This window comes from Capsicum annuum, chromosome 11 (genome assembly GCF_002878395.1).
Source record: "Capsicum annuum cultivar UCD-10X-F1 chromosome 11, UCD10Xv1.1, whole genome shotgun sequence".
Lineage (NCBI taxonomy): Eukaryota > Viridiplantae > Streptophyta > Magnoliopsida > Solanales > Solanaceae > Capsicum > Capsicum annuum.
In genome coordinates, this window is record NC_061121.1 from 8,382,484 (window position 1) to 8,444,240 (window position 61,757).

At 35.7% G+C, this 61,757-nt stretch overlaps 7 protein-coding genes across 13 annotated transcripts; 2 read left to right on the forward strand and 5 right to left on the reverse strand.

The window, feature by feature from the left end:
• Positions 1-2,044: 2,044 nt before the first annotated feature.
• LOC107848131 (transcription factor bHLH49) lies at positions 2,045-6,844 on the forward strand. Of its 4 annotated transcripts, XM_016692817.2 has the most exons (9): positions 2,045-2,254; positions 2,728-3,616; positions 4,737-4,943; positions 5,031-5,096; positions 5,333-5,401; positions 5,739-5,810; positions 5,881-6,093; positions 6,230-6,317; positions 6,399-6,844. In XM_016692817.2, the coding sequence occupies exons 2-9, from the start codon at positions 2,849-2,851 to the stop codon at positions 6,434-6,436; spliced, it is 1,521 nt and encodes a 506-aa protein (XP_016548303.2). In that variant the 5' UTR covers positions 2,045-2,254; positions 2,728-2,848; the 3' UTR covers positions 6,437-6,844. The 4 variants fall into 4 exon arrangements, with proteins under 4 accessions (XP_016548303.2, XP_016548304.2, XP_047255406.1 ...); XM_016692818.2 differs by lacking the exon at positions 6,230-6,317; XM_047399450.1 differs by lacking the exon at positions 2,045-2,254 and having other exon boundaries at positions 2,272-3,616.
• An 11,461-nt stretch (positions 6,845-18,305) lies between these two features.
• Positions 18,306-30,553, forward strand: LOC107848435 (putative pentatricopeptide repeat-containing protein At1g68930). Of its 4 annotated transcripts, none has more exons than XM_047399452.1 (3): positions 18,306-20,865; positions 29,351-29,965; positions 30,467-30,553. In XM_047399452.1, exon 1 carries the CDS (start codon positions 18,321-18,323, stop codon positions 20,604-20,606), a length of 2,286 nt encoding a protein of 761 aa, XP_047255408.1. In that variant the 5' UTR covers positions 18,306-18,320; the 3' UTR covers positions 20,607-20,865; positions 29,351-29,965; positions 30,467-30,553. The 4 variants fall into 4 exon arrangements, with proteins under 4 accessions (XP_047255408.1, XP_047255409.1, XP_047255410.1 ...); XM_047399453.1 differs by lacking the exon at positions 30,467-30,553 and adding an exon at positions 30,059-30,253; XM_047399454.1 differs by lacking the exon at positions 30,467-30,553 and having other exon boundaries at positions 29,338-30,253.
• On the reverse strand, positions 24,802-25,824 carry LOC124888770. The gene is made up of 3 exons (XM_047400059.1): positions 25,629-25,824; positions 25,201-25,578; positions 24,802-25,157 (listed from the first exon to the last, which is right to left on the reverse strand). Exons 1-3 carry the CDS (start codon positions 25,822-25,824, stop codon positions 24,802-24,804), a joined length of 930 nt encoding a protein of 309 aa, XP_047256015.1.
• On the reverse strand, positions 27,471-30,529 carry LOC124888624. Its single transcript, XM_047399455.1, has 5 exons — positions 30,377-30,529; positions 29,370-29,989; positions 28,536-28,644; positions 28,143-28,463; positions 27,471-28,058 (listed from the first exon to the last, which is right to left on the reverse strand). The coding sequence occupies exons 1-5, from the start codon at positions 30,527-30,529 to the stop codon at positions 28,005-28,007; spliced, it is 1,257 nt and encodes a 418-aa protein (XP_047255411.1). The 3' UTR covers positions 27,471-28,004.
• Positions 30,554-32,141: 1,588 nt separating the features above from the next.
• Positions 32,142-37,341, reverse strand: LOC107848314 (putative U-box domain-containing protein 42). Its single transcript, XM_016693050.2, has 4 exons — positions 36,694-37,341; positions 34,653-35,816; positions 34,247-34,556; positions 32,142-33,867 (listed from the first exon to the last, which is right to left on the reverse strand). The coding sequence occupies exons 1-4, from the start codon at positions 36,730-36,732 to the stop codon at positions 32,270-32,272; spliced, it is 3,111 nt and encodes a 1,036-aa protein (XP_016548536.2). The 5' UTR covers positions 36,733-37,341; the 3' UTR covers positions 32,142-32,269.
• An 845-nt stretch (positions 37,342-38,186) lies between these two features.
• LOC107847892 (DNA-directed RNA polymerase 1, mitochondrial) lies at positions 38,187-49,612 on the reverse strand. Its single transcript, XM_016692488.2, has 19 exons — positions 48,355-49,612; positions 46,379-46,588; positions 46,134-46,261; positions 45,904-45,970; positions 45,728-45,786; positions 45,107-45,224; positions 44,803-44,916; positions 44,569-44,700; positions 44,068-44,484; positions 42,735-42,785; positions 42,450-42,520; positions 41,808-41,892; positions 41,346-41,498; positions 40,728-40,802; positions 39,991-40,080; positions 39,826-39,873; positions 39,349-39,463; positions 39,136-39,239; positions 38,187-38,959 (listed from the first exon to the last, which is right to left on the reverse strand). Exons 1-19 carry the CDS (start codon positions 49,420-49,422, stop codon positions 38,849-38,851), a joined length of 3,216 nt encoding a protein of 1,071 aa, XP_016547974.1. The 5' UTR covers positions 49,423-49,612; the 3' UTR covers positions 38,187-38,848.
• Positions 49,613-50,821: 1,209 nt separating this feature from the next.
• LOC107847506 (heat shock protein 90-5, chloroplastic) lies at positions 50,822-59,980 on the reverse strand. Its single transcript, XM_016691790.2, has 19 exons — positions 59,519-59,980; positions 57,551-57,624; positions 56,986-57,111; positions 56,825-56,918; positions 56,636-56,719; positions 56,405-56,548; positions 56,002-56,118; positions 55,625-55,669; positions 55,441-55,521; positions 55,229-55,333; positions 55,003-55,143; positions 54,535-54,627; positions 54,283-54,360; positions 53,941-54,195; positions 52,949-53,051; positions 52,585-52,759; positions 52,356-52,461; positions 51,617-51,706; positions 50,822-51,267 (listed from the first exon to the last, which is right to left on the reverse strand). Exons 1-19 carry the CDS (start codon positions 59,798-59,800, stop codon positions 51,070-51,072), a joined length of 2,391 nt encoding a protein of 796 aa, XP_016547276.1. The 5' UTR covers positions 59,801-59,980; the 3' UTR covers positions 50,822-51,069.
• Positions 59,981-61,757: the final 1,777 nt, after the last annotated feature.

Here is a 61,757-nt window from a genome sequence, read left to right on the forward strand (position 1 = left end):
TAAAAATATTGGGGAGATATAATTTTATATGATATGACACATTAATTTATCGAGTAGATGACTTTAGATAAGAAGATGTAGAGGCAATTAAGGTAGAAGATTAATAGACAGTTGAGTGTTGTCTTACTTTTCAACGAATTTAAACTTGGTGTTATCTGTCACGTCATAGTATTAACCTTATTCTTCTTATATTTTATTTTGAATATCTATCATTATATATTATTTACATTTCTTATTTATTATACAATTTTATATTTGTTGTTATCGATTTTTTCCTAAACACTCTGCATTGCTTTGTTTATTAGTTGATATATTTTTCTTCACTATCTTATCTCTATTTTTTTAATTTATTTATTGTATTTACGTTAAAAATCTTTTAAAAATAATATCTATACTTTTACGAGGTGAGATAAAATACAAAATCTGCCTACATTTTATTTTCTTTTAATAATATCACTTATGAAATTTATAGAGTTAATCCCCTAAATTGTCATTGAACTTATGTAAATATCCCACTAAAGTAACTATTATTTTTTTTAGGACAATACTATCATTGCACCATACACATATTTCCAATAAAAGGTAAAACTAAGAAGTAGTTAAGGATATGTTTGGAAAACACCAAGTGGATTGAAATTAGATATAATTGCAAAACTTAATTCTCAATTAAGGGTTGAAAATTGGGTATAATTACGTGATGTAATTACAAGGTTACATTTTATTTATTTCGTTTTTATTTTAATTTCTTTTTTTATAATTATTTTTATTTCTATGAACTATTGTTTCTTTTTTATAAACAAGGTTACAGAATTGAAATTATATATAATAAGCTAAGAAATAGTAAAGGACATATTTGAAAAGCTACAACAGAATTAAAATTATATATAATTAGACAGTTTACCATAACATGCAATATGAAATAGCAAGTCTATATTATTAAAACAAATGAATCGAAATATAAAACATAACATAAATTCAAAATCCAAGAAAAAAACATAATACTCTTATATAAAATTCAAGAAGTAAATATAATTCAAAAGAAAGGAAAATATAAATCTATAATCTCATTTAATATTGAAATTCTACTTTAATTCAAATACTAGAATAATAATGTAATTATATGTTAATGAAGAAAATAAAAAAATACGAGTTATTATATTTAATCATAAGAAGTAAAGGTTGGAAAATGAGAAGAAAAGAGATGAAAGATAAATAATGTAAATCGAATTTTTTTTAATAGAAATTAAAAATAAATTTATAAAAAATAAATTAAAATAAAAATAAATAAATAAAATATAACCTTATAATTACATCATGTAATTATACTCAATTTTCAATCCTTAATTGAGAATTAAGTTATGTAATTATATCTAATTTTAATTCACTTGTGTTTTTTCAAACATATCCTTTGCTATTTTTTAATTTAACTTTTATTGAAAATATGTGTATAATTTAATAATAATATTATCTTAAAAATAATTAATTTAGTAGGATATATACATAAGTTGAGTGACAATTGAGGGAATTAATTCATTAAAGGAATATGTTAGTTGTTGTTAATCATTCATTCTAACAGCTCTTTTTTTAATGCAAGCGTGGCTATAGATGCAGGGGGCCTTTCTTAATAATCTTCTTTTTCTTTTTCCACAAAATATTCAATTCACGTATATCACGATTAATTTTATAAAATATTTTTTACTTTTTATTATATATTTTCTTCATCCAAATTAAGATGATATATTGATTAAGAAAAATAATTAATAATATATCTAATTTATCATAATATTTCTATTAAATAATATTTATATTTTAATTTTAAAAAATAATTAATATAAAAAGTAAAACATGAAAATTTTTTATTGTCTCTTTTTGATTAATAAAAAAGATAATTAAAATAAAAAATTAAAATAGAAAATTTGTGATGAATAATTTGGGACAGAGGAAATACCAGGTAGTCTTATTTATCAAAACTATAAAAAGGTACCTAATATTTTTGTTTCTATTGAAAATTAAATTTAAAATGTGACGATGTTCATTCCAAGTTTTTATTGAACGCTTAGCAACAACCTTGTTACTTTTCCAATTTACTCATATCTGTATATATCTTGGATGTTTTAACTTTTTCGATATACTAGCTGTTAAAGTAAAAAAACAGTAGCCAAAAAGTTATCTTCTCTTCAGTAGAAGAAAAAAAAAAGAACTGATCAAGAATGGTGTAATAGAGTACTAAAAGTAGTACAAAATCTGAAATAAGGTATCTTTTTCCTCCTTACCCCACTTTTAGTCTCTTTTTTTTTTTTTTTTTTATTTTCAGAGTTGTCTGATCAGTTTGAGGGGGGGGGGGGGGGGGGGGGGGGTGGAAGGGGGTTGGGGGGGGGGGTGTCTGTTGTTTAGTTTGACTAGGGTTTTAGTACTTTAAATGAGCTATTTATGGTGTTGCAAGTTAATGACTTAGTTCAGTTTAATGCTTTTTTTGAGCTCTTTGGTGAACTGGGGTTGTGTTCTCTTGGACATTGAGGATGTGGGGTAGGGACTTTCTTTGTAAATTTGAAAGCATTGGAACTTGGTGTTTCTTGTTCTATATGGACTTTTTGTACTTGGGGCTTTTCTAGTTCTCTCATATCTGTATTTTGCTTCTTTCTGAATGACATACTTTCCCTTTTCTACCTTTAGTCTTGGTACAAAATTTTGTATGTGATAAAGAAGAATCTTGTTTTTGTTTGATAGGTTGGATGATGTTTGTTGAGAAACTAGCATGTTGAATTTCAATGTTTTAGGTTGGTTTCTTGATTCTCAAGTGCTGTGGTAAAAGAGAAGTCTTTGTTAAATTTGGTATACTTTCAAAAATATGGATGTAGAAACCAAGAATGATAGTGAACCAGAAAATAGGAGTGATCAAGAAGTCTCAATGAATTATCAGTCACCAAATATGTCTTCAGAATGGCAATTAAGTGGTAGCAATTTGACTAATGCATCATCTATGGGAATGGTGGATTCATTTTGTCCAACTACTTGGGATCAGTCTACAAATTCACCAAATTTAGGCTTCTGTGATGGTAATGGTCAAATGGATTTAGGCCCTTTTAGAGTTGGTGTTGACAGATCACTTGGTCCTAGTTGGACTTCATCAAATGCAATGTTGTTGAAAGGGGGTATGTTTCTACCTCCTGCTCCGATGATGCTTCCGCAGAGTTTAGCACAGTTTCCGACTGATTCAGGTTTTATTGAAAGAGCTGCAAGGTTTTCTTGCTTTAGTGGAGGGAACTTTGGTGATATGAACCCTTTTAGCATCCCCGAGTCGTCGATGAATCCTTATTATAGGGGACTGGCACCAATGCAGGGTCCTCAAGAGGTTTTGGCAAGTAATGTGGCTGAAAGTTCCAAGGATGTTTCTTTAACCGTCGACCATACGGACACAGAGAGAAGCCCCCTCAAGAATGAGAAGAAGAGGGAAAATTTTGCCAAGTCCCAGGATGAAGCAAGAGAAATTGCGGGAGTCTCTGGGAATGAGTCTGATGAAGCTGGATGTAGTGGCCGTCAAGAGGAAATGGAGCGTGCCGGCGAGGGCTCCTACGGAAAGAATATTGGCTCAAAGAAAAGGAAAAGAGGTGGTCAGGTAGGCCATTGTTAGTATATTTCGTTTGATCGTTCACAAGATAGTTCCTTGTTTAATTTTCTTGTCATTTTTGCTGGTTTAGTATGTTTTGTTTGATCGTTCACACGATAGTTCCTTATTGAATGTTCTTGTCATTTTAGCAGGATTAGTGTATTTTGTTTGATTGTTCACAAGATAGTTCCTTGGTGAATGTTCTTGTCATTTTAGCAGGATTAGTATAGTTCCTTGTTGAATGTTCTTGTCATTTTAGCAGGATTAGTATATTTCGTTTAATTGTTCACAAGATAGTTCCTTGTTGAATGTTCTTGTCATTTTAGCAGGATTAGTGTATTTCGTTTGATCGTTCACAAGATAGTTCCTTGTTGAATGTTCTTGCCATTTTAGCAGGATTAGTATATTTCGTTTGATCATTGACAAGATAGTTCCTTGTTGAATGTTCATGTCATTTTAGCAGGATTGGTACATTTCATTTGATCATTCACAAGATAGTTCCTTGTTGAATGTTCTTGTCATTTTAGCAGGATTAGTACATTTCGCTTGATCGTTCACAAGAAAGTTCCTTGTTGAATGTTCTTGTCATTTTAGCAGGATTAGTACATTTCGCTTGATCGTTCACAAGAAAGTTCCTTGTTGAATGTTCTTGTCATTTTAGCAAGATTAGTACATTTCGTTTGATCGTTCACAAGATAGTTCCTTGTTGAGTCACTGCAGGATTAGTATATTTCGTTGTTCATTTGCAAGATAGTTCTTTGTTGAATGTTCTTGTCATGATTAGTACATTTCATTTGATCGTTCACAAGATAGTTCTTTGTTGAATCATTGCAGGATTAGTATATTTCGTTTGATCGTTTGCAAGATAGTTCCTTGTTGAATGCTCTTGTCATGTTAGCAGGATTAGTGCATTTCATTTGATCGTCCACAAGATAGTTCCTTGTTTGATCATTCACAAGATATTTCCTTGTTTAATGTTCTGGTCATTTTAGCAGGATTAGTATATTTCGTTTGATCGTTCACGAGATAGTTCCTTGTTGAATGTTCTTGGTATTTTTGTGGGAGTAGTATATTTCGTTTGATCGTACGCAAGATAATTCCTTGTTGAATGTTCTTGTCATTTTAACAGGATACTGTACCTGATCAAATGAAGGAAGCACAACAGCCACCAGCCGAATTTCTGAAAGGTGAACAAAACTTGAATTCGATTGCCAGCAAACCTGGTGGAAAGAATGGTAAACAGGGGTCTCAATTGTCAGATCCAACCAAAGAAGAATATATACATGTTCGCGCTCGAAGAGGCCAGGCAACAAATAGCCATAGTCTTGCAGAAAGAGTATGACTTCATACTAGAAGCTTCTAAGTTGGTGAATTTCATATTTTATTTGTTTTGGTACGGACTTTTAAGTATATTTGATTGCAGATAAGAAGGGAGAAAATCAGTGAACGGATGAAGTATCTTCAAGATCTTGTGCCTGGTTGCAACAAGGTTGGTATTATTGGAATCAACTAGTATGGTGTAGCGGGCGCCGATGTTGCTTAGACTCTTCATAAATGCTGAGGGAGTGCATGTCAGATCCTCCAAAAGTACTGCCTTTTTTGGATGATCGGGCATGGGTGTGGCAGCATTTTTGGAGAGTCCGAGCGACATACTGTAGCCTATATTAGAAATTTTAGTTGTTGTTTTCTGTTTTAAGTTACCTGAGAGAAAGGCGGTGATTGCAGGTCACCGGCAAAGCTGTGATGCTGGATGAAATCATTAACTATGTACAGTCTTTGCAAAGGCAGGTTGAGGTATGCAACTAATGACTTATATTTTGTTTACGCGCTTTCTCTGATCTTGCTCTTCACCTTTATAGGAATGCCTCCTTTCTTTCAGAATGTGCAATTGTCTAAATATTTAGGTGATGATTTACTTGCTTCACATATTGCTGTCTTGATTATCCAGGTGGCTGCATCATTTGATCTTGATGAATTCTTAGTACGTGCATCGGAGTCACAAATATATGAACTCTAGCTTTTGATTGTTCTAAGATGTTATTGCTAATTTGTGAAATGGCGTTATGTTGGAAATACTTCTTTCTTTCACTTAGTATGTGCTTAAGTATGACTAAACTCCTTTTTGTTTCAGTTCCTCTCAATGAAGCTTGCAACAGTAAACCCACGGCTGGATTTTGATATTGATGGTCTCCTCGAAAAAGATGTAAGTAGTTCACTCTTCTGAGAATGGTGTGTCGCTGACCGTTAAATAAAGGTGATTCCCTTTGTCGCAGATCTTCCGGTCTCAAGCAGGTCCTTCATCCTCACTTGCTTTTCCACCTGATATGACCATGCCATATCCTCCTCTACATCCACCGCACACTGGAATGCTTCAATCTGGTCTTCCTAGTTACGGATTTTCTAGTGATGCATTTCGTAGAGCCATCAATCCCCACTTAGCCACTACTAGTTGTGGACCTGGCGACTACAAGGATCCTTCCTCCCAGGTAACATTTGTGATTCTTGTACGTTTGTTATAGGTAGATAAAAACGGACTTATGCATGATTCCTTCAACTATTGTTGCATAAGCAATCTTGGTTGATGGTCTACTAACCAATTGAGCTAATTTGCATGATCGCCAGGCCCCAAATGAATGGGATACCGAGCTACATAATATTGTCCAAATGGGATTAAATTCAAGCGCACCCTTATCTAGTCAAGATTTAAGTGGTATTTGATGCCCCAGTGTGATTTGCCACGATAAATTAACATCAACTTCTATAGTAATCCTGAAAATTCTTGTGTTTGTAGGTTCTCTACCAGCCGGACCGATGAAAGAAGAACCATGAACTCGTCATAAATACCAAATATGCTTAAATTGCACTAGACACCCCCGTCCAGTAGTTCCCGGTGAGTCTGTACAGCAAGTCCATTATGAAACTTTTGTTAACGATGCATTCGCCTCTTCTTCCTGACACAACCGGCTAGCGCGAGAATGAAAATTTATTCCACGAGATTGACTGTGTTCCATCAACGAAAGCAAATGAAGGTTCAAGAACTAATGTTTTGTTCGTACATTCGTGAATCTTTCGTTGCGGGGATGGTTATATTCTTGTTCATTCCATGTTGAAGAACTTGAAAATTGTATGGCATGGGAAAGTAAATGAAGTTACATATGCTTCTTTTCTTCCAAAGCATTATTATTTACATGAAAACTTTGTTCAGTTACTGCAGAATAATACACAGAATTTGATCTTTGTGGACTGTAAAGGTGGATTTACAGCAAATATGTTAATGAAAATTTGCCAGGCATGATATGTTATCGTTGCTGCAACAACGACAACAACATACCAGTGTAATTTCATAAGTGGATTCTAGGAAATGTAGGACGTATGCAAACCTTATTCCTACCTTTGTGAGGTAGAGAGGGGGTTTTCTACTGACCCTCGACTCAAAAAAGAAGTGAAATCAAAGCAAGATTGAAAAAAATAAATAACGGCAGCGGAATAATGAGATGAGCAAAGCAACAAGTAGTATTAAAACAAGTATGAAACACTCCGCTACTTGCTATCATATTATTTAAATTCTCAACCTCTATATCTTTTTATCTAGAGTCACGTCTTCAGTAAGTTAAAAATATGTTATGTTATGTCTAATCACCTATCTCTAGTTATTCTTCAGCGCCATACCTCTACCTCTCCTAAAACCCGCTATAGTCATCCTTTCACACTTCCTCGCTGGTGATCCCTCCTCATAGCAGGTCCCCGAATTAGCCTAGATTCTTGCTCGACCTCTATATCTTTCAATCTATAATCGCGTCCTCAGTAAGTTGAAAATATGTTATGTTATATCATGTTTAATCACCTGCCTCTATATATTCTTTTGCGCCATACCTCTACCTCTCCTAAAATTGTAGTCATCCTTTCACACTTCCTCGCCGGTGATCCCTCCTCATAGCAGGTTCCCGAATTAGCCTAGATACTCGTTCGACCTCTACATTTTTCTATCTACCGTCGCGTCCTCAGTAAGTTGAAAATATGTTATGTGATGTCATGTCTAATCACTTGTCTCTAGTTACACTTCACCGCCGTACTACTGTAGCCATCCTTTCACACTTCCTCGCTGTCATCCCTGTCATAGTAGGTTCCCGAATTAGCCTAGATACTCGCAAGCTAGTTCAAACACCGCATTTATAAAAATAAAACAAAATTTGGGATCTGATTTTGTTGACTGCAAGGTGGACTATTTCATTAATAGTCATCTCAGTACTTTGCTTTTTATCTGCTATAGCACAGAAGACATGCTGGAAAAGGTGCCTTTTTATGTTATATTTGAGACTTCCTGCTTGCATTATCATTTCAATAAGGGGAAATGGGAGGGACCATAGAATTCATAAAAAGTTGAACTACAATTTCTGAGTTGATAAGATTATGTGTGTCAGATGTTTCATCATCTTACAAGTTTCCAGAAAAATATAAAATAAAATACACCTTCTGTCCCAATTTATATGAGTTAGTTCGACTTGATACAAAGTTTAAGAAAGAAATTTTTTTTTCAAAATTTATGGTGTCAAATAAGCCATATATGCTTCTATGATTGTAAATCATTACATTAAGAATAAAATTGATATTTAGAAATTAAATTGTTACTAAATATAAATATAGAAATGCATCATTATCTTTGGCCTGGCTAAAAAGAAAAAGACACTTCTTTCCTATCACCGTACCTAAAAATTATGATCAAAGTTCTATCTCGCCTTCCGACAGATAGAACCTTGGACAAGTACAAACATACACAAAAATGGAAAATAAACTTTATTAAAGATTATCCAAGACCACAATATATGATGAATGGAGTATATATGTCTTGTTTCACTAATCAGCACATAGGCAAAACCCTTCTACACATAATCCTTTGTCATCTAAACACCAAACAAAACAATCTTCATTACTGTTACAGGACTTTGATTCATCTACATGGAAGATAAAAAAAAAATTGTTAGTATGTGCAAATACATGTATTTTATTGAAGAATTTAATTATGTAAAATGTCAATGTATATACATGTGACAAGTAAAAGGTATTTAATTTTTTAAGTAATTAATTAAATATAATACTCTTATACTTGCTATGTGAATTGTTATGTACCTTTACGACCAGTGGAGTATGCCTTAGGTGGTAAGCATACGCAAACCCCTTCAATGCACTGGGCAACCCCGCCTGCACATGCATTGTGACAATCACATTCCTGTCCTAACACAACACCTGAAAATTATAAAAGTTGTTAGTGACATATATATATATATAAATTTGTGGTAGATTCCAGTTATATAAACTTCAACATAGAGAGAGACAGGAAGAGAGGGAGAGAGATATACTAACCACATGAAATGATCAAGAAGATGACTATCAAAAATACAGTCTTTGAAGCCTTGTCCATATTGCCTAAGAGATTTTTTTTTGGTTTATTTTTTGTGCTTCTTATTGCAACATTATATAGTATCTAGTTCATTAATAAGTTGCTAATTTTTCTACTTATTAAAAAATTTATATAATCATGTTATTTTGATTTTTTTTTTTCCAAATCTAGAAATTTGATGTGTTGGTCAAAAAAAGAATTATTTGGCCTATGAAAGGTTGTTTGTCACGATCCAAAATTTAAGGACATGATGGCACCTACCCCGATCCAACTTTGATAAGTAAGTCAAAGAACTCACAATTGGTATGAAATACAATATAGGAAAGAGATAAAGCAAATATGAAATTTCTAGAACAAAGTCAGGTCATAATCGTAAATCTTAAATGTCTGGAAAAAAATACAACTGAACCCCAAAAACTAGAACAAAGCTCCGAACAGAGAACCCACCAGATCTACGAATCAACTCTCACTATACGAATCAGCCATCAGAAACCACACTCTTATTGGGATCCCTCACTTTCCCTGCTTTAATTTGGAAGATGCATTTCTTGCTTTTGATGGGGACACATATATCCTTATTAAGTTATTGATTTTATGTAGTCATTATCTTCACTGTTAAAAGGGTTCATAGACAGTCTTAGAATTTGAATTATGTACTCACATTATACATTCAATATTACAATGATAAGAAAATGCATAAACACATTTATATAAATTTCTAGAATCTTTACTTGAACTTAAGATCCAAATATTATGTTTACTTTTCAAAGAACTGCATTGAGTTCAACAGGTTTTTATTCCAATAAAAACATATAAGAAAACCAAAATGATCCCCCTAGATCAAGTTAAGACACTGGGTGCCGGTCACAGCTTGAGCAGAAATCAAGTCATGACAAATATGCTAAGTAATTAATATTTTTTTAAATATTATTTGCAGCTAGATCTAGTCAAAATAAGGGTCATAGGTGACCTTTTCATAGTTCACGGGCATTTTAGGCCCTTCACAGTTATTTTTCTTTATCATACGATCAATTACAAACTTTTCTTTTAAACATAACAACTGCCAAGCTCATTTGTCTGGTAAAAATAAGGATGATCAATTTTAAAACATAGTGAAGTATATTCAATCATAAAGATTCTATTATTTAGAGAAAGGAAATAAAGTTATCGTTGAATTTGTTTGAGATTTATAAAAGGTCACTTTAATTTTGTGGATGACCTATTACACTCCAAAACTATTTCAAATTGGTATTATTATGCTATTTTTTTTTTAGATCAAACTCAATTTTTAAAAATAGATGTTGAACACACACCAATTATTAATTGACACTTGTTTATTTAATTTAAAATAATATTTTTTATTTCTCCTTATACTTTTTTTATTTTTCTTTTTATTTTTCTCTATCCTATTCACCATCTTCCTCAAATTTCTCCTTCAATCAACCTGTTGGGTACTATGTAATTTTGATGTTTGACAAACTGACACATGAATGAAACATGTTACTTGAGCTGGTCCACGCATAGGAAAGCAGATGTCCAGTTTCACTGATAGATGCAGACAAGATTACTTAAAGACAAGAACGAATAAGTAAGCCTAATTCTGATATACTCAAGCTACTGATCATGTGGGGAATATAACAAGTTGAATTTGAGTTGAAAAAGGAGTACTACATGAAGAAGGAATTTCACTTCTGAGTATATCTTGAAGAGTCCTATGTGTGGGAGGAGAAAGATTCTGATAAATAAGCATGTGCTGATTTAAAAGAGTTGGAGTTTTACTACAACACTAAGGAGACAAGAGTTGAAATTAAAGAAAGAGTCTCACCTGAAGTAGAACTCTATGTAATGAGAGTTTTGATTAAAGGAAGAGTTTAAAATAAAGAATGACTCTTTGGAGAGCTGTGCTTAAATAGAAGATTCATCATTCAGAATAATCCACACACTTAAAAAGAAGAAAAACACAATCGACAGATTGACTTTACGAAGTGCTACTTAATCACTGAAGAAACACGTTGAAGAACCTGGTCCTCAGTACAGAATCCAGCTAAGAGTTTTAGCATTGATTTTTAGAGTTGTTCATTGTGTTTGAACTATTGATGTAATATTAATTTCAGTGTGTTATAAACTGAACTAGGAGCTAGTCTTCGAGTTGGGAAAACTCAGAGATTTTGGGAACGCATACCTTGGGAGGTGTGAGTAGTTAGGAATTAGAGTTTATAAGTCCTAGTTGTTGAGTTATAGGGATTAGAGTTTATAATTCCTATTTGTTGGTTACAAGAGTTTTGTAATCAGTCGTTGTTGAGGCTCAGAGTTATTTGCTGAAGTTGGGGTTAAATCCTGTAGAGGTGCAGGTCGTGTTTTTTTATACCTTTTGAGCCGGGTGTTTTCCACATAAAAATCCATTGTGTTCTTTACTTTCTGTTTTACTGCTTCCGTGGAACATGTCAGGCAATCCGTTCCATCAATAGGCAACAGTTAGGCAAAAATAAGATAATCAGTAGGGCACGAATTCTTAACAAGTGGTATCAGAGAGAGGTTGTCTTAAAAATGGCAAGCACCTAAGACAAAGATCAATATGATGAATTCCGCACCACCTACTGGTCACAGTGAAGGTCAAACCACTAGTTATGAGATAGGATCACTGATGGTTCTACTATTCTAATGAAGTTAGAAGATGGGAAACAAGTCAAGAAAGTAGGAAGTGAATTCACTCTTGATGACTTTTTGACATTAAAGAAAAATGCTAAGGCCAAAAATATTTTGGTCTGTGGATTAGGACCTGCTGAATAGAACAGGGTATCAACATGCACCACTGCTAAGCAAATTTGAGATGCTATAGTAAATGCTCATGAAGGAACATCTCAAGTAAGAAAATTCAAAATTTCTCTTCTTTTCACTGAATATGAGGCATTTAAGATGAAGGAGAATGAAACCTTGCATGAGATGATGACAAGGCTTACTGCCTTAACAAATGAGCTGACCTCCTTAGGAAAAGCTATATCTGAAGAAGAAGAAGTCGAGAAGGTACTGAGGGTATTACCAAAATCAAAGTGGAATGTTAAGGTGACTGCAATCAGGGAAGAAAATAAGGATCTTGCAGGCATGACCCTGGATGAATTAGCGGGGAATTTAAGAACTTATGAAATGGAAATTGATAGAACTAAAGTGTTAGAAGCTCCAGAGGATACCTTAGCTCTGAAGGCATCTTACAGTGATGACGAAATTGAACTTGATAAAGAACAAGTTGCCTTTATAGCTAAGAACTTCAGCAAATTGTTCAAAAAGAAGAAGGGAACAGGTAGTAAGAAATAGTCAAATGACAATCTAAATGGATGCTACAAGTGTGGTAAGACTGATCATCATATCAAGGATTATCCTGTATGGGAAATAGAATGGAGAAAGAAAAGGGATGAAAAGGAATTGAAAGAAAAAATCAAAAAGAGGGAAGGATATGCAATGATAGCAGCTTAGGGATTTGACTTAGATGATGATGAAGTTGATGAAGCAGCACTCATGGCTCTTGGAGATTCATACTTGGAGGAAGAAGATGATGCTTCTGAGGTAAGTATACTTGAACTTAGAAAAAAGTAGCATTCATTTTCTAAAACAAAACTTATTTTCTTGATGAGTGCACTAATTGATGACTTTCAAGAATCAACTTCTGGTAGGGATGACCTATTCAACAGTCTTGCAAGAATCAAATTTAATTTTATTGATTTAGAAGCTTGCAAGAACACTGCTGAACAGGAAAACTGCTCTCTCAAGAAACAGGTTGAGCAACTTGATTCTTCAAATAATGATCTTAAGTCTGAAGTTCTAAAATTGACACTCTCTGAACAAGGAAAAAACACCAAGAGTAAAGAACAAGAAAAAGTTGAACTTGAATTGGTCAAGTACAAAGAAGAGTGCAATAATGCAACAGAAATGGTGAATAAATTGAGTCAAGAAGTCTCTAAACTAAAACTTGACCTTGAAAGAGCAAACAAGTGGACAAATTTCTCAAGAATTTTTCATAAGTTAAGTGAAAGATATCACAGTGAAAAAACTGGTTTGGGTTTTCACAAAAGTCTTGATGCTTATCAAGATTTGTGATATATCTGTGGAAACCTTGGACATCCAAACACTGAATGTTCAGTTGCTTCCAAAAGCAGATCCAACAGTCTAAATCTGGCAAATAAACTATCTCAGACCAAAAAAAGGATAACTAAATTTGGTCAGAGAAATATGTCACGTAACCTGTTGCCTGCATGGGCTAGAAGAAATCTAATTCATCCATTTACTCATAAGAAAGGACCCAAACTTATCTGGGTGCCTAAAGTTAACCCCTAATTTATTTTGCAGGTGAGAGTGAAAGGAAGCAAGCAAAATTTGTGCATAAATAAAGTTTGCTCAAGGCATAAGACTAGAAGAAAATAAAGTTTCTTTCACTCACCACATTTAAAGGGGGAATGGATCATTTGAAAGATGACCAGATTTGTAGTGCTTGTATAAGGGGAAAGCAAGGGAGATTTTTAAAAAAATGAGAAAAAAGGATGATTGTGAAACTGATGAGCATGCACAAGAACGTGTTGTACCACCTGGTTCAACTGTTGTACAGACTGAGGACATATTGACAGGGGAAACAACAAATAAAGAAATGGATGCATCAATAAAACCAACACAAGTTGCTGGTAATTTTGTTGGTAGTTCATAAAAATTTGTGTAGTCAAAAGAATCTTGAGATATCTCATGGGAATCAATGGCTTGAGAATATGATATCCCAAGAAAAACAACTTCACTCTTGAGGGCTATAAAAATATTGACTATGTGGGTTACTTAATTGACTGGAGAAGCACCAAAGCACTAAGTAGAGAGTATTTTAAAAGGTATAGGTTAGACTTGGGGATGATTAAAATTGCGTGAACTCCCCTCAATGATTGACTAGAATAATTATTTTTTTCTTTAATCTTATTAGCTAAAAAGTTATTCCATTCAGTCTTGCACATTTAGTTGTGCGTCCCAATTCCAGATTTTTGACTTTTCTAACCTAATTTTGTATTAGATTGTGCAAGCAAGCAATTGTGACCATAAAGTTCTTCTTATCAGATTTGTTCTACACTGACATAAACATAGCAAGCAATTGTGACCACAAAGTTCTTCTTATCAAGTATGTTCTACACTGACATAAACATAGGCTGTCTAAGTTGAAACAGTTGAGCACACCTGTTCAATTCCACACACTTCATCCTCTCATTGTCTAATAAAGCTAATGAATTGTTGACCAAACTTTCATTGATTCTCTCCATATGGGTGTGCATAAATGTGTTAATCCTATACCAGAAATTCCTTCTTCTTTCTCAACCAAAATATCAGTTGTGTACCATGGATTTGCCAAGCTTGATCATCAATCACATGCAGCATATGTTTCTGAAGAATGAAAAGAGACATGCTTTCACTTTTAGTTCCTAATTGGTTATTTTTTTTGGGACTTCTCAGCCTTAAATCAGGTTGGACTTACAAAAAAAAAATAGATGTTGTTGAATAGATGAATCATGTTGCTCTACCTGTTTCAATAAGGAGGGCTAACAGTCATTTAAAAAAAAATCTGAACTAGAAGCTGCACAAGACAGTCATGAAGTGGAATAAGAGATCCTTAAGGCTAGGATTATGACCTTGAAGCTTGACCTTGATTGATAGAGGGATGAAAATGTTGAAGTCATTCATCAATTGACATAGTTGATATCACCTGTTCCACCTTCCTCATCAGCTCCTCACTATTTGTATCCTTAGCTATGTCCCATTTTTATACCGTATTTTTTTAATGCTCAATTATTTTCCTTTGTTCAGTACTAGCTTAGGTTTAATGTGGAACATGCTCTGTCAGTTAAATGGAATGGTTATCTTTGCTAAATTGACTCATTTTTGCTCTCTTTAATATATTACTATGTTGGCTAGAGTCTTTGCCTTATTGTTTTGGTGATAGCCCCAGTGGCCAAGAATAGCATAACAAATCACTTTGGCTAGTATATTATTGCATTGAAATAATTTTTCGATGATGCCAAAACGGGAAAGATAATAGGGTTGTGCAATGTTTATAATCCATTGACTAACTTGTTTCATTCTAGTGTTTTATACTTTAGTGCCTACAGGTGAAGATGGTTGAATGCACAAGACAAGAAGTTTGTCATCATCAAAAAGAGGGAATTTATTAGGTACTATGTAGTTTTGATGATTGACAAACTGACACATGAATGAAACATATTACTTGAGCTGGTCTACGTATAGGAAAGCAGATTTCCAGTTTCACTGATAGATGCAGACAATATTGCTTAAAGACAAGAACGAATAAGCAAGCCTAATTCTAATATACTCAAGCTATTGATCATGTGGGGAATATAACAAGTTGAATTTGATTCAAACACTTAATGATAAGGGAAAGCAATTTGAGTTGAAAAAGGAGTCCTACGTTAAGAAGAAATTTCACTTCTGAGTATATCTTGAAGAGTCCTATGTGTGGGAGGAGAAAGATTCTGATAAATAAGCATATACTGATTTAAGAGAGTTGGAGTTTTACTACAACACTAAGGAGACAAGAGTTGGAATTAAAGAAAGAGTCTCACTTGAAGTAGAACTCTATGTAATGAGAGTTTTGATTAAAGGAGGAGTTTAAAATAAAGAATGACTCTTTGGAGAGCTGTGCTTAAACAGAAGATGCATCATTCAGAGTAATCCACACACTTAAAAATAAGAAAAGCACAATCGACAGATTGACTTTACGAAGTGCTACTTAATCACTGAAGAAACAAGTTGAAGAATTTATTTAGTGTAACGTTTGAACTCAATAAGTGAAGTATACGTGCGAGGCGTGTACACGTAAATTAGTATTATTGAAAAGCATGAAAACTATAGGAGAAGTCTCCCCTAAACAAGATTCTTTTAAGGATTACATTGTAGATGTTATTGTGTTATGGTATGAAAAAGGATTTTCTATTTATAGAGTTTCAAAATCTTTCCTCCAAGAAAGACGTTTGTCAAATATGGAAAGAATTTCTATTTTTCTTTTTAGGAAAAGTAAAAGTAATTATGGTATTACTTTTATTTTCCCTTCAAGAAAAGTATAACTTAATTTTGGTAGGAAAATCAAGGCAAAACCCCTAACAAATCTCCTCTTTTTGACTTGATTTTTTGGCAAAATAATTTTGATCTTCTTTCTTCACACGATTTTCATATATCACTGTTGCTTATTATGATTAAAAATTGATATGGGTTAAAAATTGAAGCCCTATGCATTAAAAATAAAAGCACGGGTGGATATTATTGAAGCCTATGTTATAAGTAAATAGGATTGAAAATGGAGTCTTGTGCGTTGAAAGTGAACACAGGTTAAGAGTGGAGCTCATGCGTTAAAAATAAATGGATGAGTTGAAAGGAGCCCAAACATTGAAAGTAGGCAGGTTTGAAAGTTGGAGCCCATAGACATGGGCTGAAATTGATTTGATTTTAAAGATGGATTAACAGTAGGATTGTTGTAAATTTGTTTGAAACTTTTCTCCACATGTAGGTTTTTTTGAACTTTTTTTTTTGACAAAAAACTTCATCATCGCCAAGTTAATTGGAGCTTTGATCTTAAACTGTCCTCAATCGAACCATCGGATCTTTGAACCATAGGCTTTGATACCACTTGTTGGGTTCGAAATCAAGAGGGCGTCATGCGGAAGTAATTAGTTTGCAAACCATAAAGATGATAAATCAGATGATAAAGAAAAACATAATACTAAAAACATATTATTGAAATGGTTTGATCAATTGACCTACATATTAAAAAACTAATATTATTGAAAAACATGAAAACTATGGGAGAAGTCTCATCCTAAACAATACTTTTTAAGGATTACATTGTTGATGATATTGTATTATGGTATGAGAAAAGGTCTACTACTCATAGATTTTCAAAATCTTTCCTCCAAGAAAAGATTTATCAAATATGAAAAAGTTTCTATTTTTCTTTTTTAAAAAGATTAAAAGCAATTATGATATTACTTTTAAAAGTATAACTTTTTTTTTTTTTTTTTTGTAAAAGTAAGAAATCTTATTAAACATCAACCATCCATATTACAACAGAAACTCAAACAATTCAAAACAGAACCTCAAACAATAATGATATGAATAGCGTACACTTATCCTTCTGAGACTTTATTTTATAACAGTATACTGAATATAATGTTATTATTATTGTTGTTGATCTCGTAAGACGTTACCCATAGGTTATGAGCTTCTTAACGTATAATATCCGCTTTGTGAATTTTGACTTACAAAATTTGTGTTGTCTTGCTTTTTTTATTATTACTTTTTTTTTAATGTCTATACACTTCCGATTATTTTAATTTATTACTTAAATTGTTAAAAGATAAAAATAAAAGATCACCAATTTGAGAGAAAAAAATCAAAGATTGTCATTGAGCAACGACATTTGTGTTGTGCGGATGACTCCTTGAAAAAACCAGATTTAACTTAGGACTAAATTAGTTTTTTAATAACCGTGCAGATCGAATTAGTTTTTGAACACTTTTGATTAAATTTACGATATTTTTGTCCCTTCTCACTATTAGCAGATATGAGATAACTTTGATCACTAAAATTAGAAGAGATGAAGAGAAATAATCGAATATTTTTTTTTTTATCCTTATCGAAATTTAAATTTGAGATCTCAAATTCTAAACTCACTTCATTGACGCTAGGTGTACTTTAATTTGCTAAGACTTGGGGCTTAATTCTATAAGATTTTCCCTCAAACGCTCTATTATGCGTCCTAAACCTATAATCATATGAGGAAAAAAAAAATCAAACATGTAACCAATCTCGTTAGTTTGAATTCTATTTTTTTTTGTTTCTCATATTTGAATTCGTACCGAAAAATCTCATATCAAAGTAGAAAAAAAAAAAAACTAACCAAGGTAATTCTATTCTCGAAGATTCAAACTCGAGACCTCTGGAAATCCAAATTCGCGCTGTAAAGCCCCATATTGAGGATAAAACACTCCCTAATAAAGGCGACTTCGTATTCAGAACTTGAACTCGAGATCTTCGATCATTATTATTAATACAAAAGAGGCAACTTCATATTCGGAGACTCAAACCCGAGACCTTCGAAAGTCCAAATTCTTCCCAAAAATTTGATATTAAAGATAAAATACTCCTTAATAAAAGCGACTTCATACTCAGAAATTCGAACCCGAGACCTTCGGTCACTACTGTTAATACAAAAGAGGGGACTACCCTGAAAATTCAAATTCTCCTCAAAAAGTCTCATATTAAGGATAAATTACTTCCTAACAAATGCGGTTTCATATTTGGAAACTCGAACCCGCCAAATTCCCCCCTTTGAACACTATGTCTCATATTTCAAACCACTACTGTTCTCTACTCAAACTTTGGTGCGAATCCCAAAACCATAACAAAATCAAGAAGCTCCATTGCTTCATTATCAAGACTATAACAAATCCAGAAACATTCTTGCTAAACAATCTCATAAATTCATATAGTAAAATCAACAACACAAGTTATGCACACAACCTGTTTGATCAAATGCCTCAAAGAAACCAATTTTCATGGAACACAATTCTTTCGGTTTATTCGAAGTCCGGGAACCTTGCTAGAATGCTCGAGGTGTTTAATCGGATGCCAAACCGAGATGGGGTGTCTTGGAATTTGATTATTTCGGGGTATGCATCGCGGGGTTTGGGTATGGATGGTTTAAAGGCGTATAAGTTGATGTTAGAAGATAGGGGGATGAGTTTGAATAGGATAACTTTTTCGACGATGCTTATATTGTGTTCGGATAATGGTTGGATTCGAATGAGTAGGCAAATTCATGGACAGGTAGTGAAATGGGGATTTGAGTCTTATATTTTCGTTGGTAGTCCGTTGGTTGATATGTATGCGAAAGCGGGGTTTGCTTATGAGGCTGAAAAAGTTTTTAATGAGTTGCCTGAGAGGAATGTGGTCATGTATAATACGATGATTATGGGGTTTTTGAGGTCTGGGATGGTGAGAGAGTCGAGAAGTTTGTTTCAAGATATGCCTGAGAAGGATTCCATTTCTTGGACAACGATGATAACGGGGTTAACACAGAATGGTCTTGATAGAGAAGCGCTTGTGTTGTTTAGGAAAATGAGGTTAGAGGGGCTGGCTATTGACCAGTTCACGTTCGGGAGCATTTTGACTGCTTGTGGAGGACTCCAGGCTATCGAAGAAGGGAAGCAGATTCATGGTTATATAGTAAGAACCTATCACAGTGAGAATGTGTTTGTAGGTAGTGCGCTTGTTGACATGTATTCAAAGTGTAGAAACATCAAGTATGCCGAGACCACTTTTAGTAGAATGCCAAACAAAAATATTGTATCTTGGACTGCCATGGTTGTTGGATATGGACAGAATGGTTTTAGTGAAGAAGCCGTGAAGGCTTTCTGCGACATGCAAAGGAATGGGGTTGAGCCTGACGATTTTACTTTAGGAAGCGTGATAAGCTCATGTGCGAATTTGGCGAGCTTGGAAGAAGGAGCCCAGTTTCATGGTCGAGCATTAGTGTCAGGCTTGCTATCTTTCATTACTGTTTCTAATGCATTAGTGACCCTATATGGTAAGTGTGGTAACATAGAAGAATCTCACAGGCTTTTCGATGAGATGTCTGTTAAGGACAAGGTCTCTTGGACAGCATTAGTGTCAGGATATGCTCAATTTGGAAAAGCAAATGAAACAATTGATTTATTTGAGAAAATGCTGGAACATAGTCTTCAACCAGATGGAGTAACTTTTGTTGGGGTTCTATCAGCTTGCAGTAGGGCTGGACTTGTGGAAAAAGGCAAAATTTATTTTGAATCGATGGTGAAAGAACATGGAGTTACGCCTATTCTTGATCATTATACCTGCATGATTGATCTATTTAGCCGATCTGGGCGTTTAGTAGAAGCCAAAGATTTTATACAGAAAATGCCTTGCACCCCAGATGCAATAGGTTGGGCCACACTTTTGAGCTCATGTAGAACCCATGGCAACATGGAAATTGGCAAATGGGCAGCAGAGTCCCTTTTGGAACTTGATCCAGAAAATCCAGCCAGCTATGTCTTGCTCACAAGCATGTATTCTGTGAAAGGAGATTGGGCTGAAGTGGCTCGATTACGAAGGGCCATGAGAGATAGAGGTGTGAGGAAGGAGCCAGGATGTAGTTGGATCAAATATAAAAACAGAGTGCACATCTTCTCTGCTGATGACAAGTCAAGTCCATTTTCCGATCAAATATATGCAGAACTGGAGAAATTGAATGCTAAAATGATAGACGAGGGTTATGTACCGGACGTAACTCATGTCATGCACAAAGTTGAAGAGTCCGACAAAATAAAATTGCTTAACCACCACAGCGAGAGGCTCGCTATTGCCTTTGGCTTGATCTTTATCCCCCCTGGACTCCCCATAAGAGTGGTAAAAAACCTAAGGGTATGTGGTGATTGCCATAGTGCAACTAAAATCATTTCTAAGATCACCCAAAGAGAAATACTTGTAAGAGATGCCATTAGATTTCATTTATTTAAGGATGGAAAATGTTCTTGTGGAGATTTCTGGTGATAGTTTGCCCGCAATTTTGGATCAGTTACGAGGACTGTTACATGTATCATATGAATCAAGAATAATCACACTAGTTCTCTTGAAAGGATACATTTGCTTCCCATAAGAGGACTTGGATATGTGTGTTTGTGATATATCTAATGTTTCGGGAGCCATTCTAACAGGCACTACATATCGGAGCTCATCAATTTCCATAAGTAGCATGCAAGCCTAAAACAGGGAGTATCTGATTTAGGAGGCTACAGATCCTCTTAAAAATGTAAGTTAACATTAATATAGCTGATTGTACTAAAGAAATACAGCCCCTTGTACATTGTTGTCAATATTCTGTTGTAGCTTTTGATTCATAAATGCATCAACATTCAAAAGTTTCAAATTGCATGTTAAACTTTGTTGTATACATGTGGAAATAGAAAAAAAAGTTTTCATGAATTTTCTTGTAGACAATATATAAGATATTCCTGATTAGTTTAAGCTACTAAAAGAAAGGTAAGTCTAGACTACATGGATAAGTGTTGGGACAATAGACTGCAAAAACTCAAAGAGCAGAGGTTGAAAGTAAGAGGGCTCAATATATGCTGAAACTCAGCTTTTTTTGTATATTAAAAACAGCTGAAGATAAGCCTTTATATAGACTTATAAAACAAATAAACCACTAACTCACTAAGTTAACAACTATCCACTAACTAAGCAACAAACTATCCACTATCTGTTAACTAAAAATATACTGCAGTATGACTGCTAACAGTCCAAGAAAATAGGAAACTACTAACAAATTGAATTTGACTTGGTCATACATTGAATTAGTCTTCAATACTCCCCCTTAATTCAAAGTTACAGACACCAAGCAAAGCCCTCAACAACAACAACAACAACAACAAACCCAGTGTATTCCCACATAGTGGGGTTTGGGGGTAAGATGTACGCAGTCCATACCACTACTTCAAGTGAAGTAGAAAGGCTGTTTCCGATAGACCCCCGGCTCAAGACAAGGAATAATAGACAAATACTTAATAAAGCATGGAACAAGATGTCAAGACAAAAATATGCCACCCACAATGGATAATAAACAAAGAATAGTAAACACATTCGTAATAAAGCATACAACAAAGTGTCCTAGCAAGAATAATACATCTACCAAGTAATGTCCTACCCCAACGACTCAAACTGGCACTAGCCTTCCATCCTAATCCGCACCCTCCAGATCTTCTTATCTAGGGTCATGTCCTCAGTGAGCCTATCTAGGGTCATGTCCTAGTATCTGCTGCCAAAGACTTCGTCAGTATATCAGCTAATTGCTTATGAGTGCTGCAATGTTTCAGTATTATTTCCTCTTTTGCTACCAAAACGCGAATGAAATGGAAGCGGACATCAATGTGCTTAGTTCTGTTGTGAAAACTTGGATTCTTTGTCATGGCGATTGATGCTTTGTTGTCACAGTATATCTCTGTTGCACTTTCTTGCTTATGCTGAAGTTCTGCTAACATCCTTCTAAGCCAGATGGCTTGACAAGCTGCTGAAGTTGCTGCAATGTACTCAGCTTCTGAGGTTGACAACGTAGTTGTAGCTTGCTTCTTTGAACTCCAAGTCACCACATCTGAACCTAGAGTGAAAACATGAGCTGAAATGCTCCGTCTATCATCCAACGAACCAGCATAGTCACTATCAGTGAACCCACATAATCTAAAATTGGAAACTTGTGAATACCAAATACCATAGTCCATAGTTCCAGCGATATAACGCAGAACCCTTTTTGCTGCTCCAAAATGAACCTTTGAAGGTTGTTGCATGAACCTGGAAATGACACCAACAGAGAATGCAATATCGGGGCGAGTGTGGGTTAGGTAAATCAAACCTCCAACTAGGCTTCTGAAACTTCTAGCATCATCCATCTCTGCTCCATCATTAAACTGCAATTTTTCACCAACATTCATAGGTGTAACTGCAGGCTTGCAATTAAGCAAACCAAATTTAATGAGAAGGTCCCTGGCATATTTCCTTTGTGATAGAAATATTCCATCTTCAGCTTGATGGACTTCAAGGCCAAGAAAGTAATGTAATAAACCCATAGCTGACATCTCAAAAGCATTCATCATTTGTGACTTGAATTCATCCACAAGAGAAATAGAAGAGCTACTATAAATAATATCATCAACATAAAGGCAAACAATGATGAAATTAGTACCTCTCTTCTTTACATACAATGTGGGTTCATTCTCACTTCTCATATATCCCTTTGTCTGAAGATACCCATCGATTTTTCTATACCATGCTCGAGGGGCTTGCTTCAAACCATATAATGCCTTTTTAGCTTGTAGACCTTTGTTTCATCGCCCTTCTTTATGAAACCTTCTGGTTGTGCTACGTAGACCTTTTCTTGTAAGTTCCTATTGAGAAATGCCGACTTGACATCAAATTGATAAACTAGCCATCGTGACTACGCAGCCAATGCTAGAACAAGTCTTAACAGTTTCAAACCGAGCAACTGGAGAAAATGTTTCTTCAAAATCAATACCATATTGCTGCGCATATCCTTTTGCCACAAGACGAGCTTTATGCTTCTGTAGGCTCCCATCCGCTGCAAACTTTGTCTTGAAGATCCACTTCAAGCCGATTGCATTTTTGTCTTCCGGTAATTCCACCATCTCCCATGTGCCATTCTTTTCGATAGAATTTATCTCTTCTACCATCGCACTCTGCCACTCTTCCTTTTCAGCTGCTTCTCCATAATGTGTAGGATCTGAAACAACAAAAGAAAATTGACAAGATGTATACATGTCATTAACATACTTGGGATTCGACTTTGTAGGCCTTGTTGATCTTCTTAACGGAATTGGCTCAGCTTGAGACTCTTCAAGAGTTGTAGATGAAGAGTTTTTGCTCAGTGAAGCTGAAGAAGATGAATCCGGGGAAGTTGTAGAAGAACCCGTTGCTGTAATTGTAGCATTTGGCTGTTGAATTCCATCAAAAGTGATTCCAGTCGGTAGGAATCTGCTCTTGCATCTTACTATTGCTTCCACTCCAATTCCAGCTTGCTGTCTCATCAAATACTACATCCCTTCTGATCAAAATCTTTCTACTAAGGGGGTTATACAATCTATATGCTTTGGATTGTGTACAATAACCAATAAAAATGCACTTCTCAAATTTTTCATCCAACTTATGAAGGAATTGAGAATTTATCAAAGCATAAGCAATACAACCAAAAATTCTTAAATAGCTTATAGATGGTTTTCTACCCCGCCAAGCTTCAAATGGAGTTTGATTTAGAACAGCCCTTGTGGGAGATAGATTTAATAAATGGACTGATGTCGCCACAACTTCAGCCCAAAAATGATTCGAAAGTCCCTTTGCTTGAAACATGTTTCTTGCCATCTCTACAACAGTGCGATTTTTCCGCTCAACGACTTGCTCCGGTGTATATGGTGTTGTTATCTCCCTGTGGATTCCAGTTTCTTCACAAAAGAAATTAAATTCCTTGGACAAGAACTCGCCGCCTCTATCAGTGCGAAAGGTTTTGATGGATAGACCACTTTGTTTCTCAACCATGGCTTTGAATTGCTTGAATTTCTGAAATGTTTCTGATTTGCTTTCCAAAAAATAGACCCAACTCATGCGACTATAATCATCAGTAAAGAGTAGAAAATAACGACTACCACCAAAAGATGTAGTATGCATAGGTCCACATAAATCAGCTTGTATTAATTCAAGACATTTTGAAGCTCTCCAAGCCTTTCCAACAGGAAAAGATTTTTTTGGTTTGTTTTCCATAAATGCATCCTTCACACAATTCAATAGAATCAATTTTTGGTAGTCCAAAAACCATACCCTTGTCAACGAGCAATTTCAAGCCTTTTATGTTAAGGTGACCGTACCTCAGATGCCACAACTTTGAGTCATTCTTTGCACTTGCAGCAAGGGCAAAATTTTCCATATTAGAAACATCCAGCGGAAACATATTGTTTGGCGTCATGGTGATGCGAACCTTTTTGCCTGACTTCTTGTTTGTAACGACACACTCATCGCCATCAAACCAATGAGAATATCCATCGGTCATCAGTTGTCCAACATTTATCAAATTGTATCCTAGATCAGGTACAAACTGAACATTATCCAACACTTTTACTTTGTCATGGCTAGTGTCGATAATCACCTTGCCTTTTCCTTCAACCTGCATCTCTTTTGTGTTGCCAAGTTACACCTTCTTCCTTTGCTTCTCATCAAACTCTTGGAACATAGATTTGGTGCCCGTCATATGATTTGAACAACCACTATCTACAAACCATAAATCACTTGGCTTATGATCTGTATCAACGCAAGCAAAGAGATAATTCTCTTCCTCATTTTCTCCTGCCGCAAAGTTTATTTTCTGGTCTTTATACCAGCAGTCAGCCCTTATATGCCCGTAGCGCTGACAATGATGACATTGAATGCCATTTTTCCGGTTACTTTGCTCATTGGACTGCTTGTGCTCGTCATTCCTTCCTCTGCCTCGTCCATAACCATGACCACGACCACTGCGGAATCCTGTTCTTCCTCGGCCTCTGCTTGCTGGACCATTGTTTTCTCCATACTTAGTTGTAGCATCATTCACCTGGAATGCCTTCTCCATTCTTTTCAGTAGATCGATTGAGTCTCGCCTCATGAGCTTGAAGAGATCCCATCAATTCATCAAAGAAAAATACTGAAAGATCCTTAGACTCTTCAATCCCAGCAACTACATGATCAAATTTTAGAGTCAAGCTTCGCAGTATCTTTTCCACAATGGTCTGGTCAGTAACTTTCTCTCCATAGGATCGCATTTTGCTAACAATTGCCACTGCTTTGGACAAAAAATCAGCAATAGATTCTCCACTTTTCATCATCAAGGTTTCAAAGTCACGCTGAAGTGATTGAAGTTTCACCACAATGACCTTTGAATCACCTGGAAACTCCTTCTGCAGAATGGACCAAGCCTGCTTTGACGTGGTTGCTGCCGCAATCCGTGAAAAAATACTATCATAGACAGCTTGCTGGATAAACACCAGCGCCTTAGCATCTTTTTGCTTGTCAGTCTATCTCCTTCGTCGGGATCTGCAAATCCAATTTCTACCAAGTCCCAAAGATTTTGGGATTTGAGTATAGTTCTCCTACGAATACTCCAGAATTCGTAACTTTCTCCCGTGAAGATGGGAATGAGTGGTTGTGTCACACCCGAGGAATTGCTGCTACTTGCCATGGCTCTCTGATACCACAGATGTTGGGACAATAGACTGCAAAAACTCAAAGAGTAGAGGTTGAAAGTAAGAAGGCTCAATATATGCTGAAACTCAACTTTTTTTGTATATTAAAAACAGCTGAAGATAAGCCTTTATATAGACTTATAAAACAAATAAACCACTAACTCACTAAGTTAACAACTATCCACTAACTAAGCAACAAACTATCCACTATCTGTTAACTAAAAATATACTGCAGCATGACTGCTAACAGTCCAAGAAAATAGGAAACTACTAACAAATTGAATTTGGCTTGGTTATACATTGAATTACTCTTCAATAATATGGAAAGCTATAAAATAAGGAAAACTGCAAGTGGGGTTTGGAGAGGATAGGATGTACCCAGACCTTGCAAATCAAAAAGGAAATTGAAGTTGAGCATGCCAAAAGAAAGTTATTGTTGAAGGAACCCTCGGGGGTTGGCCTGGTGGTAATTGGCTTGGGCTTTGGGGTGCTCCCTTTCAAGGTCTCAAGTTCGATTCCCATTGGGTGCAAACAATTTATGAGGGCCATTGGACTAGGTAAAAACCCTGAATTACCCGTGATGCACTTGCGGGAAACTCCTTGCCGAGGGCCTGTGCACCCCCGGGATAAGTCGGGACTCAAAGAGTCTCGGATACCCGGTGCAAGTCAAAAAAAAAAAAAGTTATTGTTGAAGGTCTTCTGCATGATATCATCTGTATAGCGTACTGGGAATAGTTCACAATCACCAAAACAGTAAGCAGCGGTGATTTCCTTTTCCAAGGAACTTAACTGCAACAGCTAAACAAGGTGTTTCTTGTACCACACAAAGAAAGCAATATAGTCTCAGCGACTGAGAAGAGGTACGGTGTTTCAAATCTCCAGGACATGATTAGATTAGCTTAAATTAGCGGTTAAAGAGTAGCCAAAAACATTTTTGGAGCAATGACCGGAAATTCATCAAGTTTAGACAAGGGACTTGTTATCCAAACTCTTAACTCCACGAAATAAAGAATAAAAAATATGAGTAGTAAACTTCCCCAAGACATCAGATTTTATGTTCAAAGAAGTGATTCAGTACTCAAACTCTGATAATATGAAGAAAAAGAACAGAAGACTTTTGCGGGGTATAGAAACAAGAAATCTAATGTTCTCAAGAGAGACTCAATACTTAACCTCCAATATCTTGAAGAAAAGAGGAGCAAAATTTATGGAGAATGTTTTCCTTTAGAATAGTCACTAAAAAGAAACAAGAATACTGAGTTTATGAAAATAATAAACTTTCTGCAGAGCAGGTGGTATAAGAATGCCGATCAGTAGACAGAAACTTCTTAGGTCTATCAAGAAGGTAAAAGTTCAGAAACTATATGAAATATATAAAAAGATTAAAAAAGTTTTTTTCTTAATTGGTTGTGGACAATATACAAGAGGGTTCCTTAGTAATTTAGGCTATCAGAAATAAGGTGAGTCTAGACTATAGAGAACAAAAAAAGGGTCTTAAATAAAAAAAAAAATATCTAAAGACCTAGATTCCTGACTTCGATAGAACTGCCGAAAATATTCTATAGTATTAACCTTAACACATTGAATGCATCTATGACATTGTTTACTTTTGGTAAGTAACTTTCTCGCATAGAACTAATTCAATCCTTGCATAAATGGTGCAACGAAAAAAAGAGGACGGGGATGGCATATTTTCCTTCTTTCTGTCAGGTTATATTGAGTTCTTTCCGTAAAAAATTTTGGATAGGAGAAGCAAATTATTTTTTGTATTCATACAAGGAAGCTAGTTTTCTGCTGTTCGGAAAAGCTACTGAATTTTGAGAATTTTCTTTCTTTTGCATTTTGTAAATATTTTGTGAGATGAAGTTATAAACATTGTCCAATGTGTGTGTAAGTTACCAATGAATATCTGATGTACTGGCTGAGTACAATCTAATGATTGGCACTTCTGCATTATGTGATTGAACAGCAACAGATACATAGCCTGTCTCAATAGACTAACACAAGTACATTCGAGTAATGTAAAGGAAGTTTAATGAAATAACTATTCCTAAAAGGAAGGAGCAGTGGACTGTGTTAGTGAGACATAAAAATTTTGTAGTTTGGAAGATGCATAGCTTCTGTTAAGTTTGATGTTCAATAGCAAGGGCTTGGTCCATAGAAGCAATGACCATAGCTAATCCTGTTGTTGTATCGATGTGATTGAGTCTAACTGACTTTCCTGTGGATTCTATAATAGAAGCAGAAAACCTCGTTAGACTAAACACTAATTGTGCACTACAATGAGCTTATTAGAGAAGCCAGAAAACACTACCTGTAAGCGGCGGCAGATTTCAAAGATTTCAGAAAGGGGTGCCCAGTCTCCAAAGTTCCTTTCAATAAATTGGTAAGCGATACCACTCTTTCCTTTGCCAACAATGAAGAGTCCTCCTTTTGTCTCACCTTCACCCCTGAAGTTTTGATCCACCCCCATAGCTTTTGCTCGCCTATAATTTGAAATAGCTCGAGGATTAAGTAGAAAACCTGATATGAACTTGTCTTTAAGCAGATTCCCTCCTCCCAGAGCTTTATAAAATCCCATACTTCTGTCAAAGAGGACTACACCACCCCAGTATCGAGGCCAGAAATCCATTACCTGGATAACAAAACCCCGCATGATAAAGCAGGTCCTTCCATAGAAATGTCAACAAAAAGCGAAAAGAGTTACCTCTGATTCGATTTGCTCATGAAGAACAGCAAATAACTGAACCCCCAAAGCATCAAATATTGGTTTCTTTGCATAGAGTTGGTGAGCTTCAGCTCTGCACATGATGCACCTGTTTCCATAGTCTTTTGGGATGAGATTGAGTAATTCATGCTCATAGATAAAGATTTAATTTTACATTCTTTCTTATAAATTATATATACCCCATCTTTTCTTTGTTCTTTTTTTTGGGAGATAACCATGGTGTCCAGGCCATAAATACCTCTTGTTCTGTAAAGGAAGTGTGAAGGGTGAAAAACACACTTACAGTATGCTGGCTTTTTGAGTTTCATACCTTTAATATTAGGTGTGCGAGTTTCCCACCTGAATTATCACCAACTAGTTATGAAAGAAAACACATCTCAACAACTAATTTGTTCACTTCTCCTACCTGATAGTTCATGTGCGTTTTGGTAAATAGTTGGTGATAGTTCTAGGAAAACTCACTCACCTGATAGTTCAGTATGGAACTTAAAAAATTAGGATACTTCAAGTGTGTTTTTGACCATTAACTCTTAAAGGGAAAAACATTCCTAGGTTGCATCCTTCATCAATGCATCATAGTTTAGTGGGATAACAAAGATTATTGGATTTCCTATTCTGATTGATGTTTTATGCAGAAATTGACTTGAGTTTCCTTAATATCTTGAAAACATCGTAAAAGGTGTCTTTTTTCCTGTTTACCGTAGTATGTGATATTTCCTATACGAGGCAGCATTCGAGACATAGCACATCAATTGAAAAATCTACAATTAACAACCTATAGGTGTGAATTGCAGAAAAGATTTGATGCTTTACCCTGGGCGACGAATGCATACAAACACTGCTGGTTTATCACGCCAAAGCTTTGAAGCCTTCATCGGAGCAGTCTTTGTTTTCACCAGACGCTCCATTCCAATCTTGTATTCTGGTGCTAGTATCTGAACTGAGATATTCTCTATGGAAGAATAAGGAGCAACATTCTCTACTACTGGAGTTGGCTGCACACAGCCACATGCTCTAGGCTCATCTGGCTTAAAAGCTACAATCCCCTTAAAAACATGTCCATCTTTAATCGCGAGATCAGCCATTGATTGTTCAAGGGATATATCTGTATTGGTTCTTGTAAGGGATTTCATCATACTCTGCTTCCGGGAGGTGACAGGAGAAATATCCTTCCTGTAATAAAGACTCTCACTACTCGAGGAAGTTCTTCTCCTCACTTGGCGGTTATAGGCTTCTGAAAAAGAATCTCCCCCAAAAGCTGCAGTTCTGTCTGTAAAACGGGCAACATGGCCCCTTTTCATTCCGAACTTTGAAGTAAGATCTACTGTACTTAGGTTAAGAAGTTCGGTAAGGGAATTCCCGGACTCCTCAAGCTTATCTGCGTATTGCATCAGAGCATGATCATGCAGGTATGATCTAATTTCCAATGCATCCTTGAGTAGGAAAGAAATAATCATCAGAAGAACAGCTTACTTTGTTTCATGAATTCTTCGAATATGCAGAACAACAAGCTTAACAAGTTCCTAGTCAAACTTTGTTTTGGCAATAATCATTCAAATGGGGACTGAGACATTTATTGGGGGTCGATTTATTAGATGGTCGCTCAATTAATAGTTATTATAAAGTCTTTGAGGTAACAACTATTAGTTTTGTGACCAGCTGAGAAATCAACTCGGCATTTACTACTTCTAGCAAAACACTTAAGAAAACACAAGAACTACTCATTTTTCGAGACTATTTGCACAAGAATATGAAGTTGAACAACTGACGATTTTCTCGAGATATATACAAGAAGGGCGAAATTTAGCAGTAAAAAGAACCTTTTGCCGTTGAGTCATGTTCAACGCATTCATATCATCTGCATTCATAATCTTCAATGTTGGTACATCATCCCACCCTTCCTCCAGCAGCTTTGAAACAAGTCCCTGAAGACATCCATTTCCAACAAAGTCCTCGACCGCGAAAGAAGCCATCTCCTTCTCAAGCAGAGAAACGGAGAAAAAAAAATTCTGATGCAATCAATGAATGGAAACTTTTCACTTATATATCCACACAATTGCTATGGTTCTGGTAACTCTTGTACAAATGTAAGGTACAGTCTTAATAGTATTGATGAACTACTATATGATAAACTAGTTTATCTTTTTTATTCTAAGGATAACGATTCTCAGATGAAATCAATAGCTTTTGCTTAGATCCTATTGTTGTATATGTATAAATATTTAATTGTGAACCCAGGAACTTAATTGTGAACTCAGTAACTACTGATACGAGCTATGAGTTTGATGACAAGGTTATAATTCATAAACTTTAAATTCTGGCTGAGTATCTAAATTTATATAATATCAACCGATGGTATGGTATGCTTTTAGTGGAGTTTTTTGGTCCCTCTTTCATCAAGAGGCGATTCTTTTGACTTGGAATATTTTCAAAAAAACTAAGATTATGAGTTTTCGTCATGACCAGATAAGATCTTTGTATATTCTATCCTCTTCGGGCTATACTTGTGAGATTATAAGATTATACTGAATACGATTGGAAAAAGTTAGAATTTGCTACTGATAACTTTTTTGTTTTATCAGAGAGGGCCAGATAAAATATTTAAAGCTTTCTTGGCGATTGTCTCATAACTGCCGGCCAAACTTTTTTGCCACACATGCAATAGTTGTATTGTTGATTTGATTTAAAGAAATTGATAATATTTGGTTTGGTTTAGTTCGGCATTTGAAAAAAAAAAAAACGAATCATATAATATCTATTTTGTAAAGATTTTGAAGTATATATTTTGTAAAAAGGTTGTCTTTCACTTTCGATGCTGCACTTATATGTAATTCTCCAAAAATATATTATTTTTAAAGAATTCAACACACGTGTGTTAATATTTTGAAGTGTCCGTAGAACATAAGTCACATTAAGGCAAGTCAAGTCTGAATGAACTTACTCAATGAGTATTTTTGTTAATATATTTTCCTAAGTATATATGGAGTGACTTTTTGCCTAATTTTCTGGTACATTTATGTCCACATTTTTGCCTAATTTTATTAGTCTTGTTGTTTGTTTTTACGTTGGTTATACTCATTATTTTTACCAGTAGTGCTTTTGTTTCTTCACTATTTTCATCATAGTTTCTCTTGCATTTCATTCAAATGTGCTCCGAAAAAATGATTTTCTTGAGTCGAGGACTTATCTGAAACTACTTCTCTATCCCACAAAGGTGTCCGTACATTTCACTCTTCTCAGACCTCACTTGTGGGACTATACTAGACATGTTATTGATGTTGTTTTAATGGCTTCACAAAGAATGTAAAGAATGCCCCACTAGATGCAATGATGCAAATATGAAATGACATTTTACCATTCTCATAATTATATCAGTAGCAAATTTTGAACCTAATAGAGAACAGAACAAAATATAAACAACTAACTTTTTTTTTTATCAAATGTCACTAGATATTTTTATGGGCTTGAATTCTCGTAGGGTCACTTAAGTAATAATCATTTCAGAAAGCCACCTTTCTTTAGAAAAAATCGGACTTTCCTTATAGAGATATTGCCCATATTTACGCTCATGATTATACCTGCAGATTTTTCATACGCTACTTCAAGAGAGCCTTTATATTTATACAACTTAAGGAACATGACTATTCAGCACGAACACACGTGTCTGTTCAATTTAAGATCTCTCTCTCTATATATATTACAAGGTAACATTTTTATGTAGTAAAACTGGCAGTGTTCGCAAAATGTGGCATTTTGTTCAAATGCATCAAGATTTTCTCAGCCATTTCCCTTGTGCAAACATCTCCATGTTGAAATGCACTGACTACAGTAGCTGGAAACAACCTGTCCTGTGATATATCTGAAACAGATTTGTCCCCACCTTTTGAAAGGAACTTCTCAATCAGCCAAAATGCTTTGTGCCACAGGACATTTTCTCTGTGTTCCTTCACCACATTCAATACATGTTGAATGGTTTGCATTTCTATCAGTAACTTAACACTCTTGTCCATATCAACTTTATCGTCTAGTAATGTCGATATAGCTGATAATGCTGCTTCAACTACCTCCACATTGTCATGATGCAAGCAGGATAGCAGCCTTTCAACTGCCTTGGCGTCGATTAAGCAGAAGCTGTCTTCAGCAGAACAAACGCCTCGGTGAACTGAACATAATGGTACTTTTCCTGATTTTGAGTGGAGAGACATACATCTTCTTAGTAGAAAAGATTTTATGTACTTGTTGTTCTTGATTGGTGGTGGTTTTGATAGATTGACTGACTGCTTTGATAAGTTCCCTAGCCCAATCGCAGATAGCTTTTGGACTTCATCGCTTGATGTTTTCACGAGTAACTCTGTGAATATGTACGTGAAGTTGAACGTTCTTACAACGTGTAAAATGTGATGATCGTATAGTGTTGTTGTCAATCTGACAAGAGTTCCTACTAGACCATCAAAATATGCACTTGTGTACCTGCTTGTTCTTGTTCCACTGGCCTGGATATTGTTGATTTGTTCTATGATTGTAGGGACTGTGTTCTTATTGACCAAGGCTAGGTTGAGTGTCACGTTTTGGTGGGGAAGTTTTGCCAGAAGAGTCACGGAAACCGTTTGCTTCTCTGTGATTCGAAGACTTTCAGATGGAACGTGAATCAGGCTCTCGGGCTGTCCTTTTGTTTTGCACAATCTGTCTGAAATTGTGTGCCCCATGAAAGGAGAGAGGGTGATAAGAAGCTTAAGTGCTGCAATGCTGAGTTCTTCATCGGGGTTATTGATGAGCTCGATCAGATTGTAGCTAGCATCCGTCTCTTTGATCACAGAGATAATGGTAGAAGATGCTTTGGGATACTTCATCAGGCATATCAAGATTCTGACAAGATGAAAATTCATTTCTTCAGAGTTCGAATTCTTGATCCTCTGAATGAAGTTGAATATCATGTAGTCCGAAGCCAATGTGTGGCCACGCCCGTTCACTTGAAGATTCTCCATCTCTAATCCTGACTCGAGGACATTTGCAAGTATACCAGCTGCTTCTTTCTTCGAGTTCAATGGCTCATCGTGAATCATCGTTCGTGCAAAAATCTCTTCAATCATGATTTGGACAAGACCAGCTTCCACAAGTATGTTAGCATTTGGATGGTGAGAAGAAATTTGTTGTAGAGCTACAAAGGCAGCAGTCCTGCTCAAACAATTTCCACTCTTTACCATTTCAATCAAAATCGGAGAAGCTCTCTTAGCAACATAATTTATGCTGCCAGGTCCAAGCATGATCTCTCCGAGGTATCGTGCCATCTCCATTTTCATCTCTTCAGTGCCTACTCAAAATTTTTGTAATAGTAGTTAGTATCAGTCAAGTCCTTGAATTTAAAGTTTGACACCAAAAAAGAATCAATTTGGAATCGACGTCTTGATGCCTATTATAGTTTGTAATGTCTCTATTCTACTAGGTCATTTCTGCTTAAGAGATAAAGAAAGTACTCCCTCCGTTTCAATTTGTTTGTCTGGTTTTGACTCGATATGGAGCTTAAGAAAGTAAAGAAGACATTTGACATGTAGAATGTACCAAAATGTCTCATTCCGTGTGGGAAGTTGAAACTAAAGAGTCGCCAGAATAAAAAAGAGACATTCTTTTTTAAACAAGCTAAAACGGAAAGTAAGTCAAACAAATTGAAACGGAGGAAGGAACATGTTTACCTTCAAGAAGATGATTTAAAAGTGGCTCCACATATCCATTTTCAGTCATGTGTTTGATATTGCAAGGATATTTCTCCAAGCTTTTCAATACTTCATCCGCTTTATCTGCAACAAATGCATCATCGGTATGTCTATATTTGGCTGTGATCAGCATGAGGATGGCTCCAGGAACTGCCCCAATATTATAACATAGAAAGTGGGATTTCGATAGCTCAAGTAGAAGTCGTAATGCTGCATGCCTAAGAGGTCCGTGATTACTTGACAGCATCCTCGTGACAGTAGAAATATCGATAGTTTGAGCAATTACTTCCTGCATTTATGCAGCAAAGTTCAATATTGAGTGGACAAGTAGAATGTGAAATGTTGTAGTAGTCGTGTGCTTTTTCAAAATTAAAATGACGTTTACCTCGTCATCATCTTCAGCCAAATATTGCAACAATTCCAACGTTGCACATCTTATAGTTCTGTTTCGGTTATCCAGTAAATTTCCAAGCAATGGTATTACACCAATGCTACGAACCTGTACCTTATTGTACGGTTTTCTGAGGCAGATGCTGTGCAAATCTTCGATTGCCTTGAGTATTATATCCTGTGTAGTATCTGAAGACAATGACGCCCTCGCAGCCTTGATCCTTGCTGCTTCATTTCTTTCTCTCCATTCGTCTATCGTTGCTTTCAATGCCACATTAGTGCTCAGATTTCTGTTCTTTAGCTTCTGGCCTGACTTTGGACAAAATATTTCTTCGCGGTTATCAGACTTGTTAATCCATTCTGAAATCGCGCCCCTCTCATACGTTACTCCACTTTCTATTGTGACAGGATCCTCCATAATCTTCTTTGTTAAAGGACAAAAGAAAGTTTCGTATAGAGGTTCCATGTATTCAGACTCAGACATCCGTGGCAGATTTGATAAGGAACCAGCGCTCCTCCAATTTCCACGACTCTGAAAATGTAAGCCTCCGCTGATACTGCTTCTTGAATTGTCACTTATATAAAGATTTGTTGAATCAGCTAGTCGAAGATTCTCCATTGAAATTTCAAGATTGATGGAGTAAAGATCTGTTTCCGTTTCTGTTTCATTTGTCAATAACTCCCTTGACATTAACTCATGAACTTCTAACTCTGTCTGCTCGGAAACCATATCTTTTCTATCTTTCAAGAGAGACTTGACCGCGATTTCTGCACATTCTTGTTCCCCGTAAAGAGAAGATGGTATGCGACTCAGCCCTTCCGCGATATGTCTATTCACAACATGAAGTTGTTCTACGACAACACTTGCGCTTGCTTCAACCAACTGATTATTTTGCCTATAGTTTTGGCATTTCTTGATAAGCTCATTAGCTAAATGCACATTTTCAAACATAGGCTGTAATTTCTCTATTATATTTGACGTTGCATTTCTTCCTATTTGCAACTCCATTATGACTGCAGAAACGCGGTATAAGTAGCTTCCGATCTCAGTGAAATTCTCTTTCTCGACATCTATCGAAACCACTGATTTTGTGAACTCTGAAATACCTTTCAATAAAGTTTCAACAAGTATGCCAACTCTGTCCCTTTCTCCATTGACCTGAGCAGTGATGAAGTCAGGAATTTTGCTAAATTTAATATACATCTATCAAAAGTAGAGTAAAGCATCTAGTACCCCCGAAACTATGACCACATTTGTTACGGCACACTCCAACTTCACGGGGGCCCTATTACCCTCCTAACTGAATTTTAGCGTATTTTTGTCACTCTTTTGTGTTGCCGTGGAACCTTTTATCAACCTTCTTAGCTGGCGTGGCAGCTTTGACGTGGGTCGTTTTACCTAATGAAGGTGTCACATCAGCATAAAAAGGTGACAAAATACCCTAAAATTGAGTTTAGGGGGAAGTAGGACCCCCGTGAAGTTGGGAGTGTGTTGTAGCAACTTTGGTCATAGTTCGAGGGGGTACTGGGCGCTTATCTCTAAAAAGTACTTTTTAACCTATATACGCAATACCGTTTTTTATATATAGTATACTTTTCTGACGAAGGGCGTTCAACTGACCACCCTTTAGTCTGTGTAGCTATGCCACTGGACCTTACATAGAGTCTAAATCACACCCCCTTTTTATACCTAAACAATTTCTTGGAGTCTTTTGAATTTCTTTACCTCACAAGAAGAATACTTCTAAGCTTGATGAAAGTAGGTTGCAAGCTATGCTGCTCGGACTCTTCAAAAATACTGCGAGTGCATATTAAATTCTCCAAAAGTAGTGCATTTTCAAAGTATCCCATGCGGATATGACAACATTTTTGGAAAGTCGAGCAACATATAGCCTATAGGATGCAAGAACTAAATAAGTTGTTACTAGTCTTATGGACTTAACTATTATCATGTACTTAGTTAGACCCTCTAATTATAACTATGTAATCAAACAAACAGAAGCAAAAAACAATTACAAAAGGAAGAAGTTACTTACTGATGTGATATCTGAATCTATACTTCCAGACATGTCCATCTCCACAATATGTAATAGCTCACTGATCGAACACTCTTAATTAGTCAAGGGCTAAGCGATCTGTCGAAGCTGTGGGATGTAAAAATACATTTGGTAGGAGAATGTTATATGGTAGTTCTTCAAAATTCAACAAGACATCTTAAGGGATGATCTGAATCAGTCACAAAAAATAAAATTTGTTTTTTCATGTAAAACAACTATTATCTACTAAAATTTCTTATATCAATGTATTTCATTTTTGTTTTTGATTAGGTAGTTAGTTTGAAAGAAGCAATTGCCAATAGTCAAGATTAAAGACTCAGTCAACTGTAATAAGACAAGATAATACTCCCTTCGTTCTAATTTAAATGACATTTTTTGACTCGACGCAAAGCTTAAGGAAGAAACAAGGCTTTTGAGAGTTATGGTTGTTTGTGATTATAAAAAGATGACATTCGTTTTGGGACAGACGGAGAGTAATAAATTTTTTCTTTGGATTTATTTTATTTTATTTGGATATTTGACTTTAGTATTTGAGAAAGTAGGATCATCAACTTGATACTTTTAACAATTTGTAACCCAAAAAAGGGTGAAATCAAGAAAAGAAATGAAAATGAGGAGAAGAATTTTTATTTGGACTTAATTTTCTATGAGATGTCATGTAGATATTGAGTGGGTAGAGAGTTACATCAACTTTGATCAATTCAACTCATAAGATATAATTGAGGTGTTGTCAATCTTATGCCTCTTCTTAATCTTATAATTAATGCCACTTTTCTCCCGTAGTATTAAAATTGTTGAGAATGAAATCTAGCTTAATATAATAAATTTCGTTTGGTCCGGCCCTTCTTCGAACTTCAAGCATAGCGAGAGTTTTAGTAGATTAAATTGTGCTAAACATAATAAAAATAAATTCTTTTATATTTCTCTTCACTAACCTTTTTTCATCTCTTTTTAATTTCCTGTTCAGAGTTTGGTAACTACATTGAGATCCAATTAAATTTGAATTTTCGTCAAAAAATCTTAAAATCTTAAAGAGTCACCATTTCACCATAATCCTTGCTGATTCTTAGTGACTTTGTCTAAAGGGAATATTAAATGTGAAGTTATAGTTATGAAGTTGTTTATCTAAAAAGAGTTACTTCTTGACCTAAATCATTAAAAAGTCTTAGTCAATTTCTTTGTCTCATTTTATTTTGGGTTTAACTTAGATATATATCGAAGAATAATTTGGTACGAAATTCGATAGTGAATTTTGATTGGTTGTGAGTCGATTCAGTGTGTTCTTAAGGACCAAACGAGCTGCTTTTCCGGCCTTGCAATCCAATGTTGTGGGAATAAAAGTTGCATACTTTGAGAATATATTAACTACGACCATGATAGGTCATACCCTTTCGGACAATAAACATTAAACTTTCAGTAAATTTTCTACAAAAACAACATAGTAGGTCTTTGCTTATCATGTACAAATTATATGAACAAGAAGAAGAATATAACTTCTTTCTATTTAAAAATCTGTGTAACTGTATTCTTATTACAACAAAGCTCTGGATAAAGATGATGAGGTATAAAAAATGAGGTGAAATTTCACTATAAAAGCTATATACAACCTGCTATATAAATGGGGTACAAAAAGCAAATAATAATAATGATGAGATTTTTATTGAGGGAAAAAAAAAGGAAGAAGCTATTATCTTACTGTTCTACTCAGTATTCTGTTGAGTCATCTAGGTCAGTCTTCATTAGGTGGTTCATTGCCAAGTATAAATGTTGGAGGCGTTTTCGCTTTAGCGTACGCCTGCCTCTACATGCTTGTACGCGAATAATACTTCATTGAAACCATTAGCCGACTGCTTTCACTCGGTACAACTTTTCGTAGAGCAGCAGCTTATGTGCAATAGCGTATACGCTTAGCAACCTGACTCATCCCAGAAAAATCTAGGCTTGTCCAATGTGTATGGTCAATGCCGCGTTCTGCAGCAAAGTGTGTCAGTATAGGCTCGTGTTTCTTGACTTCCAGCGCAGCAGTTGTCATAACGCGACGGATCCAAGAGTTTTAAGATCCCGCGAGTCTTGTCATTGTAGGGGAGAAAGCAAGTACCAGACCACACAAAAATCGAAAAATAAGGCTGCTCGACTAGTTGAAAAAATAGGGAGATTCCAGAACTTCTCTTAGATCGAAATCACCTCTCGCCGGTAATGGCGGGAACTGCAAGTCAGGGAATGACTGCTGAAAACTCTCCAGTAACTGCTAACAATTAGCAGTGTGTTAACAATAATTACTGACGCAATATGCTTTAGTCGTCTAATCTTTGAAGTAACGATTATCAAAATCCAATGCAAATTTGATGTAAAATAAAGTTTATTCAATGTGAGGATCATTAATGTCTTTCTTGAAGGGCAACTTTTGAAAAAACTACTTACATTTTCCAGTATGGGTGCGTCGTAGAGTTCAACAAATTTTTCTCTCAAAATTCTGTTCATTTGGTCAACGTCACACGCATGTGTCCAGTATGAATCATGCACTCCTGCCAACAATATTGGTACGAAAAGCATTAGCATGTGTAATCCGATGATTATTCACACGGGCACTTGACATTTCATGCAACTGGAAAGAAACTAGGCAGCACTACAAACCTGCAAAACTTAAGCCAGCTTCTTTGCAGGCAATGGCAGTCATCATCATGTGGGAACCATCGAGAGAGTGAACGAAATTTGGAGGGAATGCTGTTCTCTGTCGCTTAACCATAACCTGTAATTTATGATAAGACCATGAATAACAGATAACATATAACATAACTCGCAACTTAACGTCGAGGATATGCAGTTCGGTACATTGTTCCAACATCTCCAATTAGTATCACGTTTTCGAACAGTGGTATTCTATGTTAGTATCACGTTTTCGAACAGTGGTATTCTATGTTAATTCTACTAGAATTTTAATTGTATGTCTTCAAACTTTACCTTCTCCAACTGGTAATCCGTAATAGAAGAAGAAAGATGCATAGAAGGATAATCGATGTGCTATGAATCCAAATTATTGCATCCAGAAAGCATTATAAGTGAAGGAAAAACACAAGGGAAAAGACGAGTTAAATGGAAGCAGAAAGGCACCTTATCTGTTTCACGCTGTAATGTCAAAATCTGAAGAGAAGTTTTAATCTGCGTAGAGTTTTAAGTCACAACTAGTTAGTGACATTCAAATATGAAATTTATCATAGACAATAGCATGTTTTGAAACGCCGTGCAATTTAAGCTTAGAAAGTGTCAGAACATTACAAGATGCCTTCCTAATTTGCGGTAAGGTTGCACAACAGGAAGTCCGAGTGGAGTAGTCCATCGTACGGGATGGTTTTCCATGGCTATAATCTGGATAATAAAGTGTCAACCATTAGTATAAAAGCAAACGAGACCATAAAAACTTCAAAATCCATCGAAATGGGGAAAAAAGGAACAACATAATCAGGTGATCCTGGTGTTTGGCATTTCTTTTCATTCCTTTACCTTCAAAATCTTCCCCATCTGAAATGGTCTTCCTCCCTAAGGTTACAACAATTAGGAACGCAGCACTTTCGAATTCATTGACTAACACCACATCGAGTTCAATTGGAGTGTAACAGAATACAATTTTTCATATGCTATTTTAGCCTATGCTGCTGCTTTTAATATCCAGTATAGACCAGAACTCGTGGACGCATCAGATAATTTTTTAAAATCCGAGTTCAATTTGGAGTGTAACAGAATACAATTTGTCATATGCTATTTTAGCCTATGCTGCTGCTTTTCACATCCAGTATAGACCAGAACTCGTGGATGCGTCAGATAATTTTTTAATCCACCTTAGATATTCCAAAAGATCAAATTTCTGTACTAATATCAGAACAAACCACTGGGCACTGAGACACAAATTATGTATCATACATCAAATTTTAAAATTCTGAAAATGTTTAACTACTACAATTTTAATTTAATACATGTACTAACTAATTAATGTGATAATTGGAATAAAAGCAAACCTTTGCACAATCTCCAAGCCAACTCATCATACTTCTGGCAGCTTCAAACATCTCTCCTAAGGCAGTCAAGGTGGTCTGACCATGTCATGAAAGATAATTAGACAAAGTACATAAGAAGATACAGAACAGCATTTGAAGGAACAATGACGCTAAACAGACATCAGAAAGTATAGACACATTATTCAATGGCAACCTCAAGGACCTCTAAATGTAGTTACATTCACTCCATCCCGAAACATTTCCTGATTTCGATAAGTTGCTGACCGAAGCCAAAGTCAAGGCAAAATGTAGAAAAACGTTTCACCACGAAATGACAAAATGATAAATTACACGGAAGTAAAATTATTTACAATATAGAAGATTTAGAATTTCATAAGACTGCATAGATTTATCTAAAAATGGATTTGACAAAAGTTAAATTTGATTGTTGGAGTCAATATGGACGCAAGTATCAGGATTGGAGTAATACTACATTTTGCACGGGTAACTAGACCCTATTCCCATCAACTTTTTTTGTTTGTTTGTTGAAAACAAAAAATATGACTTCTTTTAACATTTGCTAAGAATTCACTATTATATTGAAAAGCCCAAGAAGATTTGAATGATCTCCGTTCATACTTTGGCCGCATAACAAGCTGCTGCAAACAACTCATTATCATCGTCAATGGCACCACGTTCCTTCAACCTTCTCTTGATTTGGTCACGAGCACCAATATACGTGACACCATACACTGATGTCATCACTGTTTGCTTGACCAACTTCCTGTCCACCTGAGTTGGCAATTAAAAACAATGCATTACAGAAGAAATATTATTCAGCACATCATAATGATGCTTTGAAGAGTAATACAAATCAGTTCAGACGATTAAATTGGATTATCTTTGGTTACTTCAATCATGATGTAACCTGACATATCTATCAGAAAAAAACCATCCAGTGTCTATCAGCTGTTAATAGAACATAGAAACCACTTATAGATGTATGACCCTTGTATATTACTCCATAAAACTCTAGAAAAAAAACAGTTCCATTATTGACGGTATATAAGCCAGAAGAATTTAGACATGTCAAAGACAAACCTGGTTAATTAACAGCCTGGCACGCATCACATTTGGATCTGTTGCAGGATCTTTGTCTGCATCTCTCTTCATAATATCAAGAACTCTGGTTGAAGAAAGAAACTTACAATCATGATAAAGAAAAGCATAGTCTCGTCAAATATTGTCTCAAAACTAAGATTAAACACAAAGGCATCCCTATCAACAGCCAATCAAGGAAAGGATAACTGTGGTTCCAACCTAGCAGTAAAGGCATCAACCAAATCCAGAAGGTTTTACATAGGTTGCTAAAATAGGAAAGGAGAATCGTTTTTATGCAGTACTAGTACTAGAATATATTTTTTGAAAAAAGTGCTAGTACTAGAATATTATTAACATTATTACACAAAAGATCCCCACTTCATATGAAATTTACATCAAACACAATTACAACTACTTAAATTAAGTACTTAGCTATCACGAGATAAATTTTGTAGAGATATTATTGATCTATAATTCTTTCTCGCCATAGACAAGTCACATACTGAATTTGATAAACATCCTGCAGCATTTTCTACAGCTGGTCTTAAGACTCGAGTCTTCTAGAATTGAAGCCACATACAACTTACAAGGAGTGAAAGCAAAAGAAAGGAAGTAAGGAAAGTGCGGTTTAGTGTAACTTACCGAGCAGCAATTCCAGAGTAAACATCAGCAGGCTTGTCTCCAGCAACAAGATTGACTGCAGCTGCTCCTAACTGTAAAGTAATCCAGACTCAGTCAAAACTATGCGTACTCAAACATGTTAGCACCATTTAGGATTAATTCTGTAGTACACAACACAAAACTTGCCAATAATTTTGTCAAGTATATTTGAATGCTGAATTAGCTAATACTCGAACAAAGACAGCTTATTCAATGAATCAATCTCACAAATCCTTAAACAGGAGAACTAAAAAAGACATGCATTACCTTATCCCTACCAAGGGCAGCATAATGTTGTAGCCCATTGCACGAACCATCCTTTATTAAAAAGTCATAAGCAGACAATCAGATTCACATTGTAGGTAAAACTTCAGAATGTAATATGCATGTAACTCAACATTTAGGTAAAGCTACAACATATTAGAATGCCCAGTTATCCTTTTGTGATTAACAGTTGGCCCTTCAACAATAGATATTCTTAGAAGATCAGGATTTATTTATTCATGAGATTTTATAGATTTTACGAGAAACATTAATTACTAAGGATGTAATATTAAATGAGAAAGATCAACTTAGGAGTATTAGTTATGAAGTATGGACGCTATAATATAACATGTTCACTTATGAGCACATTAACTCCCATTTTATGTGATAGCATTTGAATGCATTGCAATTTAAGATATCAGTTTGAGTTATGCACAAGGAGTTAATAAGTCAAAAGTTAGTGATCTAGCAAACATCACTTGCTTAGATTTGATTAAACGGATTTTTGCAAGTAATTTGGTTAAATGAATTTGAAGTATCAAAACTTGTGAAAATCGTAGAAAATAACCCTATTAGTAGAATGGTGTCGTGCATTTTGGAACTCTCTAAAGTAGAGGATCTCATGGTAGTTTCAAGGACAAAGCAAGTGAAATGAATTCTCATCAATCGATTGTACGGCTATGAATTCTAATCAATTGATTGTATGGCTATAGTTTAGCGAAAATAGCTTTTGATAACACCGAAGGGACCAGTAGTCATTTGGCAGAAAAGAACAGCTTGACCCCATGACTTCTGAACATCCACTACCTAAATGGCACCATTAGTTTGAAGGCATTCACACAAGCCGAAGTCCATCAATCCATCTCAACCCCCCACCCCAGTTCATCACTATGCTAGCAATGTTCAACTATTAGGATGACCATTTTTGACTTCTTACCGCTGCGCTGGAGTCCCTATTTCTTCAAGGTTTGGTTTGACAGACTTCCCCCTTGTTTGCCGATATTGAACTTTGAAGAGTTCGCAAGTGGATTAGTTGAGTGACTAGATTGATACTCTAAACGAGACCAAAACCCTAAGTTCAACCTCTAAATTGATTAAGGAAGTCCTAAAACCATGAGAATAACTTCACACCAATATACTATACAGTCACAAGCTATACACCCACAGTGACCATCTACACTAATTGTGGGCATTATCTAGAATTAGTGAAAGTACACAAATCACGCAACAGAAAATTTAGCTTCTCTTTCCTGCAGCTTTCACATTTCCTTCAAGAGGTACAGACTAAGACATATATTACTAACTCCACCACAAACATTCTCCCATTATCTATTACCTGGTGAATAGGCATATGAGATATAGTGGTCTCTGGAGAAGGGCTTCTCAATGCTTCAGCTATATTAATACATGTTGCTAAGCATTGAAAAGGATCTTCCGCTCCCAGCCACCAACGCTTTCCTTCCAGTGGCCTGTCTGCAGAGTCAAAAATATCCTCCACATGGTTTTCACTGAATGCTGCACGACCTTCATATGATAGCTTATCAACACCACCACCATATAAATTTGCTAGATGTATCTTCAGCCAGCGAAAACCGGACTTCCCAAGTGGGCGCCCCTCAGAGAATTCGAGGATGCCGCGGCATAAATCAGAGCCAAGATGATTCAAGTACGGGTGCATAGGGTATGCACGACCACGAAAATCAAGATTATGCGGATAATAAAAACCCTCTTCATCCTTCATTTTCCGTGCAACCTGCTCTTCAAAGTAGAGGTCATGGAATACTGTCCATCAACACAAGGAAAAGGTGAAATAACTTAAGACGAGGATACAACTTACAGCTAGTTTGAGTTCAATATCACACCGCTGAGAATGCCTCTCGGAGTTCTCTTTTTTCGCAGCTTTAACTTTCCACTTCCATTTCTTGATTTCTGCTTCATCTTCTGTGTCTGGCTCTTCAGGTAAAGGTACCTGAAACCAACTCACCCCTAAGAAAGCATGCATGTACCTAAACGAACCTCAAAAAGAAAAAGGGAAAATAAAATCTCAACATCATGTAGCGCTGTCACCCACATCTTCCCGGTCTACTAAGTCAGCTAGACGGCCTCCACTAGCCCATATTCTGTCTAATATGCCAAGTACCCTTTTATTCACCCTCCATTTGGTATTACCAAGAGTGTCGAGTGCCTGAAACGCCAAAATATAGAAAGTTGAAAAAACAAGGCCTGACTCTTTTTTTTTTTTTTTTTGGGGGGGGGTTGTTTGTCCCAGGAAGAACATAGTAATGATAGTACCTTATACGAGAACCGGTGGCCCTGTTCGAATTTTGAGTCCTATATATAAAGAAACAAGATAAAAAGGGAATAACTGTCTGCACCTGGAATACAGGTTCCAATTGCTTCTTTGGAACTCTTTTAACTGCTTCACGCTGCTGTTTTGCTCCATGTGTCCTCATAATGTATGATGGTAAAAATAAGTATGCACCTTTTTCATAACTGCCAGAAAATATGGAAATTCAACCCAAGCCACACATGGTTCTGAGAAGTGAGACCTAATGTGCCAGAATTACCAAACCAAGCAACCGATGCTAATACGTGGTCATATTGCCAAACACAGGAAGTCCATAAACGTTATTCACATATCAGTTTAGCTTTCTCTGAAAAGACATCTAATGATCACTGATCAAAATTTTCAACCGCGGCTTTGAAGATCAATCAAGTTCTTCAGGAATAGGCAAATACCAAGAACAGGTCACACGCTAATGGTTACTCGTAGGAACTTTGGCCAATAAATCTAGCATTACAAATAAGTGGAAGAAACCTCAGTCCACAGATACTATCTTGAGAATGAATTTTGACACACCTCAAAGGTACTAAAGTTCCGGCCAAGAGTAAACAAAGGCCTTTATCCACTAGGGGAGAAAAGGAGAACATACAATAGAGAAATTATCTAAACTCAATTGTCTAGCATAAAGACAAAAGAAGATCTGCATACTGACCCTGTCCAATTCTGTGGAGGAACCAGCATCGGCATATATGGAATCACCATATGTCTAGCCTGTTTGTGAGCAAAGATTACTGTTATTATAATTCCTCTTTGGCAATTGATTATGTAAGCAGGAGAATCACATTATCATCCAAAAGGCAATGAATACCCAAGAAATACTGTACTCACAGTTTTATCTAAGCCTTTACGAACAAGTGGATCACATTGAATCACACCATATCTCCTTCTGCCTTTCCTGTAATCACAGAAGCCACAACAGAAATCAACAATAAATGGTTCAGAGATGTTATCTGTATCCAATCCCAGATGAAAAGAGCTGATTTATTTTTATTTTATACTCTATTTCTCAATTGAGGCAACTGAGGGAAAGGGGTTCATTGAGTTAAGCTGGTACTCACACTGTATCTACGGTTTTGAGAGTGTGCACAAATGCTGGCCGAATATCTGGAGGACAATCATCTAACTGGTCATTTGGAGGCTGTATATAGGCGGTTTCTATTAATATCTGAATCAATCGGCAGCCAACCTATAAAAAGGCAATACTTTCAGCAAAAACAGCACAAACTATTATGAATACAAGGGCATGCACAGGGAACGAAGCCCCGCTACTGTTCATTAAGGGAAAACACTGTTAAAGACGAACCTTGACAAGATTTTCCTGGCCCCAAGGTTTTTCATCATCTTGCTGCCTCACAATCTTTCTAACCTGCAGGAGCCTCTGTTTCTTCATCAACATTTTTACTTTTTTTCTCAGCCTCTCTCTTTCTTTCATTATATCACCAGGTGTTTCTTCCAAGGAATCACTCAATGCATTGTTTTTCTTGGTCTTCTCCAAAAATCTATATATTCTGGCCTGACAAGGTATTGAAATAGGAGTAAATGAAATAAAACTTGGCTGAACAGCTCTCTTTTTGTTACATACTTTTTGCTTAGTCATGAGAAATGCTTCTGAACTTAGGCTAGCAAATGATGACAACAAACAAAGAAACCATGACGTTCCCAATAGCCTAAAAAGTTACAACAACATACCTAGTGTAATTCCACAAGTGGGGGGTAAGGAGGGTAGGGTAAGATATACACAGGCCTAATCCCTACCTTTGCGGGGTAGACAATAGTTTGAAATATTAAGTTAAATAAAAGATCCACTGATATGATATTACTTTAGACATAGAGCCCATCAATTACCAGAAGAACATAGAATACTGTAGCTCGAGTGTCTGTAGTTTGAGACGGAACTGTCTAATAGGAACACTTTATCATGTATTTAGATGCTCAATTAGAACAGGCTGTAATTCGAGTGTCTAAATGAAATTTACTGATAAGTCTGAGGGGCAGTCGATGTATTTAGCATTCTGTTTTTAGTCAATTTTTTGACACCCACGAGATCCAGTGAGCGTTAATGGTAGGGTGCGTTATTGTGGAGAACCATGTTTCTTGTAAATTCTACGACTTTCTGTATACAGTATACCAGAGGTTTCTCCCAAATCATCAATGGAATTATTACTTCAGCACAGACAAAAGGAGAGAATGGCAGCCACATTTCACCCATATTGATGGTGCATCATACAACACTTGAATAAAGAAATGGGAAGTTTTTCCAGCTTCCCTAAGTTCCATTAGCGTTTACAGTGAAAAGATTGCCAACAAAATTAAACAAGTTATGGCAGAGAAGAAAAAAAACAAGTTTGAAAAATTAATACAAGACAAGCGCAGAAAAGGCTATCGAATCAACTGGAAAATTGCCCTAGATAAGCACTTTTAACCTAACCACTGGGGATGTAATAATTTAATCTATTTCAACTCATGTGTTTGTGCTATCGCTTTCTCCCAGAATTGCCAATGTTTCTAGGTGAGGGGGACTTCCTAAGCACATGGTCACTAAAAACCCAACAGGACAAAATTTTAGTTTCCTAAGAGATAATGGAACACAAACATTCCACTCCAATAAAGAATCTGTTGCCACATGTCGCTATGAGGTTTTGTTGATTACTCTAAAGGGTAGTTTGGTAGGAGGTATTAGAGAAAATGATACATGTATTAACTTTGGTAATCTATCCTTTGTTTGGTAGTGTTTTCAACCTATGTATAACTAATACACGCCATTCGATACTATTCTTATACATATTAAACCAATGACATTAGTAACACGGGGTACTATTCCAATTCTAATACACCCTATTCATTTTAATACAACAAACCAACCAGTCCATAGAAAACAATGTCGGCATAACTGATCTCAGCCAGCATTATTAATACATCCTATTAAGTACTATTCTTATATACCCTACCAAACGGCCAACATACTATAAAATGTATAGATTACAATGTTAGTACAAATAAAAAATAAAGTCACCAAAAGGTGGTCCATTCTGAAGAAGAGACCCTAAGATAGAGAGAATAGACCAACATGAGAAAAAATAGACTAGTTCTACATAACACATAGGAATTGCTGGTATCATCCCTTCTACTTTAGTCTTTAATCAATATAGTGTGATATAATCCTATCCAAATACATAAAATTACATGAAACGCACATATTTGGACTATATAAAACGTACATGGAAACTAAACCAAAGCAATAAAAAGTAATTTCAAAATCCGCAATGGAAAGAGACTAACCTCATGCTCAATTGCTTCGCCAATGTGAGAGGCAGCTTGCACCACTCTAGCACTACCCGTTCCTCCACCCGTCATTAACAACCCCATCAACTTGTGCATTGTAATCACAGCCATCATTTCAGCAGGCAATTCATTAAAGAAGGGAGCGTATGCCCCGCGGTTCTTACCTTCATCACACAACTTCTGATCAGCAGCTATAGCATCTCTCAATGGCTCAAACCAACCCAAGAACAACGATTTCATGTAAGGCAAGTTTGGTGCCAGCTTTTGCTCACACATATCCATCAACAACTCCTGATATTCCTTAGCTGCCTCTTCCCATGCTTCGGTTTCTACCTTTATCTGCTTTCTCCTAAGAATATTGTACTTTCCAATCCCCATCCCACCTATCGTTTTCGGTTGCTTTGGTTGCAAACTGCTCTTCAAAGCCTCATTTTCTTTGTTCATTTCCTCTATTAACTCTTGAATCTCATCAATATCTTCTTCAGACGTAGACGCAATCGCCTCTGCAGCACTACCATAACTCCTTAAACCTCCTAAAGATCCACAACCCATACTAGTATAAACTTGAAAATCTCCTTTTACTCTCAAAAAAATCAAACTTTGAGAGAACCCCAAGTGATGATTCTTGAAACTACCTTCAAACATTCCACCTAAATGCCTACTTTTTCTAGAAAAGATCGAATTTTTCGACATTCCCAAGTTGGAATTTCCATCACATAGGCCTTGTAAAGGTCTATTTTCTCCATTAACACTAGAAAATCTTGAATTTTGAGCCACACCCAAGCTGGGATTTCTATGACTTTCTTCAAAATTACCATCTAAATGCCTACTTTTTCTAGAAACAATTGAATCTTTAGACATACCCAATTTGGGATTTTCATGCTTAATTTTTCCATTAACTCTTGAAAAGATTGAATTTTGAGAAATACCCAAGTTGGGATTTTCTTTACAAAAGCCTTGTAAAGTTGTAGTTTTTCCAAAAGTATGAGAAAAACCAAGAAAATATGAATCACTGGAGTTCTTGAACTTTCTTGAATAAGCTTGTTTTGATATGTATCTCCACATATTTTCTTAAAAAAAAAAAAAAAATTATTCCAAATGACTTATAAGCTGAAAGAAAGGTAAGGGAAAGTGTGGAAAGATTTCTAGCATTGAAATGAAAGACTTTTGAGAAGAGGAAGGAGAAGGTGTATGGCAATGGAGGCTGCCTTAAACCCTCCCAAAAACCTATTGTATTTTGTTGCTAGCAATGTATTAAACAAATAGAAAATTATTTGGGTTTTCACTTTTACTTTTTTTGGGTGATCCGACCCGACCCGTTTACAGTAATTTTGGAGGTCTGGCACTGAAATTCAGAAATTTTTTTTGTATTCAACTTTCTACCGACAAACAAATTCAGATTCTACTCCAAAATCCAAAAAGAAAAATCTACTTACTAATTTAGTTCGTTTTTACCTGTGACTAATTTTCTAATTACGCTTATAATTTTTTTAATTATCAAAGATAACTGCTTTTATTTTATTTGACATTAATTATTTATTTTCTAAAATAATTTCAAGACACAATAATAACAATCAGTCAATAGAAAAACTATGATAAAATAGATATATTAATAATTATCTTCTTAATAAGTATGTTAAGCCAAAATATGACAAATAAAAAATAGCCAGAGGGAGTACTATTCCATCTGTCTCAAAAAAGTTTTGCAGATATTAATAAGTGTGGTTAGATGAAACTTCTTAAACTAATACGAGTATAGTTGGAAAAAAGGTGATTAATTATTTGTTGAATTCTTAATCATGTCAATTATTTTATTTTTAAATAGTTTTGTTAAAAATGACAAAGTACATGTAAGAATAAAAATATGAACGACAAGGATATTAGCGAAATAATAAATACTCATTCATCCTTAATTAGAGGTATTAGTTCAAGCCGAGTAAAAATATCTATTTTTGAATCATCAAACCTAACAAATAGCAGGTTGTGCAAAATGTTGTTCGATCACGGGCCACAACATATTCATGGAAGGAATTAAATTAAGACTTTTTGAAAGTCAAAAAAAAATTGTCAATTAAATATTTATGTAATTTTGCCTTCTTTGTAACTAGACAAATCCCACACTGCCACAAATCATCTATAATTTCAGTCTCTGATTTTGTCGTTGTATTTCCAAAATTTAAATGGTTTAAAAAATCCAATCGGACTAATCTTTGAAGCTCAATTAAATTAAATCAATTTAATATTTAAAAATTTTAAATTACAATCCTTCTTATATTAATATGATAAAACATAATAAATCACAAAATATTAGTCAAAATCCATTTATTTGACCTCGAAAAGCAAAATACAAGTAGTAAATTTAAGTAAAGAAAGGTAAAAAGGTGAGTTTATCCATCAAGTATAACACCATACATCAAATATAACATAAAGGAATTTTTCAGCTAAAAAATATAAATAAAAGGTGTAAAACAAGTAGAATGCTTCATTTTGCATTGCCACCTTTGAAATTTAGATGAACAATACTAAATGGTATTTGAAGAGGGGAAAAGCAAAACCAACCAAATCTATACTAATTCTATAACTAGTTATTCATACCAAAATTTCTTCAATACAATTTCCAGTTTCCCCCTATAACATTGTTGTACCCCTCCCACACCCAAAATTTCTCTCTTATGGGATATGCCTAAACAAGAAAGTTGAAACACTATGAAATCACTCCCAAAAATCGTTGCTCTCGGTCCTGACTTCAGATGGCTCGACGACTTGTGCCTCTACAGAGCTTGCATCCGACTCGGTTGATGCTTCTGTTGATGCCTCGGACTCGCCTTCCTCGAGTCTTCCCCATCTTCCTCCAAGAGCCATTGCCATCATCTCATAGATCTTGTTGCCCAACTCAGCTGGACTATCAGGCTGTTTCCAATATGCCAGTGTTAAAATTCATGTATTAGGAAGAAACAACGATAAAATCTCACAAGATGTATTAGGAAGAAACAACTTATGCAATTACTCCCTCCATTTCAATTTGTTTGTTGTGTTTTGACTTGGCACGGAATTTGAGAAAGTAAAGAGAACTTTTGATTCTTGTTGTCTTATATTAAAGATATGAAGATCTTGCGACCTTGTAAAGTTGTCGGAAAAAAAGGGAAAGAAGCTTTCTTTTTGAAATGGACCAAGAAGAAAAGTAGGACAAACAAATTGAACAGAGGGAGTGCTTGCTATGTTAAACTGATTTAGGAGTAGTGTGTTCTGCAGTACTTACAGTAAATCCACTGGAGATCAATGCGGTGTCATACAACAGTTCCACGGCCCGCCTGGCATCAGAACTATCGGGTGAATTTTTGCATGCAGCCTGCAAGTAGTTCCGAGGAACCATTAGTTGACAAATACATAAGATTCTTAGTCGAACTTCATAATTTTCTTCTACGGGGGGAAACAGTTGTTGCTGAGTTCACCGAGATTTACTACTAGTTGTGTAATTCCTTTTCTATTACACTGTTGGTATGCTTTATGATACAAAACGTCAAAAGGATACAACAACAACTACTACGCTTTCAGTCCCAAAAACACCAACATTTCCAGTGTGATCCCACAGGCCACAAGTGGGGTTTGGGGAGGGTGGGGTGAACGCAGACATTAGATGTAATGTTTTACTTTTCTGAAAGAAAATGAGCAACAGAAAAATCAATTGCTACACCCCGGGCAACTCATGTGAAATTTTACTACTAGTCCTCACCCGCTATATGGTCATTGAAGATGTTGTCAATCGTAAACATAGCAGTAATGCACAATTATCACTGTACATTTCATGGTTCTGCTCCATATGTATATTACTCCCTCCGTCCCAATAAGTGATCAACATAGTTCAAACTAACGGGATGACGTTACCAAATTTTTGTATGTAAAAATTGATTCCATATAAACTATCTGTTTCTATTTGCTTTCACTACACTTGATACTTACAACTTCGATAGAATCCAAATCAAGGAGGGAAAACTTACATTTAGGTCTTTGATGATTGGATGGTCAGGATTAACCTCCAATATTCTTCTCCCTCTCATAAATTCCAGGGTTGAAGTGTCTCCCAAGGTTTGCGCTCTCATCAACCTATTTCATATCGCCCAAAAAAAAAAAAGAGGATGATCTTTAGCGGAGAGTCATGCAATTTCTGAAATAAACAGTTAACTGAAAAAGAAGAGAAAAATACGCTAAAAATGACAACCCACAGACCTTTCCATGTTGGCAGACCAACCAAACTTTCCAGACACAAGCACACATGGTGACGAGCTTAAACGCTTTGAAACTTGAACTTTTGCCACCTTATCACCCAACTGTTGCTTTATCCAGTCACACAGAAGATTGTATTCTTGCTTGGTTTCCCTTTCTTTCACCTCATCGTCATCATCTGAAAATCAATGCCCGAGGCCAAAACATATTAACATTATGGAAACCGGTCAAACTTGAATGGCCATTTCATTTATTTAGCTGAGTGTTTACATAGTGTGAAATAAAATTTAAAAGAAAAAGCACGAAATATTGAAGGAAATCATTTCTACACTAAATTCCCACTCAATGCAGGAGTAATTGAGCTTACCAAGTTCCAGATCCTCTTTGCTTATGTCAACAAACTTCTTTTCCTTGTATGTTTGTAGATTCTGGATAGCCACCTCATCTATTGGTTCAACGAGGTACAACACCTATATGTCAGCAACACAAGCAAATGTTAGGAGTGTGTACAAACAACGGCTATTCTAGTGAGAACTTAAGCCAGATAACGTGATTCTCTGGCACAGCCTCCCCTAAAACGCATGCTTGTCTTCCATTGGACATCCAAGAATGACATGACATGAAGATTAAGATGAGAGTTGAATTTATGATTTGTTTGTGCCGATGCGGAGTATGTATCGGCCACAAGCTCTTTTTTTCCTCTATATAGAAACAAATTGACAAGTTCAAAAGCAGGACTCATACAGCTTTATTGCGATATACACTAATGGGATTGCATCTGTTGGGAAAAATGGAATAGCATTCTGGGACAACCAAAAAAGAAAAGGCGGATGTTCAAACTGACATTAATAGGAGGAAGAAAGGGTGGTACAGAATGAATGAAACTATTCATCCAGAGGCAAGCCTCCACTTCATCTGCACTGCGCTAATATGATGTGTGACATCATCACCGATGTCCCCACTTCCTTGGATTCAAGGCCCAAGATACTTAAAACTATCCCTCTTGAGGATAGCCTGTGCGTCAAGCCTCCCTTCGTGCCTGCCTCATGCATTGCATCACGCTTTTAACTATCAAGCTAACTGAATTGACTGGTGACAATAGAATTCAATTTTTGTTACATTTTTCAGGGGCTGTTTCTCTTTCTATATATTTACTTCCTTTGAGAGAGCAGTTTTTTTTTTTTTTTTTTTTTTGGGGGGGGGGGGGTGTAATGGGATAGTCTGCAAATCTCTACATTCAAACTATAGAGTAAACCAGCAGATACTTGTTACCAGGTGCAACCATACTCATTCATGATTATTATGTATCTGGATGACTAGGTAAATACATCCAGTAAACTATTAGGACGAAGTACATACCTCGATTCCTTTCTGAACCAACTTCTCCAAGAAAGGAGCAGTCCTGGCACTCTGTAAGCTATCAGTAGCCAAATAGTAAATAGCTTTCTGATTTTCGACCATGTTCTCAATATAGTCATCTAAGCTTATCAATTCTTCTTCACTCTTGGAAGAAAAGAATCTCAGTAATGGGGTTATTCTCTTGTGATTTCCCGTGTCTTCAATACATCCCAACTTAACAAATTTACCGAAGTTCTCCCAGAACTTTTTGTAATCCTGTCATAAATAGCAACGCTCTTCAGAATTCGAGAAACTTTTTTTAGTAAGGCACCAAACATAAAGAAAGCTTTGACGATATTTTACCTCCTTGTTCTCACTTTCAGAGAGATCCTGAATCATGTCGAATGTTTTTCTCACTAGTCTCTTTCTCATTATCCGAACCTGGGATGAAATAAGATAAATGCATTACAGTCCAAGGAACAGGATCTTTTTTTTTTTTTCAATTGAGAACTGCAACGGATAGCTCAAGCCATCGACCATAGTGCAGATTGCTAAACAAGAATACTGTTTGACATATGAAATGTAATTCATTCAAGCACGAAAACTATTTCTTACAATTCGGCTCTCCTGCAGAATTTCTCTTGAAACGTTAAGAGGAAGGTCATTTGAGTCCACCACTCCTTTAACAAAGCTCAGGTACCTTGGAAACTGAAATGCAGAGAAATTAGCATCAACTGATTTGGGGAAAAAAGGGGGCACAGTACCCTAACCGGAACCAAAAGGAACCCAGTCGTCAATATAAATTTAGATTGCTTAATGTTGGGATGTAAAACTACCCATTCTCTTTTTCTACCGCTAAACACACATAACATTCTTTTATTCTGCAGTAGACATTTTAAACATGACTCAAGAACCTCATTTCTCTTCATGTTTATTAATGTCAAATAGGCAGCTCAAAGAATGAGAGACTATGAAATTGTGTATGAGAAACTACACAACGACACAAGGAAAGACCGAAAGAAACACCAATTCTCTTGACATCTCTTTTACAAGTTGCATATCGAGCTAACATATAGAACTTACCAACTCTCCATCAAAATCATCAGAGATAAAAACACGCTTCACATACAAGCGTATGTTCTTTGTCTTGGGATTTACGACATCTTCATTGTTAAGAGGAGCCATTCCAGGTATATACAGGACACTTCTGAACTCCACCTCACCCTGCACATATTGTTGTATCAAAGTTAGATATCAATATATAAAAACCGACAAATGACTAGTCAGTGGTCCAATATCAAGTGAATACCTCTGTAGTGAAGTGAGTGTAGGCAAGTGGATCCAAGAACTCATTAAAAGTTTTCTTATAGAATTCCTGGTACTGTTCTTTCTCAACTTCTTTTGGATTCCGCATCTACAATATATTGATGGGAAAAAAAGATTATCTCAACCAGAATAACTACAAAATAGCTATCACATAGGAAAAAAGAATACAATACTAAGAACACACATATGACTCACCCATATAGGTTTTGTCTCATTTGTCAACTCCCAATCCCAGTACTTCTCAGTTTTGGTCTTCTTTGTCTTTTTCTTTTCTTCCTGTCATTATAAAGAAAAAGGAAAACACAAATTCCAGTGCCGTCAATAAGCTGAGAAGCATATAGTATGAGCCAATACTAAGCACGTAAGTTGAAGCCATTACCTCAGTGTTTTCTTCTCCTTCCTTTGGTTCTTCCTCTTCCTCTACCTGTCAAATTTTAAACAAGGTGAAACAACAACAACAACAACAATAAACGAAGTTATCACATGAAAAATTAGACACACTTATCCTAATAATGAAACAAGCAGTACAACAAGGCAACAACCTCGAACTGGTAAAGATTAAAATTATGTTGTATAAAAGATGCAAATGTATCAGTTTCTTACGGTTAATGAAAAAAGGCTTCAAATATCGGTAACTTTGGAAAATATAATCATATCATCCATTAGCTGAAACCACGAAAGATTTTCTGCTAAAACATCAAACAAAATAGAGGAGGGTGGAGGTTGAAACAGCTTTAGACTATACAAGAACCCTACCTCAACTGTTCTTGATTTCTCCTGCCATGTGTAAATAGGAAAAGAAACAAACTGTGAATAATTCTTAACCAAATCCTGGATCTTCCTAGGCTCCGAGTACTCGTATTTGTCATCGTCCTACAAAAAAATGATAGTTTATCAGATTGCATCTACCATAAGGAACAAAACCATTCACAATCTCTCTACTGATTCATCTTAACACATAGAAGACAATAAATCAGAAGCTTATAATTCTCCAGGTTAAACGTCTTAGAATTCTCAACCTATTATCATGCAGAGAAGTCAGCAGGCGACATTGTCAATGAAGAATTTTAAGAATATCTTTAATTTATCGTAAAAACCTCTAGTTCAGCAAAATTAGGTGCAAAGCCACTAAGAGAAAGGAGCAGAAGTACTACAGTACCCTCAAATAAAGTGTGATTTGTGTTCCTCGATGTAGAAGATTTTCAGGATTAGTTTCCTCTCTGATGACGTATGAGCTACTGTCAGCCTCCGCCTCCCAAACAAACTGTTTATCTGACTTTGGGCTCTTCGTGGAAACTACGACCTGATTGTATGGAAAGACCAAAAATAACAAAATCAGCAAAATCGCAATGGCTATTTTTTGATGTAGCCATATAAAATGAACAGCTACCTTTTGAGCAACAAGAAATGCAGAATAGAAACCAACACCAAATTGACCAATCAATCCATTGTCAGCTCCGAGGTCTTTGTTTTCCTACGGATAGGAAAGCAGCATAGTTCTTAGAGACAATTACTTCAAACCACAATCAAAGTCAGAACTTGTGAAGTTACTTTGCAACATGAAAATACCCTTTAGTACCTTAAGTGCCTTTAAGAATTTTGACGTACCACTTTGGGCAATAGTCCCAAGACAGTCTATGAGCTCTTCTTTGGTCATTCCAATACCAGTATCCCTGCATTATCAACTAATTAGACCCATTTACTAGGACAGCATTAATGCAGCAGCTAGATCATACGTACGTTATAGTAATAGTTCCATTGTCTGGATCAGGTTTGATGCGAATCTCTAGCTCACCAGAATCTCCAAGTAAAGAAGGTTCCGTCAAACTCAGAAATCTCAACTTATCAAGAGCATCACTAGCATTACTGTCCAAAGAATAAGTCGAAGTTAGCAAAAGGAAAAGAGGAAATTCTTAAGGACAATCACCAAGCATCATAAAGACGTGATGCATTTGAAAATGAATCATATGGGAACAAGAAAAAAAGGCAATCTTTTGGTAGTGCACGAAGAAATAAAATGTGAATTCTATGGCATATTGATGGTTTTAGACAAACATATATCATGATTGTTATGCCATCTACGAGCCACAACTATTAATCCTTTCTTTTTTTGAAACTGGTAATTAAAAAAGAAAATGATAACAAAATAGAAAGTATAAATTAGAAAGATAATAAACAGCCATAACTATTCATCCATAACTTCACAAGATCAATGATTACTGATGTTATCAAGAAAATGATGTGCAGTAAGTAGTGTACAAATGTCTTGCCACTCGGGAAAAGCATAAGAGAGAGACGCCCTCACCTCACAAGCTCTCGCAAGAAAACCTCCTTGTGACTGTATAGACTATGAACAATCAAGTCTAATAGGCGACTGACCTGCATCCATGAAAGAGAATTAGCAACAATAAATGGGCAAAGGACTATCAGCTAAACAAAACTAAGAACTCACGAGCTCTTACAACTGACTAAAGATTGGACCTTTCCTAAGTTGAAAACCATACCAATGACTATTTCATAAAATTGATTTCCTCGTCGACCAAAAGGAAACATCTAAATTCCAACTTACCGCTCCTCTCCATACAACTAAACCCCAATAACAGACTAGTTACAATAACAACATACCTAGTATAATCCCACAAAGTGGGGTCCGAGGAGGTTAGAGCATACGTAGACCTTACCCTTACCGCAGAAATAGAGAGGCAACAAACTAGTTCCTGCAATTGACTAAAGACAGAATTTTTCCTATGTTGAAAACCATGTCAATGACTATTTCATAATGATTTCCTCATTGCATAAAAGGAAACATCTAAATTCCAACTTCCAATTCTTCTTCAAAGAACCATACCTCAACAACAAACCAGTTTCAACTACAACAACAACATCATTCCAAGTATAATGCCACAAAGTGGGGTTTGAGGAGGCCAGAGCGTACATAGACCTTACCCCTAACTATGAATCCATTGTCATCCATTCAATGTTTAGAAAATTCATGATGTTATGACTAGCCACAATTCACAAGCAATCCAAATCAACCCAAAACAGCAAAAAACTGAAAATTACAAACCAAAACCTTGAACTACACAAAATAAATGAAGCCCCACCTCAGCGTGATACTCATGGGTTTCACCAGAACTCTCAGAAGCTTCTTTTTTAGCTACAGCAGAAGCCTCACATCTAACCGCTACTCTAGCATCTCTTTTATCCCTTTTCCATTTAAACCCATATCGTAAAAATCCATTCTTGATATTATTCCTAGGAAAGAAAGTAGTTTTAAGACAGACCCTATTGGTGCTACCACCACCCCATACAAAAACAACAAACTAGTTACAACTACTACAACAACAACAAACTAGTTACAACTACAACAACAACAATGAACTAGTTACAAGTACAGCAACAAACTAGTTACAACTACAACTACGACAAACCACAACAACAAAACACCTAGTATAATCCCACAATTCACATATAATCCAAATCAATCCAATACAGCTAAAAAACTAAACTACACAAAAGAAAATGAAAACCCAACATCAGCCTGATACTCATAAGTCTCCCCAAAACTCTCAGAAGATTCTTTTCAGCCACAGCAGAAGCCTCACACCTAACCACTACTCCTCTAGCATCCTTTCTATCTTGTTTCCACTTCAACGTAGATTGTAAAAATCCATTCATGATACTACTACTATGCAAGAAACTACTTTTAAGACCGACCCTTCTGGTACAACCACTCCCCAATACAAAAACAACAAACTAGTTACAACTACAACAACATCAAACTCCGTATAATCTCGAGACTCTAGCATCTCTTTTATCCTGTGTCCACTTCAACTCAGATGGTAAAAATCCATTCTTGATATTGTTCCTAGGAAAGAAAGTACTTTAGGACAGACCCGATTGGTACTACCACCACCAGAGGCGGAGCTAGCCCTCTTTAGGGGGTTTGTACGAACCGCTTCGACGAAAAAATATACTATTTATACATGATTAAAATTATTCTTTATGTGATTATAGTAGGTATTGAACCCCCTCCAACTTAGTTTTCTTTGATGAAAAGCCTAACTTGAAATCCAGACTCCGTCTCTGACCACCACTCCATACAAAAACAACAAACTAGTTACAACTACAACAACAACCAACTAGTTACAACTACAACTACAACAAACTAGTTACAACAACAACAACAACATACCTAGAATTCACATATAATCCAAATCAATCCAATACAGCTAAAAATCTTAAACTACACAAAAGAAAATGAAAACTCCACCTCAGCCTGATACTCATGAGTCTCCCCAGAACTCTCAGTGGATTCTTTTTCAGCTACAGCAGAAGCCTCACACCTAACCACTACTCCTCCAATCTCCCTCTTATCTTGTTTCCACTTCAACCCAGATTGTAAAAATCCATTCTTGATATTATTATTCCTAACCAAGAAACTACTTTTCAAACACACCCTTTTGGTACTACCACTCCCCAATACAAAAGAAGAGCTATAAGGCACTGAAGCCATAGATGCAGATATCAAACTCCTGCTTACTACAGGTGCCATTATCTAAACTATTTGAAAAAGAGTTTTTTGAGTGTGTGTTTTGGGTGTTTGTGTGTGTAAATGGATAAAGGGGTTGGCCAAGATTTATTGAGGGTTTACACAAACCCTCAAGTGTGAAGAAAGAGGTTTAAGGGGGAGAGTAGAGGGTTCTAGAAGTAGTACATACAATTGGGAGTTTGGTTTTCTTGGAAGTTTGTGTTTGAGAATTATAAGGTGAGGATAATGCCATGTCACCATCACAATTATCTTAGATTTGTTTAAATTTTTTTTATATATATTACACCTCCATTTTATCTTTATTAAAAATAAATAATTTATAATATATTTTATTTTATAAAATTAAGACATAATTAATAAAATAAATAATTTATAATATATTTTATTTTATAAAATTAAGACATAATTAATTAGATAAAAAAAGTAACAAGTATTTAAAAATGGAAGAAGTATTTTTTTTTAATTTACGTGTTTTTGTTAGAAGTAACTTGTACGTTAAAAGCAAATTTTGCTTATGGAAAGGATGAGTAAAGCTAATGATAGTAGGGTTGGGAAAAATTGGTTTAATTAATAAATCAAATTTTAAAAAAATATTTTCAATTTATTAGTATTGGGATATTGGATTAAGGTTTTAAAGTATTTTATAATTTTTTTAGATAAGCATCCAGTATTCCTTCGAATTATGATCAAAGTTGCTATGACACACTCAATATCACAAGTGTTCGATTAATCCCCTCCTCACAAACTCAATTTTTAGCGCATTTTTTGCACCATTTTGTGCTAATATAAGGGATAACTAGATGCTTCACTTCAATTTTTTTATTGGATTAACTTTTTCGAAATGTTCTTGTTAGGAGTAACTTGTAAGAAGTTATCGGGTGCCGGAAATTCTTATCTTGCAATCTAAAAGGAATTATAGGAAACTTTTTGTTCACTAATTTAAAAAACAAGAAGTTATGGTCTTAAATGAGATTTTTCGATAAATAAGGGACCAAATTGTATTTAAAATGAAAGTGTAGAGAAAATTGAGGATTGTAGTATTAAATTTTCACGACTTATTAGATTCGAGCAGTGAAAACAATTACTAATGAAATGGAATATTTTGTACATCAATATTTTGTACATCAGACAGTCTTTTATCGCTTTTGATTGTTTATTGTAACACCCCGTATTCAAATACGTGTATTGGCGTATTCAAGTATGTGTATTGTCTTATTTATATGGAATTAATTTTTTTATTTTATTTATACCATAATTTTTCCGTCGATGGTTCCATGCGAAGGTTATTGAATAAGTTTTCCAACGATATAAATATTTCCTAAAACGGATAGGTTTCGGATATAATCGAGCACGTTCGAAACTATAAAACAATGGCCGAGATATTTGGGAATAGTAAATGTGCATGAAAATTTCCTGCACACAAACTACTGAGGCCAGCCGAATTTTTTGGTCAACTTCGAATGATCATAACTCCCTTAATATAATGAACTGGGAGAGCTGCGACCTATGAAAAGAAAGATCTTTGAGTCTTCTTTTCAATGCAATTGGTTTCATCCAAATCCAACGTCTGAGTAAGGAGTTATACTCGTTTTACTTCAGCCTATTAAAACAGATTTTAGGGTCAACTTCAAACGACTATAACTCATTGTACAGGACGAACTGGGTGGCCTACTTTATATGAAATAAAAGCCCTTTGAATTATCCTTCCAACTATACCAATTTCACCCAAATCCGATATCGGAGCAAAGAGTTATGGTCGATCTACTTGAGCTTGTCAAAACAGTCCACCAAATGACAGATTTGACATTATTTAAATTTTAAAGGCATTTTGGTCATTTCTTATTATATTATGGACGGGAATATGTGTATATATACATGTATATGAGTTCAAAAACTTATTTTCATCATCAATCATTGAGAAAGAACAAACCCTAGCCAAATTTAAAGGTCAAATTTGGCT

What these genes read in the sequence shown, in the direction of transcription:
- LOC124888770 (XM_047400059.1), bottom strand. Translation starts at nt 25,824, where the DNA reads ATGGCAAGTAGCAGCAATTCCTCGGGTGTGACACAACCACTCATTCCC. An exon ending in AAAGATGCTAAGGCGCTGGT is followed by an intron (nt 25,579 to 25,628) that starts GTTTATCCAGCA and finishes GGATTGCGGCAG; the next exon opens with CAACCACGTCAAAGCAGGCT. An exon ending in GAATGGAGAAGGCATTCCAG is followed by an intron (nt 25,158 to 25,200) that starts GTGAATGATGCT and finishes ACAATGGTCCAG; the next exon opens with CAAGCAGAGGCCGAGGAAGA.
- LOC107847892 (XM_016692488.2), bottom strand. Translation starts at nt 49,422, where the DNA reads ATGTGGAGATACATATCAAAACAAGCTTATTCAAGAAAGTTCAAGAAC. An exon ending in AATTGGAACCTGTATTCCAG is followed by an intron (nt 44,917 to 45,106) that starts GTGCAGACAGTT and finishes TTGGCGTTTCAG; the next exon opens with GCACTCGACACTCTTGGTAA. An exon ending in AGCTGGCTTAAGTTTTGCAG is followed by an intron (nt 39,240 to 39,348) that starts GTTTGTAGTGCT and finishes TATTGTTGGCAG; the next exon opens with GAGTGCATGATTCATACTGG.
- LOC124888624 (XM_047399455.1), bottom strand. Translation starts at nt 30,529, where the DNA reads ATGGCTTCTTTCGCGGTCGAGGACTTTGTTGGAAATGGATGTCTTCAG. An exon ending in ACATGACTCAACGGCAAAAG is followed by an intron (nt 29,990 to 30,376) that starts GTTCTTTTTACT and finishes TTCCTACTCAAG; the next exon opens with GATGCATTGGAAATTAGATC. An exon ending in GTATGCATTCGTCGCCCAGG is followed by an intron (nt 28,645 to 29,369) that starts GTAAAGCATCAA and finishes CTATGGAAACAG; the next exon opens with GTGCATCATGTGCAGAGCTG.
- LOC107847506 (XM_016691790.2), bottom strand. Translation starts at nt 59,800, where the DNA reads ATGGCACCTGTAGTAAGCAGGAGTTTGATATCTGCATCTATGGCTTCA. An exon ending in AGAAATCAAGAACAGTTGAG is followed by an intron (nt 55,670 to 56,001) that starts GTAGGGTTCTTG and finishes AAAATTTGACAG; the next exon opens with GTAGAGGAAGAGGAAGAACC. An exon ending in ATGATTTTGATGGAGAGTTG is followed by an intron (nt 54,628 to 55,002) that starts GTAAGTTCTATA and finishes TCTGCATTTCAG; the next exon opens with TTTCCAAGGTACCTGAGCTT.
- LOC107848314 (XM_016693050.2), bottom strand. Translation starts at nt 36,732, where the DNA reads ATGGACATGTCTGGAAGTATAGATTCAGATATCACATCA. An exon ending in TAGATTCAGATATCACATCA is followed by an intron (nt 35,817 to 36,693) that starts GTAAGTAACTTC and finishes ATCACTGCTCAG; the next exon opens with GTCAATGGAGAAAGGGACAG. An exon ending in TGGCTGAAGATGATGACGAG is followed by an intron (nt 34,557 to 34,652) that starts GTAAACGTCATT and finishes GCATAAATGCAG; the next exon opens with GAAGTAATTGCTCAAACTAT.
- LOC107848131 (XM_016692817.2), top strand. Translation starts at nt 2,849, where the DNA reads ATGGATGTAGAAACCAAGAATGATAGTGAACCAGAAAATAGGAGTGAT. An exon ending in AAAGGAAAAGAGGTGGTCAG is followed by an intron (nt 3,617 to 4,736) that starts GTAGGCCATTGT and finishes TCATTTTAACAG; the next exon opens with GATACTGTACCTGATCAAAT. An exon ending in ATCTAGTCAAGATTTAAGTG is followed by an intron (nt 6,318 to 6,398) that starts GTATTTGATGCC and finishes TTGTGTTTGTAG; the next exon opens with GTTCTCTACCAGCCGGACCG.
- LOC107848435 (XM_047399452.1), top strand. Translation starts at nt 18,321, where the DNA reads ATGCGGTTTCATATTTGGAAACTCGAACCCGCCAAATTCCCCCCTTTG.